At 39.2% G+C, this 72089-nt stretch overlaps 1 non-coding gene across 1 annotated transcript; it reads right to left on the bottom strand.

The window, feature by feature from the left end:
• Positions 1 to 58781: 58781 nt before the first annotated feature.
• LOC118624875 lies at positions 58782 to 58945 on the bottom strand. Its single transcript, XR_004958536.1, has one exon. It is a non-coding gene; the product is annotated as a U1 spliceosomal RNA (small nuclear RNA).
• Positions 58946 to 72089: the final 13144 nt, after the last annotated feature.

Here is a 72089-nt window from a genome sequence, read left to right as displayed (position 1 = left end):
ATCAAGTTCTGGCCAATGAGAAATCGTTTGAAACCAATCAATGAGGAATCTATCTCTGATACAAATATAACTTAAAAACTTACCTTTACATCAGAACAGCTTTTTTCAAAGCTGGAAACACATTTGTGATTTTAATTTTGTGTTCTTCGAAGTTTAAAAAATAAAGACATACACATTGTGAAATCAAAAATTCAGAAACCTGCCCTGGCCGGTTTGGCTCAGCGGTTAGAGCGTCAGCCTGCGGTCCAGAGAGACCCGGGTTCGGTTCCCGCTAAGGGCACGTACCTCGGTTGCAGTTTGTCCCCGGCCCTGGTTGGTCGTGCGGGTGGCAGCCACTCGATGTGTCCCTTCACATCGATGTTTCTCTCTCTCTGTTCCTCTCTCTCCCTCCCACTCTACCTGAACAAAAAATGGAAAAATGTCCTCGGGTGAGGATAAAAAAAAAAAAAAAAAAAATTCAGAAACCTATGGTAAGAAATTACAATCTCCTGACCATTCCTCATGTCCATTCTCATCCCCACAATCAACATTTCAAAAAGACCTCTATTCTTTTAAGTTTTAATGATTACTTCCTTAACTATAAATATTTCTATTTTTTGAACTTTAGACAGTGTCTGATTCTTCCACTGTAAGAAGAAAAAATAAAGCTGTAGGTCACTTGTATTACATTTTTACTCTCCCTCTCTTCTGCTTGGTGTTTTAAGGGCTAACTTCTTTTTATGTCTTAGACTGGTTAGCTTTGTTAACTTTAACTCACATACTCTCTATATTTTTCCATCTATCATAGTCTATATCTTGACACCTTGCTCTATGAGAAGATATAATGCAGCCTACCTACCATTTCCTTCCCCTCCTCTCCCCTCCCAACCACCAATTTCATCTGAAAAAATTGCTAATGTTTAAATTGTGTTCACTACTCCAATTGAGACTTTCATGCTTTGTCCACTGATTGACTTGAAAAGTAGAAAACTTGTAAATGACATTTTCATTATTAATGTCTAGGTAAACACTGTTCACTAGTATAAGCAGTCATCACTGAGATACTTCCTTCACTACTGGCCTCGTCCCCAACAAGGTCAAGTAGATGAACTAGATTCTCCTTTCCTATACTTTGCCACATGCTTAAAAGTCTTTTTTTTTTCTTTCTCACTTTCTGTTGAAAACAACTTTCTCATGACAGTTTAGAATACTCCTGATGGAGAAATTTCTCCTTGCCTACTTTCTAACCCCCAAATGTTTCCATGTCCTCAGTTATTTCTATGCTGTAAATTATATGATCTGTTGCATTTAATTTTTTTTTCCTGGAAAGCACGCTTCTTGAGTCATTCATTGTTCTAAACAAATCTGAATCAGTGGCCCAGCTATGCCTGCTGCCCAGCTGACTTCTTAGGATTTAATTTTATGTTCCTGGATCGGATCCCAGCTTCCTTTAAAATGATCTCTGTTGAAGGCAGTTATTTTTTATTTTGTAAGAATTGAGTTTTGTCTTTTGAAAAATTGTCAATTTATCTTGATTTGCGATTAGGATAAGATACTTTAGAGAGAGGAAACATAGTACTAAACGTTGGCTGGGGTATGATTCCTTACCTGTAGTTTTTGCAGAAACATCTATGGAAGCCTTTGCTGGTTGGAGTTACCTGGGAGGGAGGCATGTCCATTTACTTTTCCTTTGTTAGAAAATTTGTTACTTATTTTTCTTAATTAGATAATTACAAAATGGAACATCAATAAATAATGATTATTTAGTAACTATTCACAACAGTATCTTTAGATGCAATTTCCAAATGATGTTCTCATTCAGATCTCCACATTAAAAAAAAAAATCAGAAAAAAATAAAAGGATATTCATTTTCTAAAGTACTAAGGAGACACCTGTGCCACATGTAAGATGATTGTTTCAGTGGCGGCTTTTACTATAAATGAAAAATATGGGTTTTCTCTAGACCAGTGGCTCTAAATATGAAAAGTAAAGATAAGTACTGTCTCCACACTTGGAAGAAAATGAAAAAAAAAACTTTTTTTGCAGGTGTAGAAATGTAGTTTATGTTATTCATATACTACCGTCCTCAACTCTTTAAAACAAAGTTGTAGGTAATAATGGAGTGAATGAAAGGAATATATGTTCAAATATATTCTGTTTTAGCTTGATAAAATTAACCCCCAACAAAGCCTACCATCTGGGGAATTAGCACAGTCCCCTACTATTGGACACTGTCCTTCCAGCAGGCATCACTGAAGTCATTAAATTATCTCTTTAGGTTACCACCAACTGTTTGCCATTCATCATGACCTTCTCCAAAGTTGCTATGACAATAGCATGGTCCTTGTAACAAGTGGCCGGTTAAGGCAAAGCTATAAACAGTATGAAGCTCTTGTAGAAATATCATTATCTGTTGAATTGCGAGAGCTTCCAGCTGTTTACATAATTTTACCAAAACTTATTGAAATCTAGATTGCTTCCAGGGTTGAATTAATTGAACCAAGGATATACACACCCTATAAATATGGCACAGAGAAACATTAGTATTCACATTACTTATTGTAACTCAGAATCCTGTACTTTGATGGCACAGGTTACGGTATATTTTCACTGTGGTGAAAAAAGGAGCAAAGGGAAAAACTAAAGTTAATACTTTAAACTTCGCACAGAAGATAATCAGGTTTTCCATAGAGAAATTAATGCCATCTAAAGCTTTCTGCTACAACTCTTTCTATAACATAAATGATCAGCCTCTCTCTTTCCGTCTGCATGTGTCCATCTCTTAGTTTGAGTAGCATGTAGGGTAATTCCTGGAGCCACTATTCCTAAACTCCCAACACATTCACTTAGGTAATAGTTAAAGTGTTCCTGAAAAAGAAGAGACAGTGGTAATCAAGTTGACATTCTATCCTCTGGGAGCTCTTGGCTTAGTTTTTTATTTTCCCCTGTTTGTAAAATACAACAGAGAAAAATAGGGTAGAGATAGAAGGGTGTGTGACAGAGAGCAAGAATCTTATTGTAACTTCTTCTTCTTCTTTTTTTTTTATTGTAACTTCTTAGATCAAGACCCTGATTCTGAGTGAAATTTTCAAGTTCCTGAATAGTTAAATGATTCATTCATCTCTAGGACATGGCCATACGATTGTTCCTTGAAAACATCTGTAACAAAAATAATTTAATAAATAAATAAATGAACAAAGGGAGGGAAAAACATTTGGCACTGGAGAAGGACAGAATTAATGCTGAGTATACTTCTGAGAATGTGTGCTGAGTTCCATGGGAAATAGAAGGGAAAAAAAGACCTCTTCATAATGGTAATCTTGTTTACTTGTAAAGGGCACAAACTTGTTCTACCAACAGGTGTAATTAAATACATATTATTCTAATGATCATTTAAATTGGTGCCCATAATAAGTGCAGCATTTGCTAAATTCTCCAGCATAAAATCCTTTTAGAGTATTCCTCACTTAAGGATGGTAGATGGTGACTTCAGCATGTTTGTTTTTCCACTTCAAAGGACCTAAGGACAGTCACTTCATTTTCCTCCCTTCAAAAATTGGCAATACTTAATACAAACAGTTCCAAAACTTGGAGATTGAGTTGGAAGTGCCATAAGTGTCTTATGATCAGAACCTATGCAGTAATTATTATATTATTAAGAATAATTATTGCCCTGGCTAGTTTGACTCAGCAGTTAGAGCACTGGACCATGCACCAAAGGGTCACAGGTTTGATTCCCAGTCAAGGGCATGTACCTGGGTTGCAGGTTTGATCCCTGGCCCCAGTCAGCATAGTGCAGGAGGCAACCAACTGATGTTTCTTTCTCACATCTATGTTTCTCTCCCTCCCTCCGTCCCTCCGTCCCTCCGTCCCTCCCTCCCCCCTTCCCTCTATCCCTCCCTCCCCCCTTCCCTCTATCCCTCCCTCCCCCCTTCCCTCTTTCATTCCCTCCCACCCTCCCTCCCTTCCTCCCTCCCACCCTATATCTAAAAATCAATGGAAAAATTTCCTTGGGTGGGGATTAACAACAACAACAAAAAAGAATAACTATTGTCCTGGCCAGTTTGGCTCAGCGGTTAGAGCGTCGGACTGCGGTCCAGAGAGACCCGGGTTCGCTTTCTGCTAAGGGCATGTACCTTGGTTGCAGCGTGTCCCCGGCCCTGGTTGGTCGTGCGGGTGGCAGCCACGTGATGTGTCCCTTTCACATCGATGTCTCTCTCTCTCTCTCTCTCTCTCTCTCTCTCTCCCCCTCCCTCCCACTCTATCTGAACAAAAAAAATGGAAAAATGTGAGGATAAAAAAAAAGAATAACTATTACTTACAACTGAAAGTAGATGTGACCGAGTCCTTTTGGAAAACCTTTTTTCCCCCCTGTGACCACATTGGATCAAGAAATGGCACTTTGTCACAGCTTGCAAAAGCAAATCCAACTCCACAAAACATTAGCAAGGAATGTGGAGTTTACTGAGGATGTTTTGGGTAAATAGATGAGAAAGAGGTACAATATTGTACCACACTTACAATGCACGATCAAAATCCCCACCAAGCTCCTGTAGCAATTCTTCCTTAGCCAAAATTCACCTCAACCTCGTGTCCGCCAGTTGCCTCCTAGCCTCTCCTGCTTTGATGCTCACGGCCATTTCTTAGTTCCAGACATGCTCCTGCGCCAGCTCTCTTTCGGCTGTCTTCTCCTGCATGGTCCTGCTTGTCACCTAGTTCAGCAAGCAGGGCATTCTGTCCAGAGCAACTCACTTTAGGAGAAAGCAGGTGCTTGCAGATTCAAACAAAAATATGCAACATTTTGTTGTCTCTTGAGAGATTGCAACTATTCTCTTTTCTTGATATATTGTCTAGAGAATTGTGAGCAGAAATAAAAATCACACAGAGATGACATCAGTTGGAGTTATTACCAGTCCCATTTCCTATACTGCAAGATAAACTTCAAATGGACTCCTTTATCGCAAAAATATTTCAAATCCGTTTTCTTCACTTGACTGGCAAAGCGGAGCATGGTCCACTTCGCTTCCGTGCACTACAAATACGGAATGGCCCCACACTTTAGTCTTCAAAGCAGTTCATACAAAATGACTCGGTAATTAGAGGGTAACTGGTTCCAAGAGCTGGGGCACAGTTGTGGCAGTCCTGAACAGATTCTTTCATCAGTAAGCGCTGAAATCTGGCTCAAATTACTTTCAGCAGGTATGGAGGATTTATCACAATGATATTGGGGTCGCTCATGTGGTTGATGGAGGAGCTCCTGGAACCTGGCAACACTGGGAGGGCTCAGGACTTGAACATTGGAGTTGACCTCCACAATTTGTTCTCCATTTGTCCCATTTCATGGATGGGAATATGACACCTGTGTCCCAAGAAGGAGAGGAGACTCTATTTTGCTAATCCCATTTAGGCAAAGGCCAGAGATGGCCTCTGACTTGTCCACCTTGTTAGCAACCACACCTGAACCAGCCACTGCAGTAAAAAATAAAGACACAATGCTTAGCCCAGGTGCACACTCTCTCATGATGGAAGGGAAGCACAGCCCGGTCACAGTCCAAGGTGGAGGACATTGCACTAGCTAGACAAACTGTAATTGGCAGAGCAGTCATGCTTATATTTAGGATAATTATCCTTATGTTTATTAGTGGCTTGAACAACATTGTATTTTTAATTTCAAAACATGATGCAAGTCTAATATTTTTGCGGAGAATGTGGAGGTTTAACTTTTTAATGTGATACACATAGCTCTTTCACTTTACAACCTACACTGGGAAAGGTGTGTATACATTTTTTAGGAGGCATGTTGAAATGATCATTGTCAAATCACACTATTCTCATTTGCCTTCTCGGCTCCATCTTCTCTTCCTGCAAAGAGAATCTTGTTCATATTAAAAGGGATCCTTTTTCCTCAAGGCTCTGATTATGTACAAGAGGAAATACAGCTGTGAGTTCATCACTGTTTTTCAATCTCCTATGTATTGCTTTGTAAGTGCACGCCCACACAGCGCTAGCTGCCATACAGACAACATAAACGTCAGTAATCCTGGATTCTGTTAGGATTGCCACTGGCAAAGATTAGTTTGTAGGCGATTTAGTGATATGCATATGTAGATAAATTTAGATGCATCTGAGAAGGAAGATGATAACTCTGGAATCCTATACACCGTTTGCCAAAAGAAGCTATTGGGTATCTTGGATTTGCCTAAGACTGATTTGCCCATAAAGAGGGATTTTACAAGGAATTGAAAGGATAAGAAAAATAATGCTAAATAATTAAGCAGAAAGAAAGAAACCTTTCCTTGGAAATAGCATACTTGATTTTTCCTTAAAAAGAAGTAAATAAATAAATATATTAAAATTTCCCACAACTGAAATTCATTTAAATGGGACAGAATTGGGAGAATTTTTTACTGCTCTAGCAAATTATCATCAAAAAGGATGATCTTTATCTTTTCAAAAAATCACTATATTGCTTTAAATAAGTCACAATAATTAAAACAGCAAATTAAAAGACAAGAAAATCAATTTTATTTAACAACTTCTCTATGCCATGCAATCTGCTAGGTACCTAGACTTCTTATCTTACCCTCACATGTATCTAAGAGGTATATTATCATTCCCCTTTCAAGGATATGGGAATGAAGGTTTCAGAGATTAAGCAGTTAATCAGAGGAACACAACAATTAAGAGCCAGTATTCAAACCTTATCTGTAAGTTATCTATGCATTTATTGAACAAATATTTATTTAACTTAACTTTATTGTTGGATGTATTATATAGATTTTCCTCATTTTTCCCCCATTGACCCCCTCCTCCCCATTCCCACCCCCCTCCTGCCTTTCCCCACACTGTTGTTTGTGTCCATTGGTTATGCATATATGCATATAAGTTCTTTGGTTTATTTCTTCTCACCCCCAAACCCCCTTCCTTTTGAGGTTTGTCTGTCTAACAACCAATTTGTACTTCTTAATCCCCTCACCTTTTTCACCCATTCCCCCCACCTCCCTCCCATCTGGCAACTAACAAAATGTTTCTATCTATGAGAATGTTTCTGTTCTGCTTGTTCATTTTGTTTGTAGATTCAACTGTCGATAGCTATGTATTCATTGCCATTTTGTCTGTTCATATTTTTTCTCTTTTTCTTCAAGAAGACACTTCAACATTTCATTTAATAATGGTTTGGTGGTGATGAACTCCTTTAGCTTTTCCTTGTCTGGGAAACTCTTTATCAGTCCATTGATTCTAAATGACAGATTTGCAGGATAGAGTAATCTTGGTTGTAGGTTCTTGCTTTCCATCACTCTGAATGTTTCTTGCCACTCCCTTCTGGCCTGCAAAGTTTCTTTTGAGAAATCAGCTGACAGCCTAATGGGAACTCCCTTGTAGGTAACTAGCTGCCTTTCTCTTGCTGCTTTTAAGATTTTCTCTTGTCTTGAACCTTTTGCATTTTGATAATGATGTGTCTTGGTGTGGGCCTCCTGGGGCTCATCTTGTTTGGGACTCTCTGTGCTTCCTGGACTTGTATGTCTGTTTCCTTCAACAAGTTAGAGAAGTTTTCTGCCATTACTGTTTCAAATAGGTTTTTGATTTCTTGTTCTCTCTCTTCTCCTTCTGGCACCCGCAAGATGCAATTGTTGGCATGCTTGAAGTTGTCCCAGAGGCTCCTTACACTATCCTCTTTTTTTTTTTTTTTAATTCTTTTTCTTTTTGCTGTTCTGATTGGGTGTTTTTTGCTTCCTTATATTCCAAATCGATGGTTTACTTCTTGGCTTTACCTACTCTACTATTGAATCTGTGTAAATTATTCTTTATTTCAGTTAGTGCCTCTTTCATTTCTGACTGGTACATTTTTATGCTCTTGAGGCCCTCACTAAATTCACTCTGGTTCTCACTTAGTCCATTGAGCATCCTTATAAGCAGTGTTTTGAATTCAGCATCTGTTAGGTTGCTTATCTCCATTTCACTTAGTTCTTTTCCTGGAGTTTTGTTCTGTTCTTTCATTTGGGACTTGTTTCCTTGTGTCCTCATTTTGGCTGCCTCCCTGTGTTTGTTTCTGTGTATTACTTAATGAGAAGTATGGGGCTAGCTGAGGCCAGATGTTGCTTTTTTGAAAAAATTTAGGAAACCTAAAAACAGGATCCAAGACAGGCCAATCCTATGGTAAAGCACTCTCAACAGCTTGGGTGGGCCTGAAAGTTGGGTGGGCCGGTTCTCAGGGAATCACCAGGGCGGGGCAACCAGTGTGAGCCAGGTTGCTGGAGCCCCAGCTATGGCGGCTGTCTGCCGCCCCAGGGAAGGGCTCACCAAAGGAACAAAGGCCTCTGACAGCACATCTGTCCAGGAGAAAGTTGCCTCCCAGCCCTTGCTCCAATGCCAAATAGCTCAGTTCTTCCCCATATAACTCTGGTGCCTTTCAAGCTGCCTCCCCCACGCTGGAGCCTGGAGGGTGTGAGTCTGAGGAAGTCCGTGCGCGGGCCCTTTAAGAGAAATTGCTGGGGGCTCCAGCCGCCTCAGCCTCCCTCAGCCTCAGTTCCCGCTGGTTTTTCCAGCCAGAAGCTATGGGGACTACTCTTCCTGGCACTGGAATCCTGAGCTGGGCACCTGATTTGAAATGGGGACCCCTCAGTCTTCAGGGAGGGCCTTCCCAGCCTAGGTATCCCTCCTGATTTTTATCTGCCACATGTGGGTGTGGGACCAGCCCATTGTGCCTCTGCCCTCCTACCAGTCTCGATGTGGCTGCTGCTTTAATTTTGTAGTTGTAGGACTTCCATTCAGCTCGGTGCCAGGCGGTTCTGAATGATGGTTGTTCTGTAGTTTAGTTGTACCTTTGATGTGGTTGTAGAAGTATGTGATACCGTGTTTACCTATACCGCCATCTTGACTGGAAGTCTGAACCAGTATTTATTGAGTATCAATAAAGGATCAGATAATAAAAGCTAGGAATACAACAGGAAAAACAATACAAGACTGGAACCTTTTCCCTTATGGAGACTAAATGAGAAAGTCATAAATGGGGCCCTAGTTGTGATGTTTGTCTAGTGTGGCACACATCAACTAGTAGGCCTGGCCCTCCATCAGATCAGCCCCTTTCACTGGATTAGTCCCAAACCAGGAAAGCCCAGGCCCACATCTTGTCCTGCACCATTGATTACTGGAGTCCTTCCATATTGCTTTAGTGTCTGATTTGATCTCTGCCCTGAGCCCCAATAAGAAATGAGAGTGAAAACCATCAACCACCTGTTTGGTCAACCAAAATTATGTTCATGCTTAGAGTCTGTTTCTTGATTCTGGTTTTCTGTCCATTTATAGTTTCAGTATGGTGAATTCTGTGATCCTAATTTTAGCTGTGACTTGAATGCATAATTGCCCTTTGATTCCATGGGCTAAACCTAAGAGGCATTTTGCCTATTTTGAGAAGAGGTTGACCTTTCCTAAGGCAAACTTTGAGAAGAGGCCCTCTTAATCCTAGTTTATTTTTCTCCCTCTCAAGTTTAATGAAATCATACAGATGTGACCAAAAACTTCTAAAGGAATTGTGGATGGAGATGAAATCTGAGATTGTTGACATATTCTGCCTTGGGGAGGAGGGAAGTTTTCCCAGACAAGTCTTAATGACTAGGTAGGATTCAGACCATGGAGTGGGTTAAAGGGCATCCCAGACAGAGGAGCTGACTGAGCAGAGCCAGAGACTCTGAGCACTGAGGCTGGGGGAAAAGGTGGATTTAAGGAACTAGATTTAGTGAGATTAAATTACTTGATAAGAGTTACCTGCAAAATCCTAGCGTTTGATTTAAACTTCAGTGTTTTTTCTGATAAATCATTCCTTTATATGTGTTTTTAATATTGTAATTTATTTATTCAATAATGTCATATTTTAATGGATACATAGTGTTTTTCCTTGGGATCAATTATGAGTTTTGAAACAATTCAATAGTACATCAGATTTGGTAATTACTGATCTCTCCATTCCTTTGGGTGACTCTATACCCACTGAACTTCCCAGCCTTCCCCAGCCCTTCACCACCATCCTACTTTCTGCTTCTGTAAGTTCTACTACTCTCAATAGCTCATGTAAGTTAATACATGTAGTATTTGTCCTTCTGCGAGTAGCTTATTACATTTAGCATCATGTCCTCAAAGTTTACCTATGTTATAGGTAAGGACACAATTTCTTTCTTTTTTATGGCTGAAAAGATATTTAATTTTATGTATATGCCACATTTTGTTTAGCAATTTATCCATTAACAGGCATTTAGGTTATTTCCACCTCTTGGCTATTATAAATAATGCTACAATTAACATGGGGAGGGGCACATATCTTTTCAAGATCCTAATTTCAGTTGTTTTGGGTAAATACCCAGAAATGAGATTGCTGGATCATATGGTAGTTGTATTTTTAATTTTTTTGAGTAAACTCTATATTGTTTTTCATAGCTATTCTACCATTTTTCATTTCCACCAACAGTGAACATGGTCCAGATTTCTTCACATCCTTGCCAGCATTTGTTATTCTTTCCTTCTTTTTTTTCTTCCTTTTCTTTCTTTAACAGGTATAAGATCATCCTTCATTGTGGTTTCTATTTGCATTTCTATGATAATTAATGGTCTTGAGCATCTTTTCATATTCTTGGTGGCCATTTTTATGTCTTCTTTTGATAAATGTCTAGTCAAATATTTTGCCTATTTTTATTAAGGTTACTATTATTATTATTATTATAGTGGTTAAATTGTATGGGTTTCTTATATATTTTGAATATTAACTGCTTTTCAGATAGACGGTGTGGCAATTATTTTCTCCATTCTATAGGTTGCCTTTTCACTCTGTTGACTATTTCCCTTACTGTGAAAAAGGTTTTAGTTTGATATTGTCCTACTTGTCTAGTTTTGCTTTTGTTACCTATGGTTTTTGTCATATCCAAGAATGTATTGCCAAGACCAATAATATACAGCTGTTCCCCTATGTTTCTTTTAGGAGTCTTATAGTTTTAGGACTTATGTTTAAGCCTTTGAGTATACTTTTGCATATAGTGTAAGATAAGGGTCCAAGTTTGTTCTTTTGCCTGTGGATATTCAGTTTTCCCAGCACCATTTAATGAAGAGACTATCTTTTCTCCACTGTGTGGCTGTACTGGCTGCAGCCAGCTGTTCTCCACTGTTATTTGTTCTCAGTGGCCCCAGGCATCCGAACTATGCCAGTTTCATTAGAGGTCTAAGTGAGCCAAGCCAGAAACCAGTCCCTTGGCAACCCTTGGAAAAGACAGAATGTTGATGCAAGCTTCACTCCATATACATCCCCTCCAGAGAAGTTATGAGTGGAGGTATTCATTCCCGATGCTGAGCTGTGAGCTGTGCCCGCTTGGGAAGGGGCTGAAATTACTCTTCTTACCCATTTCAATGTGGATATTCTTGGCTTTGTGCTAGGGTGGGGTACTACAACTTCTTAACTGAATTCTGGAAATCCCATAAAGGTATTTTGGCTGGTACATCTTTGTTAATTCATTGTTTCTGTAAAGAGACAAGAGCTGAGACTTCCTATTTCGACATCTCTGTCTGTTCTTAATGTTTAAATTACCTGGGAATTTCTATTACAAAAAGAGATAAACAGTTTGGCTGGTGTGGCTCAGAGGTTGAGCGTCAACCCATGCACCAAGAGGTCGCCAGTTCGATTCCTGGTCAGGGCACATGCCCAGGTTGTGGGCCTGATCCCCAGTGTGGGGCATGCAGGAGGTGGCCAATAGATGTTTTTTCTCATTGATGCTTCTATCTCTCTCTCTCCCTCTCATTTCCCCTCTCTCTAAAATTAATAAAGGAAAAAAAAAAAAAGAGATAAAGCAATTTCCTTATGTGCAATAGAGTTTCTTCAACTTAATCACAGTGCTATTCAATGAAGGGATTCTAAGATAATGTATTAGATGAGGATTTACTTTATATGGTCATCAATTTACTATTAGATAATGGCAAAACACTTTAAGATATTTTTGAACAGACTATTTAAAACTTATTTAAATAAAGCTTTTCAGGTGGAAGTAACTTTTTGATGTTCATGTAAAACCCTAGCAAATATGTTAAGAAGTCTTTCTTATCAATTGTGCTAATTAAGTACAGGATTCTGGAAACAGGTACCTGAATTTAAATCCTACTTCTGACCCTTGTTAGCGTTTTGACATTGGACAAGTTATTTAACCTGTTTCTTAGTTTTTCTCACTTGTAAAATGAGGATAATGAAACTACTTACTTACATGGTTTTGGGGAATACTAAATGAATTGATATATGTAAAACCTGTGAATAATACATAGCATATAATAAATGCTATGAGTTATAAATTACTATCAGAATTTTATTAGATTTTGATTCTTTAAAAAAATGCCTTTAGCTTTTGTTATGAGACAAGTATGTTTAGTCACACATGCTTTTGTTATAGAAAAACCTTTTTATAATTTATGAAAATAAATAAATTTATATGAACAAGTGAAGCATAATAAATTATACTCAAGATAATGAGGCAATTTAAACAGATGAAAACCTTAATCATTTGGAGGTAGAAAATGATGATTATGATTGACATCTGACAAAATTTACTTTGCTTAATGAATCAGCAATAAAGACTACAGACAGAAAAGTAATCACTGATTTAGAAGCATGAGCAAAGATTGGTAAATCTCTGTACCTGAGTCTGTACCCAAAGAGATTGAAAAAAAAAAAAAGGATTATTCATTTGTCATTAAAAGTCCTAAAATGTTTGATATTGGCACTTGGGAATCCATAGATTTTATCCTTTTCTTCATTTAAAATGGGAGATTGATAGCTCATTGAGATAACTGAAATTATTTAACTTTTCCTCCGTGTAGGTCTCTCAAACATTCCTGATGCTAACTCATATGAGTGGCTCTGTTGGAGTTAAGAAATGTAGCAGACACTATTGATTTTCTATGCAGTTACCAGTCTGTACTCAACCATCGTCATTCTTAATGGAACCCTGCTGCTTTTCAGGTATCAGGCAGCCATATACTACATAAGGAATTGGGCCCCTTTTCATTTGAAGGATTGAATCTGATTTAATCATATATTTTTACGAGTCAAAAACACCACAATATAATTTTTTTATTCATGAGTCTTTTTTGTTCTGTGCAGTACAGAATGTAAATTTATTCAATAAAAAGTAAACTCTATCAAAGATTTTTTATATCTGTTGAAATATTCCAATATACAATTATAGGATTCCAAATCAAATCTTCACACTATTCAAGCTATTATTCTGTAATTTGTTTGGTTCTTCTTTGTTTTTAGGAATACATTTTAAGCTCGCTTATTGCCAGCTCTGGGTCTAAGAATTGGAAATCACTCAAAACTTCAGAAGCTCAAATGATGCTCTACTCAATGAATAATTTCATTAAATATTTACAACTGATTGAAAATGCAACCAAAATTTTGAGGTTTACCATTATAGGATAGTTATATTGATTTTTTTTCAATAACTTAAAAAAATCTGATTGATGGCAGAAAACAAAGTTAAGGTGAGTATTTCTATACTGAAGTGTTGTTGGTATTCAGCATTAAGTTTGTCTAAAAAACATTGTAGTTCAGTTATTGTGTTTAAATTAAAATATTTAAAAGTTGTGACAATTACAGCTTCCACTTCAATTGTTAGAATATCATAACCTGTTTACATGCCACTTGAATTATGCTCTAATTACCTTAAGTGTTTGACTGCTGAACAGGTAACAGCTTATACTGATGCAACACGGTATTATTGGCTAAGGATATAATGCATCAAGAATAGGAGAGAATATGACTTGAAAGAGTTCTGAAGCAATCTCAAATTCATTTCTCTTTGTCCTCACACAGCTGGCTGACACAGGATGCTCTTTGTCTCCAGTTCTTGAACTATCACCAGTATATTTATGAAACCTTGAAAACCAGGAGGCCCAAAGTCAGCTTGTGTTGTGGGTCTTTCATCGTGAGTTGGTTACATAGGCACATTTCTGCTGTGTGAGCAATTGTTACTGTGAAAACCTTTGGGCCACAGCAAAACCAGAGGCAAATCATAATCCAATAAATTGCTGCATCTGCAATATACAAATGATTCCATATTTTGGATATCTATTTAAAAAGAAAACCAAACCATCCTATAATTTTTGCATGTTTCCTCATATTTTTGTATCAGTTAACATTTCTCTTACTACTTTTGTCTACTATAATCTATTATAAATTTGAAGAGACAGATTTAATACCACAATGAACTGATTACTAATTAAAACTAACTCCTCTTTATGATAATTATCTTCCACTGGGTTAAGTACTGAAGAGGTTTAAACTCAATTTCCAAGTACATTTATCTGACCATCGGTATCTGTAATATTGTAGGTCTTACAACTATCAAATTGCCCTCGCCAATAACTTGCAGTATGAGTACAGATAAACAACTCATAAATTAAGACTGTAGTGTTTATTGTCCCCTTACTACTGTTAGGGTCCTTTCCCATACAAAATATTATCATGTGCTGAGGTGTAAATCAAAGCCTATGTCTGGTTGAGTTTGGGATTCTAAGTGTTCTGTGAACATAACCAGATACCTGTCTTCATCTTACAAGACTGAACTGAAATGGGTTTCTGATGGAATAGGCTTTTAAGATGGCCCATCAACTTCCTATTAGGAACACACAATTAAAATTTAATGTATTTCCTATCTCCACACATTGTACAATTGAGTATATCTTATTCTGCTCTATTTGTGGCAGCAAAGCCATTAATGGGCACCAATATAAATGACATTCTCTACTTAGAAGCTCCCACAGATTAGAGGGTCTAAGTGTTTTCCAGAAATAGACTCCCTGGGACTTGGACTACTTCAGCTTCCACTTGAAATAATATCTCTAAAAGCCCAGCTTGAGTTACAGCACAAGTTCTTTCCCACCACAGTTTCAGCATGCTGCCTTCAGGTTTGTTTTGGTTGATGACCCCATCATCATACCATGGAGCTCACTGTCCTTTGCTGTGTTCCTGGAATACTGTTCCCTCAAGGAACCCCATTCTTACATGAAGATCTTTTTCCTCTGAGTGTCTCTGTTCATTAAAGGCAACTTATGTTTGTTCTAATATTCCTAGGCCTTATCCTATTTCTTCCAAAGCTTCCTCTGATCTGATAGACCAATGTGGTTGTTGTTTTGTCCACTGTATGTGTTGTTGCCACTGTGTATTAATTGCCTTGGTGCAAATGGAAAACATTTTACACCCGAAAATATGTGTTCTCGAGGAAAAAGTCACAAAGGTAGCAGTTACTCCTACATGTACCTTTGTTTGTGTGTGTTAGAGGGTCTTCCAGAGCCAACTTCTTTAGATTTCAGAGGTTTTGGAACCCAGTATATGAGCCCACCAAGTGGTTCCTCATGGGTCGATTGCTCTCTATAACCCCCATGTCTTTCCTTCCTTCCTTCCTTCCTTCCTTCCTTCCTTCCTTCCTTCCTTCCTTCCTTCCTTCCTTCCTTCCTTCCTTCCTTCCTTCCTTCCTTCCTTCCCTCCCTCCCTCCCCTCCTCCCTCCCTTTCTCTTTATCTTTCTTTCTGCCTTTCATTCACTAAAACAGGGCAAGAAAGTATCAATGTGACATCCTGGGCAGGCATGGGTGGCCTTTTACCTTTATAACTTGGTACTTTTTTAAACTCTTCAACATCAAATTCATAATTACACCAGAATTTTTAGCTCCATTACAGAACCGAATACTTAGGGATTGATCTGGGGGGAAAACTCCACGGGTAACCCCAGTATAGGTCCCTGAGGGTAAATGTGATCTGCAATGTGAGAGCCAGCCGAGCCACAATAGTGCTGTTCCATTTAACCACCTGAGGGTGTCCATTGCTTCACTGCAGTGTGTGCCGTAAGTCACCCCTGTAACCATGGTTCTCGGGTCTGCTGCCTCCCAGGTAATGGTATTTTGTTTTAGAAATAACAAGCTTTTGCAGACCAAGTGCTTCATATTTATGGGCATCTGAGTGAATGCTAAGAGAGAAAAATTATTCCTTTGCTCTAAACCTCTCTCAAGGCACCAAAGTTATGCTTTATTTGCCATTTTTAAGTGGCCTTTTGTGAGCTCATTTCATCTTGGCCATTATTTCACCTTCTTTCCATTTATTCTTGTTTTAACCTAAACTTTTCCTCTCTAAGTAGGCACATCAGGTTCAGCCCCTAAACTGGCCCATATTTCTGGAATACAAAATGCCTCAGCAATTATATTTTTCTGAATTTAGTATCTTGGGAAGGCAACATTATTATGAGAGCAGATGGTCATTTGATTAAGTCTAGAACCCAGGTGTCTAAGAACAACAAATGACTGTAGCTAGTAATCAGAGTACTGATACAATGATTTAAAAATAAATATAATAGAGTAATATAAAGAACTTCAGCTTTTTTAGAGTTGAGGAATTTTTTCCTTTTTCCTCCTTCCCTCTCCCACTTCCTCCTCTCTCCCTCTCTCCCTTCCTTCTTTCTTTCCTTTTCAAAAAGAATCTAACCAAGTTTGTGACAGTTAACAGAAGCCCAGAAAGTTTTCTCGATAAATTCTAAGATACAGGTCACTGTAGCATAAAACCCATGCAAATGAAGACCAACAAAAGAAATAAATCCCTGCAAGTAGACAGACACCTAACAATGGATAATTACCTTAATTTTTAAAAATAGAGGCATTTCCCATCATTCTGACATACAGACAACTGTGGCCAATCTCCCCTATTTACTCAGACTTTAGTACCCCCCACCTATGGAATTCCCTCAGTTAAAGAAACACAGACACCAGCTTTGCTTTGCATTACTTCACCTTTCTGTTTCCGCAGACCTTCACAGCTTGCCCAGGAGAACCATAGCCACGACTTTATGCACAAACCTCCAGTCTCTGTACTGAAGACAGATGTTCAGCCCCAAGGCTTCTAGGCTCTTGCCTGGATATACGAAAAACATTGCAGTGTCTACCAACAACCCAAAGAGAGCATTCGGGCTCTCACTGTGGGAGATAATAACCTGAATACTCAGGCTTTAACTTCAGTTTCCAAATAATGTTCCAACATGATTTATAGAATTATATTCAGGTTTTAAATTTTGAAAGATAAAAACATCTTAGGTAAATGGCTACAGAGTCAGAAAATGAGTCCAATCTGCCATGTTGCAAACACACACACAAACGACGACAATGACAAAAATTCCAAACCCCCAGGTGACTCGTAGCAGCTCTGGAACCAGGAAGTCGGGGAGACACGAAGCCAGTTCTCCGAGGCGTGTTTGGCAGGGCATTCCTCCATCCAGATTTCAGTGCACTTTCTAGAATTGCCACAGTGCATTTTTCAAAATGTCATAAAAAACTAATTTTCATTCATAATGAGCATATATCAAGGTTTTATTTCATTCATCATGAAGGGACCAGCCGGTTCACAGAGCATAAGGTAAACCCATGTATGTATGGTCATTGAAATAAAAGAGAAAGGGACAGGAAGAGAGAGATTTGGTTAAAGACCTGCCGGATGTTACAAGTAGAAACTTTGGGATTCTCTTCTCTATCAGACAAAAATAACTTGAATTTTTATCCAATAAAATTCATTTTTAGCTTATCAGTCTTCTATAAATTGGCATCTGACATTATAAAATTATAAGGTCTGGGTCCTAATCAGCAGTAGGTCAAACAAAGTTTTATTTCCTTTGAGTCAGATGACACTTAGTCAGGATTATTAGAAAACCCTTAGATTAACAATGAAGGCAGTACAGGCAATTTTTGTCTTATAAGTTTTAGATACTTTTTCTTAATAACTCACAAACACTAAGCAAGGCTGGAAAATGGGCCTTTTCCCTGTCATGGAGTGAGGCAGATGTCTACCCACAGTGAAGGAAACAGTGCACACTTGGGTGGGGTCCCAGTACCTTCTGTTTTTGGTAAAATTAACATTTTGATTGTATTATTATTGAAGTTTCAATATCAAGCAAGTAAACACTGTTTTATCAAATTTATCAGCTGATCTTTGTTTACTGAAAAAGATATACACTACTTTAATGGTGAGACCTTAATTTTGTTGTTGATTGATTCCTCCATGATGAAGCTAATTACAGATTTTGTCATTTCTGCTGTTGGGTTTTTCTAGTCTTTTTACCAAATGACAGATTTTAGCATGGTCTCGGGACTTGTAAATTAAAATTCCCAAAATGTCCTGATAATTGTAAATGGACAAATAGTAAAATTTGATTAATAGCTTTATACCCTATGATAAATTATATTTTTAGATTACATTACATCAATGAAATCTGTAACAATGCAATTCTTTTAAGATTACCTCCTCTTACTCTTAAATGTTAAGCTGTGAGAAAAAATAAAAGAATACAACCTTTTTACTTTAAGAAAATGAGCATTTTAGCTCTGCTGACAGTGATCTTCTAAGAATGACTTCCCAAGTCACTGTCTTGCACTAAAAGATGACGGCATACTATCTTTTAATTTGCAGCTACTTAGAAGAGTATTTTACAAACTCCCATCTGTTACCATGGAAGCACATCTTCCTGTAGGGAAAATAAAATTAAAAAAAATTTAACACTAAGCTTAGGTCCATATGCCCATCTTTCTGAATTCCCGTCGAGAGGAGAGCGGGAGGTCCTCGGAGGTTCCCAGCATGTCGTGGAACGCAGTTCTGAGATGCAGTGTTCCCACTTCACAGTCTCTGTGGAAGTCTCTCCAGGCCAAATGTTCATGCTTCTCAAAATAGAAGTACTTTTATTAGAAGGTATGTTATTAATCATTACTTGACAGCAATTAAACAAGGCACACTGAGCAAAGATGTCTTCTGTCATCATTTTGTACTAAGTGGAAGTCTTAGAACAATTCAGATTATTTTTCCCCCAACTAGTAACAGATTCAATATAATGTTCCTGTACAGGTCAAGGAATCTTAAAAGAGATGGATCTTTTCTTATAAGCTGAACCATTCATGTGAGTTCTCCCTGGTATCTAAAGCTCAGTAAGAAGTTAGTTAGGTATTGCGACTTTAGCAGTGTTTTGGGACCCTTCTTCCCGTTCTCTAGTTGCCTGTTGTATTTATTTATCTAACTCTCTAACTTCTGAGAAAGAGAGTGACTTGGGAATGGGAGAAGAGTCTATTTTAAAGTATAAATTTGCCTAATGCTAATCAACCTTTTTTTTTTCTAAGATTGGGTTTCTGCTAATATGTTCATTCATTCATTCATTCATTCATTCATTCATTCATTCATTCAACAAAGAACTAATGGACATTGATTCTATGCCAGCAATGGTAGTACATGCTAAGGTGGGAAAGGAACATGCACATGAACAGAACAAGGTCTCTGGTCTCCGGAAGCTCACGGTCCAGTGGGAGTTAATGTAGAACCCCTGGATGTGTGAAAGGCATTTTCACTCAAGAGAAGTCTTCTGTTTTCATTTATTTGTTGTGCTAATCTTGTAACCAAGATTGAAGTCTAATCTTCCTTTAATGATTAGGGAAGGAGTTGCAGTGAAAGTATGTTTATTGGTTTAAGAGATTTCAAATGCCAGACCAAGAATGGCTGCTTCACACTTTCCACAGCCACAGCATAGGACACCAAGGGACCAAGAGCTTGAACTAAATTCCTATGTTAATTTAAAAGACTAATCAAGACTAAGCCCCTCATGTCTCACCCTTTATCTGGTTTGATCATCAAGAGGAGTCCACAGCTCCCAGACCATCCATTCTCCGCAGGAATTTCATTTCTGTAAATTTCTGTGTACCCCCATTTGAACTAAATCCCCATCCCTCCTCTTCCCTCTAAAATCCTGTCACTCTCATCTGTTAAACTGTAGGGCTTGTACCGTAATCAAAACAGCCTGGCACTGGCATAAGAACAGGCATATAGACCAGTGGAACAGAACAGAGAACCCAGAAATGGACCCAAGGCAATATGCTCAATTAATATTTGACAAAGGAGGCAAGAGCATACAGTAGAGTAAGAACAGCCTCTTTAATAAATGGTGCTGGGAAAATTGGACAGCTACTTGCAGAAAAATGAAACTAGACCATCAACTTACACCCTACACGAGAATAAACTCAAAATGGATAAAACACTTAAATGTGACTCATGAATCCATAAAAATCCTAGAAGAGACTGTAGGCAACAAAATTTCAGACATCATACGCAGCAGAATTTTCACTGATACATCACCTAAGGCAATAGAAACAAAGGAGAAAATGAACACATGGGACTACATCAAACTCAAAAGCTTCTGCACAGCAAAAGATACAATCATCAAAACGGAAAGGCTACCCACTGTATGGGAGAGCATAATTGCCAATGATATATCAGATAAGGGGTTAATTTCCAATATATATAGAGTGCTCATACAACTCCACAAAAGGAAGACAAAGAACCCAATTAAAAAATGGGCAGAGGAACTAAATAGACACCTCTCCAAACAGGACATACAAATGGCTAAGAGACATATGAAGAAATGCTATCATCACTAATCATCAGAGAGATGCAAATTAAAACAACAATGAGGTATCACCTCACACCTGTCAGAATGGCTGCCATCAACAAGTCATCAAACAACAAGTGTTGGCGATGGTGTGGAGAAAAGGGGACTCTAGTACATTGCTGGTGGGAATGCAGACTGGTGCAGCCACTATGGAAAACAATATGGTGTTACCTCAAACAATAAAAAATTGAACTTCCATTTTACCCAGTGATCCCACTTCTAGGAATATACCCTAAGAAGCCTGAAACACCAATCAGAAAGAATATATGTACCCCCATGTTTGTAGCAGCACTATTTACAATAGCTAAGATCTGGAAACAGCCCAAGTGTCCATCAGTAGATGAATGGATAAAAAAGCAGTGGTACATATACACAATGGAGTACTACGCAGCTGTAAGAAAGAAAGATCTCTTGTCCTTTGAGACTACATGGAGCGACCTGGAGAGTACCATCCTGAGTGAGGCAAGCCAAACAGAGAAGGACAAGTATCATATGATCTCACTTATTTGTGGAATATAATGAACATAACAGTCTGAGGAATGGGGTAGTCCCAGAGACGTGGAAGTGGGGTACAGACTGATAATCCCCAGAAGAGGGGATGGTGGGGGAGAGATAAACCACAGAACTTATATGCATGTATGCATGAACAGTGGACATGGACAACAAACTGGGGCCGGGGCCGGGAGGGACGGTGAGAAGGGAATCAGTGGGGGGAAAGGAGAAACATCTGTAACAAAAATTAATTAATAAAAAAATAAAATAAATAAATAAATAAATAAAGTTCAAGTACTTGCCCTGGCCAGTTTGGCTCAGCGGTTGGAGCGTCGGCCTGCAGACCAGAGAGTCCCGGGTTTGGTTCCTGCTAGGGGCACGTACCATAAAATAAAATAATAAAATAAAATAAAATAAAATTTCAAATACTGCTCATTGTATTTGTCCTTTCCTGAAATCTCTTAGACCCTTTTCCTTATGAGAGCTCCCTCTGATACATTTTAAGTGAGGGAAGTTTACTCTCTCAGAAACTTATGTAACACAGCCAGGAGGCAGGAAAAATGTCCCATTTGTTTGCCATTGTCACTCCTAAGTGTTCCTTTAAACAAGATAACTGTTTTGAAATTCATGTCTGGTCATGGGACTAGCTATGTAAATGTTCCTTATTGCTGCCATCCACGAACCACCCCATCCCTTACATTCTAACCCTGAAATTTTTCTTCTTTTCCACCCCACCCCTATCATATTCTGAGTGACTTTGTTATCTTGTGAATGACTGTATGTGGACCCTGAATATATTGGCCTGAGAAGAGAATCCCCTATAGATAATGTAAGCAGGAACAATTTATTCCAGGGTGACAAATAATGAAGAATCACTGGGAGGTCTGGAAAAAAAACCCCACAATTTATCAAACTTTCAGCATTGACTGCCACAGCTGGAATGGATGCCAAGGACCTGTTGTCCTTCTCTGACTTGGAAAGTGCCAGCTCCAGAACACACCATCACTACCATGATTTTATTTTAGTTTTTAAAACTTTTTCATTTTTATTTTTTATCCTCACCCGAGGACATTTTTGCATTTATCTTCAGATAGAGTGGAAGGGAGAGAGGGAGACAGAGAGAGAGAGAAACATCGACATGAGAGAGACACATCCACTGGCAGCCACTCACATGACCCCAACTGGGGTGGGGACAAACTGCAACCCAGGTACGTGCCTTTAGCGGGAACCGAACCAGGGACTCTCTGGTCCGCAGGCCAAAGCTCTAACCTCTGAGCCAAACTGGCCAGGACACTAGCATGATTTTAAAAATCTGCTGCATAAGAGGATCCCCATAATTTAACAGCTGCAATTTGTACCAGCAAAACAGGTGCCCTGTCCTCTGCCTCTTGACACCACAAAGCCAGTGATAGGACACAGATCCTGGCAAGCACCACCAGGATGACCCCGCCGCCAGGAGAGGCAGAAGCAGCATCCAAAGCGTGGGATCTGCCTTGAGTTTGCCTTCCAAAGAGTTAGACAAACAAGAGGATATCCAAGGGAAGTTCCCTCCTATTTCCAACACGAAACCCACAAAATTACTTGCAGTTCTACAAATCTTCTGAGTCTTTCTTATTAGATTGAAATAAGGACCCCCAATTCTACTAAAATGAAATCTCTCTCCGTGTGCTCTGGATCCGGTCAGTTCTGCCCTTTGCAGGGGCTTCTCTCTGTTATCTCCACCAGTCTACACATCACCTCTGCGATGATTAATTCCCATCAGCACACAAACATCCTACATTATCACCCTTCTTGAAAAACAGAATTTCCCTTGACTCCCACAGTGATGTCTGTTCTGTTCCTCAGACTTGTCAAGCTCACTATGCCCTCCAAGTATTTCGAGTTCACCTATTTTAGCTTGGAATACTTTCCCATGTTCTCAGTATGATCGACCTATTCTTACTGTGAATGTCTGAGTTCAAGTGAACAAAAGAGTCTTTTTCTGATCACCCTTTTCCCCATGTCCACCTCCTTCAATTACTCACTAGGACACCACACTATTTATTCTCTTTAAAATTTTACTAAATTTTAAAACTGACTTATTTATGTATTTACTTACTTTTTGGTTTGTTTACTTCACTACAATGTAAGCTTATAGGGCAGGTATATTTTCAGTTTCTCTCATTTCTATATTTATAGTGCATTGCCTGGCACAGAGGAGAGGTTTAATAAACACATGTTCAATAGGAGAATGGGTGCTATGTACCAGGAGGAGGAAAACGGTGAGGAGCATAAAGGGATGGGAGAAAAGAGTCTGCCCTTCCACATTTCTGTCCCTAGTCCAGGTTTGCAGCCTCACAAATCTGGGTACCTCCGCTTCCCCTTTCCTGGGCGGGCCTCCCCTCAGCGAGTAGAAAGGTTTCCAGCCGGAACAGGGTCCTATGTCTACCTTTGAGCTCCTGTAGCATTTCTTTTATTTATCATTTTGGAGAAGCTCTACTTTTTCATATCTTTGATTTAGGGAGAATCATTATTTGTAATGTCACCTGATTTATGACATAATTTTTCAGCTGCCCATTCTCCCCTTTAAAAACGCAAGCTCCCCCTTTTAACAGCTTTTGGTGCGACCCACACTGTTTCCTTCTGTTCAAATTATTATTACTTATATTTCAGTGGGGTTTGTTTTCTTGGACCAATTATTTGCTTCCTCCCTAGTGCATATTCTTTCTTTCTGAACTGCATATTCTTTTCTTAATGGAGAGTAGGAGCTTAATAGCCTGTATTGCTTTGTCTAGTTAGGTTCTGAGTCGTTGACTCATTTTCTGGTTCCATGTAAAAGAATTAAATGCTCCTGAGAAAGGGGGAAATGTTCCGGTTGTAAGCCCATTTTGGTTAATGGAATCATGTCTGATTTCCAAATCATACAATTTCAGAATTAAATAAAGCCTTAGATATTATTTACCACAAAACTTGACCATTGTATGCGTTCCCTCTAGTCTCCCACAGTAGTGTAAGCATCAAGAGGACAGACTCGTGCCCAGTATGTCTGCTGCTCCATCCCTGTGTGCCAGCATGATGATGCCTACCATGGAGTGGGTGCTCATTAAACATGTTTTGAATGCATAAGTGAACATCTTCATTTGGGCAGCACAATTTTCAAGTTCCAAAAATATAAACAGAAGTTGTTTGAGAAAGTTTTGGCCCAAGGAAACAAACACAAATATGTTCACATCCTTTTTCTTGAAAAGGAAATTTTCTGTGGAAGTATCTACTAGTAGGAGAATGGATACGTGTTATATATTCATCAGACAGAACTCTGTATGCAGTGAATGAACTAGTGATACATGGATGAGCCTCAAAAAATATAATTTTGAGGAAGAAAATGAAGTCATAGAAGAGTAACAAGGAATTATTCATTGCACGAAGTTTAAAAACATGCCAAGCATAAAATATATGCTTTGGGAGACGTACACATGTGAAAGGATAAACAAATGCTTGATTATGGTAAACAAGAAACTCAAGGTAATGTTTTTCTGCTGCTGATGGAAGTGAGTGGCTATGAGCCACCTAGGAAGGCTGCACACAGGCCTCACAGCAATACTTTATTTCTTAAACGGGGTGTTGGGCACACATGGTCTTGGTTTTATTTTTATATTCTTTTATATGCCTGAAATATTTCATAATAAATATGAAACCCCAACAGACTGTAATACAATTGAGCAAGAAAAAGAAAGTAAATATAAGGCTCAGGGAGGCATTCATTGCATATTGAATAGATTCCCCAAAGAAATAAAATGTAAATTTTATAAATAATATATGAAAAAATAATTGACATTGTCAATAACATCTTAGATTTCAACGAGTATGATTGGTATTCAGTGTTTTCCTCAGAAATTATTCATTCCAGTTATTGAAAACATCAGTAACCATCATGTTTAAATTGATTTTTGAAAGGAAGTGACACAAAAATTTATACAGTAAAATGTAAATGTAGCTGAAAGTGTTTATAAGGAGGCTGAGCCTCTGATGAATTTGCATAGAATTAGAGTTATAAAATTTACCTGTTTAAAAGGTAAAATTCTACATTTTATAAATGTGTCTGCATTTGATAGTAAATATTATAAATTAATTGCAAGTGTTAACTCATTTAGTTCTCATTAAAAACTGCTACTATCTCATTTTACAGAATAAATAGAGGCACAGAAAGTGAAGAGACTTGTTCAAAGTCACATATCCCAAAAGAGATGAAGGCACAATTAGAACCCAGATTGCCCTGTGTCGAAGTCTATGCACTCACATTAGTTTCCACCCATCTTTAATAGACCATTTGGCAGTATAACAGAAAATCCTATTCGCAAAGCCCTTTCCCCTGTGGTACATGATAGTTTTGTGAGAAGAGAGCTCTTATAGTTTAGTGAGAAGAGAGCGTGCTATGTGCCAGGCAATTTGTCTGGGCTCTAACCAAATATTCAGAACACCCCTCTGAGGTAAGTACTGCTATTATGCATGTCTCCTAGATGAGAAAAGTGAGGCAGAGACAGGAAATACATTTCCCAGTCCCTCATGACCAATTTTAAGCAGCCTTGGGTGTGTGCCAGCACTATTATCACATACAGAAACAAAACAAAACATTTTAAAGAAGAAACCTAAATCCGGGGACGTGGGGAGAAGTAGATGGTCTTATCTGTGGAATAGCAAGTGGGACAGAAGCAAATGTCTCTGAGTGGATTAAAAATATGATCATAGAACCTGCCCTTTGAAACTGGGCCTTTAAATTTTGATAGCACATCGAGAGCACAGGTCAAGATGGTTGAACATATAATAGATCCCCTCAGAGATGCCTACTCTCCTTGTCTCCTGGCACAGGCTCGGAGGCAGCCATGAGAATGCGACACTCCTGGGCTGGGGTCTGTTCTAAATGTTCTTCGGGCCTGGACCCAGTGCCTACCTGCGGACCAGGATCCGATCTCCCGCAGGGTTCCGTTGGATCCCCCTGGTACTGGGCCATGTTTCCAGGCCCGAGATCTGAAGTCACAGCGTGTGTGCGACGTCGGTGAGGTTGGACAGAAGCAGGGCTGCAGGACGAGGGACAGAAAGCTGTGGCATTCTCGCTGCGGGTGTCTGGCGCTCGGACGAGTATGGGTGTGTGTGTGCCCTGACCTGGCAGGCACCCCGAATCCCCAGCCCTCCAGCTGCTGGCAGGGTCATCAGAGGGTGGCTGCCTCCGGCTGCCTCCGGGGTTTAGGGGGAGACGGAGGAGGGTGGGTACTAGCTTTCTTCCCTGAAGCCCTTTAGAAGGAGAACCACCAGTTGGCCTGTGTCTTTCCCTCCCACTCCAGTTTCAACAGAGTCCCGGCCTGGAGGTGGGAGTGGGCAGAGAAAACTAGGAACAAACCAGGGACCCCTCCCCCGGACCTTGGGCGGGGGGGGGGGGGGGGGGGGGGAGCTGAGGAGCTGGCCAGGGCGTGGTCCTCCTGGATGCCCCTGGGGCTGGAACTGGTTTGGTCGCCTAGGCCTGCCACTTCCCCAAGTCCCGGCAGGCAGCTGTGCCCTCTGACCACAGATGTGGTGACATCCGACTGCCAGGGCGCGCGGGGAGGTGACAGGGTCCTGCCTGCTGGACGCTGCCTTCTCCCTACGCCTGTCCTTGCAGTGGGGGAGGCAGAGAGAGGGCCGCCCGCACCCCCATAGCTCTGCGGTGAGAGGGGAGCCTGCAGCTGCTGGCCCTCAGTCACTCGGAGACAAAGGCCAGAGCTGTCCTGAATGGTTGGTTAGTTTCTGGGACCCGAGAACGTTCCTGGGGGCCTTACACAGTCCCTGGAACCTGCTGCTCAACCGCCCTGTCTCGCTCTTTAGGTCCTGTTTTAACTGTCCCACATCTGATGCTTAATAGTGTATCGTACACCTAAAACATTTAAGAGGATACATCTCATTGTTAAATGTTCTTATTACAATGCAATGATAACTTTTAGAAGAGTTACATGACTTCCTCATCTTCAGTATCATGGATCTGTATTCCTTGAGTCTTCCAACTGAAACATTATTCCTGCTGCCTACTGAGAGGTATGTATGTACTCCCAGGGCGTTGCAATGCTTTTCCCGTTACAGTCTGTGGAAGACGCGCTTGAAGATCTCTTTGCACAAAACCCAATCTGCTGAGAGGTCCCCTGGAATCCGATAAATAGTACGTGCTAGTGTGTAGTTCCAAAGGCAAATTGGAATGACAGCAGGGAAGGGAGAGATTGTGATGGATGCTGCCCTCTGGGAATGTGCCAAAGAAAACAGGGATTTGAACATGGGGAGGACAGAGAGGGGGTGTGCAGAAATTGATTCCGGTGTTGGGGAGCAGGCCCCAGAGAATGGCCTGTGTGGAGGGGTGACATTGAGCACCATGTATTTGGGTGACTGAATAGCTGGGTCAGAGTGGTCCTTTCTGATATTTCAAGTATCCAACCTGGCACCATACATAGTTATTACAATACTATTGACTATATTCCCTATGCTGAACTTTACAATCCCATGTCTATGTTGTGACTACCAATTTGTACTTCTTAATTCCTTCATGTTTTCCACCTAGACCCCCTCCCCCCTCCCCTCTGGTAACCATCAGTCTGATTCTGTATCTGTGAATGTGTTTCTATTTTGTTTGTTCATTTTTTTGCCCTTTAGATTACACATATAAGTGAAATCATATGGTATTTGTCTTTCTCTGTCTGATTTATTTCACTTAGCATAATACCCTCTAGGTTCATCTATTCAATAGTAACTTTACATCAAATAATAATTAGCTGTACTTGATAGATTTTAAAAAGACAAATGGCTTATCTTTACAATCTGCATTAATTCTTTCATAAAGAAAATAAATGTAGCAACATGTTAATCCTCAGTAGAAGCATTTTTTAGTATTCCCCTAGGAACTTGGCTTTGAATATTTCTTCCTCAATATTTTCCCTCCATATTCCTTACAGTGATGCTGTGAGGAGACACAAGATAGAGTAGATTACTGCTTTGGAATAGCTTTTGATCAATTTGTGGAAACATATATACAAATAAGAGATAAATTTTAAAACAACAACACACACACATATATATGTAAAATAAATGAGTGAACAGAGAGAAATGGATTTCTGGATGCCACTCTATACTGCTTTCTTTTCTGTAACGTACATATGGGGTTTGACAATTTGATGAATTAGAGGTAGTTTGTATCAACAAAATTTTTAGAATGGAGTTGCCTCTGTGCATCAGATCAATAAAATCAATAGTCTGACTGAGAACTCCGTTGTTTTGTTTTGTTTCATAGCTCTTGAGGCAGAAAACAGACCAGCTGAAGCAGAGTTTCAAGGATACCAATCAATAATGTGGCTAATAGGTTTGTTATCCCAGTAAACAGAATTTCCTGCTACACATTGAACTACTCTTGTAGGACACCTATCTTCAATTCTCCGCAACCAACCATTAAGGTCAGTGAATCCACAGGCTGTAATATAGGTCATGGCTTTATGAGATATTTCAAATTATAAGACATATTGTCCATTTTATTCTTTATTTGCTACAAGAAGTTTTTGAGGAAACTATAAGAAATACCATAAAGTCCCATGCTATTCCCACGACTGAGAAACGTTTCTGGTGAATAGATCAGTGGCTCTCAAAGAGTGGTTTCTGGATGTGCTGCACCTTCTCAGCTAAAAAGATGTTCAAGTTTATCACTTACAAATTCTGCTTTTCATTCAACATAACACATTTCAACCAAGTCCTCTGCCACTTTATAGCAAGAGCTGCCTTTCCTCCACCTCCCAATACCATATTCATCATTTCCTTCTGAAAACCTCACTGGAAGCATCTTTGACATGCAGATTTCTAACCACATTCTGTTCATGACAATATATGTGTTCTCCAGTATGATACAAACTTTCTCTACAGCTTTCCATTTTTCTTTCTGCCCTCTCACCAGAATCTCCTTTAATCCCTGTGATTCCACCAAAACTGTCTTCAAGGCCATCTAGGCTTTTCCCCTCATGCACCTCAAAAACTCTCCCAGCCTCTATTCTTTACCCATTTCCAAAGCCACCTTGCACATTTTTTAGGCATTTGTCACAGGAGCATGCCACTTCCTGGTGCGAAAGTTGGTATTAGTTATCCCGTGCTGCTGTAACAAAATATGACAAACTGGGTGGTTTAAAATGTCAAATTTGTTATCTCACAATTCTGGAGACAGGAAATCTGGAATCCAGGTGTCGGCAGGGTTGGTGCCTTCTGAGAGCTGTGAAGGAGATGTGTTCTTGTCTCTCCCAGCGTCTGGTTGTTTGCTGGTAATCTTGGGTAATCCTTGGCTTATAAATGCATCACTTCAAGCCTCCACTTCCACATGGCATTCTCCCTGTGTCTCTTCATGTAGTCTCCCTTCTGTGCAAATTCCCCTTGAAATAAGGACACAGGTAAATTGAATTAGGCCCACATTAATCGGATTAGGGCTTATCTTGATTTGACTACATCTGCGAAGACATTATTCCAAGGAAGGTCACATTCTGTGGTGCTGGGGGTTAAGACTTCAACATGTATTTTTGGGGAGACACAATTCAACCTATAACAACATCTATATCTATTACAAGTAAAAAATTGTTATAATTATTACTTTATATAATTTTATGTCTTTTGAAGGATCTGAGCAAAGAAAACACAACTAGGATATATTTATAGAGTTTGCTATATTAACATTGTTAAATTCTACTTTTTTTTTTATCCTCACCCAAGAACATTTTTCCATTTTTTTATTCAGATAGAGTAGGGGGGCGGGGAGAGAGAGAGAGAGAGAGAGAGAGAGAGAGAAACATTGATGTGAAAGGGACACATCGAGTGGCTGCCACCAGCACGACCCCAACTGTGGCCGGGGACAAACTGCAACCAAGGTATGTGCCCTTAGCAGGAACCGAATCTGGGGCTCTCTGGATCGCAGGCCAACGCTCTACAGCTGAGCCAAACCGGCCAAGGCTAAATTCCACTTTTTGAATAGACTGACAAACCTCAGAGGGAAGGGAGGTTGGGGGAGCAGGAAGAGATAAATCAAAGAATTTGTATGCATAACCAATGGACACAGAAAATAGTGCAGTAAAGGCAGGGGTGGGGGGTGCGAGAGTGGGAGTAGGGAGGGGTGTCAACGGGGAAAAAAGGAAGGATATCTGTAATACTTTCAACAACAAAAATAAATTTACAAAAAGAAAGTTTGCTGGATACAGATGTTTGGTTAACAATTTTTTTAGTTTCAACACTTTGAATATGCCATTACATAGCTTCCTGGTTTCTATTGTTTATGGTGAAAAACCAGTTATTAATCTTAATGGTGTCCTTATATATGACAAGTTATCTTTTTCTTGATGCTTTCAAGATTTTCTCTTTGTCTTTGGTTCTCATCAGTTTTGTTATAATATGTCTGGGCACGGATCTCTTTTAATTTATCCTATTTAATTCAATTTATTCATCTGACTTCATGGATGTATGAATTAATGTTTTAATGTCTTTTGGAAAATTTTTAGATATTATGTCTTCAGATTTTTTTCTGCACTGTTCTTGTATTTTTACTCTACTAAATATTCACTGACATGTCACATATATAGCTATGAAAAACTGTACATCAACTAATGACATAGACCAAATAGGAAAACTGCTGATTAAGACTTCAGGCCATATGGCATTCTAGACAGCCAAGATTTTCAAATAGCTTAAATCATTACCATTTTAAAACATCAATCATTTCTCAAATGTATTCTACAATTCCAAGCTTTAAGAAATGGATCATATGAAGTTTGATTTACTATAGGATTAGTGGCTTTCATGTGGCGCTTCCTTTCATAATAGATTTTACCTCAGGTCAGGGAGCCAGTGTTGAAGTACCATTAACTGCTGAAGATACCATTCAAACTTTACAATTAGTGAATGGTGTTAGGGGGTGCTGGGTCTACTGTGAGGCAAACTCAGTTTAGAATTCTATTTATCATCTGAATGCTATAAGCCTCCTTTCTGACGTGTGGCATACAGTGACATTGTGTTATTTTACAGCCTATATTCAAGAATCCCTAAAAGAGTTTGGAATGCTTATCTTTTTCTAAGACACAGATACCCACATAAAATGGCCACATATCCTGTGAAGAAGATTAGGAGGAGGATTCAAGTGTACAAACTGGTGCCAGTGTGTGGTCTTTTCTCAATGGTCCCAGCTCCCCTTTCTCTGTGTCTGTGAATTGACACAGGCTTAGACTTGCTTGAGATATGATGATGTAAACAGGGTAGCTTTATCCTGCTGCTGTTCGCTAGGTCTGTTTTGTTTTTGTTTTTACCCAAATTAAATAATGACCTTGGTGATTGCTTATTGATTTTATTCCTAGAGCTTCCCATTTTAGCCAAAGTCAGAGATCTCATTTCTTAATGTTTGCTGTCATCTGATAATCGTACCTGTCCGGCTGCCCATTATGTTGATGATGCCACCTGGTTTTAATCACTTTGGGCTCCTGTGCAACTTGCTGATATTAGAAAATCCTTTTAATTTGTTGCACTTCCTGAATAGATTACTGGTCTAAATATCACTGCTAGTAATTAACATTTAAGACTGGTGTTTTCTCCCCAATGTCTTTCTACAGCAAGAATGAATGGAGATTGATTTGGGTTCTAATGGGCAAGGATTAAAGGGCAAATGGGTGAACTGCCCAATAAATCTAGCATTCCAGTCTTTGAAATAATTGAATTGCTTCTACATTGCAACAAAAAATTTCCAGTCTCTCTATTATTTGGCATGAACCAGTATTAGGCAAGTTGATAAAACCAGACTCGATGCGTTAGCTGGCACATCGAATGTGGCTTTGGGTACTTACATCAGTATTAATGAATTCAGCTCTACTAACTCAAAATTATATTTGGATTAAAATCAGTCCAAAATAGTCAAGATCATTTAAAAATCATTATTACCAATATTCTCTAGATTAGAAATAAAAACAAAATCAAAACCATATCAGTTAGTGGAGTCCTTCAGTTTCTTCTGGGCACGAGGGTCCCTGTCTTTGTGTTTGTCAGCATGCCATGCTGAGTGATTTGCTGTGTGCTGGAGGGACATGGATGGGAATGATGCATGTACTTCCCTGGAAAGAGTGGCAAGATAACTTTAGGCAAAGAAAGCCCTGTGGTGTTTCTGAGAGATCTGTGATTTTGAAGTTCTCCATTTCTTCTAATTCTTTCAGATATGGCGTTAAAACAATTAGTATCTTCCTCCCCCTGATTAGTGCTCAAATGTTTACATAAGTGAGCTGTTGAGATTGTGTTAGTTTACCTGGGGGCAATTTGGAAGCCTGTAGCATCCGTGTGTTTTTTTGTTTGGTTTTCTTTAATCTCAGACTTAGAGGCAGTTGGTAAGAGACTTGCAGGTTATGATAAAGCCCTGAGTTCTATTTTGTGCCTGAGGGGAGGATTGTAATCTCAGAACTTTTCTTTCTTTATTTTTTTTCTCTTTAAATTCCTTTAAATTGTTCAGGGCCATCATTTCCCCAGCAGTCTAAAATCTCCTTGTGCCCTTTATTTTGGTTAATGGTAGCAGGGCTTTGTTCTCATACAGCTTCACCCTCACTGAGTTCTTTGAGATGAGTGCAGTTGATACCTCGTTGAGTTGTTTTGCCACTCTGAAGCAAGGGCTACTGGTTTCCCTTCATGGAATGCAAAGTGGATTTTTACTTCCATCTGGCCCACCGCAGCCCAGTAAGTAAATTCAAGTACTACGTACATCCCAGAGGTTCTTTTCCTGAATTCTACACTGGTAACAAGTTCTCTAACTTTGATATCCTTTAGTTGTAAAGAACAGAAATCAATTTTGGCTCACTTAGGCAAGAAGTAATTTATTCAAAATCTGAGCTACCAGGGCAGGTCAAGGGTGTTTCCTTCAGTTAACTCAATTCCAGCTGCTTTCTGTCCTAATGGATCTTTGCTCAGGGTTCAAACTGGCCTTGACTGAGTCACATCCTCACCTTGTGATGGTGGGGAAGAGTGGGAGGAGAATGGTTCTGGGTGAGCCGCCCCTGCAGCCACACATGGTGTGAAGATGGGTCATGTCTCCAAAGAAAGGCTTTGAGACAGACCAAACAAACACACACCCAGGTGACCTATTAACAAATACGTGATTTGGTCACTCCTGTAGCTCTTTTCTTTTTTTTTTTTAAAGCAGGCTACTATAGTTTTAGAAGATAATTTTCTTCTTACCAGCTGTGTTTCTTTACTAAATAGAATTTTTGGAATGTGCAGAGTATCTATAAAAAAATAGCACCCATGTCTATGTAAAAATCACATAATAATTATAGCTGATATTGTTATTAATTACAATTATATAATTACAAAAAGGAATGTGTGGTTAGCTAGTTTCTTCCGTCTTTGGGGATGATGGAACAAGGTAAATGAAAGTAGAAATAAAAGCAAATGTTCTTGCATTACAGGGGAAAGATAATTGTTGGACATATTAAAAAAAAATTCCTAAGGTTACAAATGGAAAAGAAGAAGCTGCTCAGCATGCATATATTGAAAGTAATAATGATCTCAACATGAGTCTCAAAGGCATATAATTAGCTTATGGAGGAAAAATGGTTCTGACAAGTAGCTTTAAACTCTGCCTGTGTGTTAGAATCATCTTTTTAAAAGCACTAAAGCCCCGTCACCATTCCCAGAAATATTCTTGTGGTGCCAGTAGGACTGCCGTGATGCACAATGCCATGGGGCTCTATTCGCATCAAAGTCGTATGCATGGTGCCCCTTGGAGTTGTTGTGCAGTGCACAGCCTGTGCAGCTAGAACCAATGGCATGACCATCAGCATTTTTTTAAAAGCTCTCCAGGTGTGTGTGTGTGTGTGTGTTTTAAATGCTGAGCCAAACTTGCAACCAAGGGAGTTGGATAGTCCCTTGTCTCATATTCATACACCCAGCTTTACAGTGCCTTTTTGTGTTTACTCATCTCAGTTCTCGCTGTGTTACATGTGGCCTCACCTGTGTGCAATCTGATGGCTGGAACTGGGAGTACTGAACACACAGAATTGTTTGCTTCAGCCTGAACCTCACATGAATGGCTTTGAGCACTGCCTCTGATTCCAGGGCAAGTATAGGAAGATCTATATTTAGGGCATGTCTGGTAACATCAAAATACTCACATCTGTGAATGGTAAATAACTACCTTTGATTTATCTGCAGTAATAGTGTATGGTAGAAGAAGTTATTAGTATGTAGTTAATATCTATGTGTCTAGAACAGTGATTTTCAAACAGCGTGCCATGACATGCTGGTGTGCCCCAAGAATTTTTAAAACATGCAATACCTGACTATTTAGCCAGGGACAATGATCTCTTTTCCTTTAGATTGTCAAATAAAAAAATGACAACAGTCAACACAACAATAGCTGTCCAGTATGAATGAACCAAAATTATACCTATTTTGTTTTTTAGGTCTGCAAAAAACGTATTTTTGGTGTGTTGCAGAATATTAGTAATTAGCTTATGTGTGCCAAGAGATGAATAAGGTTGAAAATTGCTTGTCTAGAACATTGCTTATTACTTAATCATCTTCTGATTTGCTTTCTTTTATTTTATTTTTGAGCGGGGTATGGATAGGATATGTACATTAACTTAGAAAAGCAAGAAAGTATGAAAAAATTCAGGTTTTGCATAACCAAAAATTTTACAAGAGATTATGGGGTTATTTTTCAATTTATCTTTTGAAGGGTACCTTGTATATTATTATGTATTATAAATTAATGATTAAAAATGGTGAAAATAAAATATTGGAAAACATTCTCAGACTAGGAATAAATTGTATAAGTCATGACTTGTTTGTGTTGACTTATTCCAAAAGTTACATTTTTGTTCTTAATTTATTATGCATTCTTTTTGTGGAGTGGGATATTTGTGTATCTCTTGAACTTCCAGTTGCTAGGTCTTGGATTTTTCTCAAATAGGATTTGTTTATGTTTATCGGTGCTGCCTTTGACTTCATTATGTGCTTATATTGAATCCTTAAAAACAAACAAACATGTATCAGAAAGCTGGCAGATGCAATCACAATGTTCAAATATTGATTTTTAATATCTTGTTTTATAGTGGATCAACTATAAAAATTTGGAAAGCTCACCATTTGTGAGATGTTTGAGCCTTTGTAAAAGGAAATTCAAATGAAGATATTGATATTAATGAAACTTAAAAGAAAGTAGTCCTGACTCCTGTGGTAATAGTCTATGTGTGTCCTTTAAAACAGCATGGAGGGACCTGGAGAGTATTATGCTAAGCAAAATAAACCACAGAGAAAGACAAGTATCACATGATCTCACTTATATGTAGACGCTAATAAACAAAATAAATTGACTTACAAAATAGATCCAGACACATGGAACTGACTGAAGAATCTCAGAGGAAAAGGGGTGGGGGTGGGGGGTAAGAAGGGATTAACTAAAGAATTTATATGCATTATGCATAACCAAAGGACACAGACAATAGAATAGTGTGGTGAAGGCCTGGGGTGGGGTGGGGGTTGGGTAGAGGGAGGTCAATGGGGGAAAATGAGGGGGACATCTGTAATACTGTCAACAATAAAGATAAATTTAAAAAGTAGCCTATGTGTGTTGAATAGGATGGGCTGAGTTTATTGCAGGACTGAGACAGCTCTATGCTTATCTCTGGGAATGTGTGGAAGTCTGGTGCTGATAAAGCAAGATAAGAATGATATAACGGGTTAGTGATTTATAATGTGCTGTGTAATGTTGAAAGCAATCCTGGAGACATTGGGGCTGGCTTATCTATTCTGTTGAGGGATATATAAATTGATGGTTTATACCTAGAGTTATCATTGCACAGCCTGGCTTAGCCATGTGACCAGCAGGGTATAAAAGATCCCATTGTAAATTGGGCCTAAGCTCCCTAAAATCAAGTTATTTGCTGTGCTAATGAGAAAGGAGCCCTAGAGGGCTGAGCCTGCAGGTCTCTGAAGTCTCTGTGACTGCTTGGGCACTGTCTCCCTTGCTGTATCGTATTCTTTACCTTTACTGATGAACGCACTCTGTGGAGCGTGGGGGAGGAAGAATCTTTCCTTTTACCTTCCTGGTTCTTTCAGCTGGTCTAAAAATCATATAGACATGAGACAGATGAACAAGAGACAGCAACCAAATTTAATTACATATGCATATATGGGAATCCCATATACATGAGAGAGGTGGAGACCTGACATTAGAGACTTGAAGACAGAAAGGGAATCATAGGTACCTATGATATTCTGAGCTAAGAATGAAGCAAGATGCCATGGGCTTCAGATGGGAGGAAGATCATTGGCAAAACAATAAGAAGAGCAGATGTTCCGTAATTAGAAATATTCCCCGTACTGTAAATAGGTCATAAAAAGTTATTTCTGGTGATAACTCTTATTTGGGGCAAAGCCCCATAATTTAAATTATTTAAGGGAGAAGAAAAAGTTTCTTATGAGATTCCAGTGTCTCAGTTGCCTTCATCACAAAATAATTCATATCTCTAAGTGGCATATGTTGGAGAGAACTGCTCTAAAGCCTTCAGGACGCTTGTGAAACCTTTCAGTATTTGACACTGTATAATTAATGTATAGACTATTTGCACTTAGATCTACTTATTAGGCTGTCATGAATGAATGAACAAGAATGTACCTAAATATAAATTATAATCTAATATCCTTGTATACAACACTAATCTTTTTTTTTTTTTTAATTTTTGGTTCAGATAGAGTGGGAGGGAGAGAGAGGAAGAGAGAGAAACATCGACATGAAAGGGACACATCGAGTGGCTGCCACCCTCACGACCCAACTAGGGCCGGGACAAACTGCAACTGAGATACGTGCCCTTAGCGGGAACCGAACCCAGGTCTCTCTGGACCGCAGACCGATGCTCTAACCGCTGAACCAAACCGGCCAGAGCAGACACAACACTAATCTTAATTTGAATGTCTGGTTTAACTTTACATTTAACTCTTTGTATTCTACTTGTTTCTCACTTTTTTTGTTTTGTTTTCAGTCTGTATCTCTGTCTATCAAAAGCACCTTAAAATTTTGAGCTGCAAGATATCTGTGTTTTGTGTGTGTGTGTGTGTGTGTGTGTGTGTGTGAAATGACAAATGGGGTACAATGTAAAGCACAGTAACCTTCAGAAAGTTTGTTGAGATGATTTGCATATTCTAATAGTTGCAGACTGTTGGTCAAATTGTAACTCACTTGTCTAGTATTTAAATTAACCTTAAAGAGGTTCCTGATTCTGTTTTTTTTTTTTTCATATTATAATGAAAACAAATAAGACAATTTGGGGGTGGTACAATGTTCTTAAAATGAAATTGGCTTTAATCTGCTAACAAAGACAACAATTTGTGTTAATGTTTCCTTATAACTTGAATTTTCAAGCTTGTGCAGCTGCCTACATTCCATACTAAAATTTTTAAATTAATTATGTAATTAATTTTTAGTGCCATGTATGCTTTTAGTGCTACGAAATATTTTAATATCCTCAGAGAAATATAGATTAATCTCTCTTTCCAATGGAGTTATTTGTTTTATCTTTAAATTTCATTTTAACTTTTAAAAAATTTTTTTGTTTATTTTTGTTACAGGTGTTTCTCCTTTATCTCCATTGACACCCTCCTCCCCATCCCCTCAACCCCATCCCCAGCTTTGTTGTCCATGTCCGTCAGTTATACATACATGCATATATGTTCTGTGGTTTATCTCTTCCCTCCTACCTCTCCCTTCTGAGCGTTGTCAGTCTGTACCCTACTTTCACGTCACTGGGTCTACCCTGTTCCACAGACTGTTATGTTCATTATATTCCACAAATAAGTGAGATCATGTCATATTTGTCTCTCTGTTTGGCTTGATTCACTTAGGATAATACTCTCCAGGTCCCTCCATATTGTCTCAAAGGATAAGAGATCTTTCTTTCTTACAGCTGCATAGTACTCCATTGTGTATATGTACCACCACTTTTTTTAAATCCTGACCTGAGGACATTTTTTCATTTCTTGTTCAGATAGAGTGTGAGGGAGAGAGAGGAAGAGAGAGAAACATCAACATGAAAGGGACACATCGAGTGGTTGCCACCTGCACAACCCAACCGGGGCTGGGAACCAACTGCAACAGAGGTATGTGCCCTTAGTGGGAACTGAACCCGGGTCTCTCTGGACTGCAGACCGATGCTCTAACCACTGAGCCAAACTGGCCAGGGCTGTACCACCACTTTTGTATCCATTAGTCTACTGATGGACACTTGGCTATTGTAAAGTTTCCAGATCTTAGCTATTCTAAATAGTGCTGCTATGAACATGGGAGTACATATATTCTTTCTGATTGGTGTTTCAGGCTTCTTAGGGTATATTCCTAGATGTGGGATCACTGGGTCAAATGGCAATTCAATTTTTAATTTTTTGAGGTAACACCATAGTGTTTTCCATAGTGGCTGCACCAGTTTGTATTCCCACCAGCAGTGTACTAGAGTCCCCTTTTCTCCACACCCTCGCCAACACTTGTTTGATGATTTGTTGATGGCGGCCATTCTGACAGGTGTGAGGTGATACCTCATTGTTGTTTTAATTTGCATCTCTCTGATGATTAGTGATGTTGAGCATTTCTTTATATGACTCTTGGCCATTCGTATGTCCTATTTGGAGAGGTGTCTCTTTAGGTCCTCTGCCCATTTTTTAATTGGGTTCTTTGTTTTTCTTTTGTTTAGTTGTATGAGCACTCTATATATTTTGGAAATTAAACCCTTACCTGATGTATCATTGGCAATTATGGTCTCCCATACAGTGGGTTCCCTTTCAATTTTGATGGTTGTTTTTTTTTTTTTGCTGTGAAGAAGCTTTTTAGTTTGATATAGTCTCATGTGTTCATTTTTTCCTTTGTTTCTGTTGCCTTAGGTGATATATCAGTGAAAATTCTGCTACGTATAATGTCCAAAATTTTGTTGCCTACATTGTCTTCTAGGATTTTTATGGATTCACAAGTCACATTTAAATCTTTATCCATTTTAAATTTATTTTTGTGTATGGTGTAAGTTGATGGTCTAGTTTCATTTTTTTTGCATGTAGCTGTCCAATTTTCCCAACACCATTTTTTAAAGAGGCTGTCTTTACTCCATTGTATGCTCTTGCCACCTTTGTCAAATATTAATTGAGCATAATGTCTTGAGTCAATTTCCGGGTTCTCTGTTCTGTTCCATTGGTCTATCTGCTTGTTCTTGTGCCAGTACCAGGCTGTTTTGATTACAGTAGCTTTGTAGTATAAGCCCATTGAGTATGATGTTGGCTGTAGGTCTTTAATATATGGCCTTTATTATGTTAAGATATAATCCCTCTATTCCCACATTGCTGAGTGTTTTTATTAGAAATGGGTGCTGGATTTTGTCAAATGCTTTTTCGGCATCTTTTGATATGATCATGTGGTTTTTATCTTTCATTTTGTTTATGTGGTGTATAACATTTATTGATTTGCAAATATTGTACCAGCGTTGTATCCCTAGGATGAATCCCACTTGGTCACGGTGAATAATTTTTTTGATGTGTTGCTGGATCCGATTTGCTAGTATTTTGTTAAGGATTTTGGCATCTATGTTCATCAGGGATATTGGTCTGTAGTTTTCTTTCTTTGTGGTGTCTTTTTCTGGTTTTGGAATTGGAATTATGCTGGCCTCATAAAACAAGTTTGGAAGTCTTCCTTCTTGAATTTTTTGAAATAGTTTAAGGAGAATGTGTGCCAGTTCTTCTTTGAATGTTCAGTAAAACTCCCATATGAAGCTGTTGGGGCCTGGACTTTTGTTTGCTAGGAGAGTCTTGATTACATCTTCCATTTCCTTAATGGTTATTGGTCTGTTCAAGTTTTCTGTCTCTTCCTAGTCCAGTTTTGGGAGACTGTGTTTCTAGAAATCTGTCCATTTTGCTTAAATTGTGAAATTTGTTGCCATATAATTGTTCATAGTATTTTTATTGATTAATTTTTGTTACAGATGTTTCTCCTTTTTCCCCTACTGATTCCCCCCTCCCCCCCCGCCCCTTCCCCAGATTGTTGTCCATGTCCACTGTTCATGCATACATGCATATAAGTTCTGTGGTTCATCCCTCCCCCACCTCCCCCCTCTTTGGGGGATTGTCAGTCTGTACCCCGCTTCCGCGTCTCTGGGACTACCCCATTCCTCAAACTGTTATGTTCATTATATTCCACAAATAAGTGAGATCATATGAAACTTGTCTTTCTCTGTTTGGCTTGTTTCACTTTAATTGTTCATAGTATTTTTAAATGATCTTTTGTATTTCTGTGGAGTAAGTTGTTACGTCTCCTCTTTCATTTCTGATTTTGTGTATTTGGGTTCTCTCTCTTTGTTTCTTCGTGAGTCTAGCTAAGGGTCCATCAATCTTGTTTATCTTTTCAAAGAACCAGCTAGCTCTTTGTTTCATTGATCCTTTGAATTGTTTTTTTTTTTTTTTGTCTCTATGTCATTTATATCTGCTCTGATCTTTACTATTTCCTTCCTTCTACTTGCTCTGAGGTTTTTCTTTTCTTTTTTAAAAAATCTTTATTGTTGAATGTATTACAGATGTTCCTCATTTTTTCCCCCAATGACCCCCTCCTCCCCACTCCCGCCCCCTTCCCGCCTTTTTCCACACTATTGTCTGTGTCCATTGGTTATGCATATAAGTTCTTTGGTTTATTTCTTCCCACCCCCTAACCCCTTTCCCTTTGAGGTTTGTAAGTCTAGCAATAAATCTGTACTTGTTAATCCCTTCACCTTTTTCACCCATTCCCCCAACACCCCTCCCATCTGGCAACCAACAAAATGTTCTCTGTATCTATGAGAATGTTTCTGTTCTGCCTGTTCATTTTCTTTGTAGATTTCATTGTCAATAGATATGTATTCACTGCCATTTTGTTTGTTCATATATTTTGTCTTTTTCTTCAAAAAGACCCTTCATCATTTCATATAATAATGGTTTGGTGGTGATGAACTCCTTTAACTTTTTCTTGTCTGGGAAACTCTTTATATCGCCATCGATTCTAAATGACAGCTTTGCAGGATAGAGTAATCTTGGTTGTAGGTTCTTGCTTTTCATCACTCTGAATATTTCTTGCCACTCCCTTCTGGCCTGCAAAGTTTCTTTTGAGAAATCAACTGACAGCCTTATGGGAGCTCCCTTGTAGGTAACTAACTGCTTTTCTCTTGCTGCTTTTAAGATTTTCTCTTGTCTTGAACCTTTTGCATTTTGATGATGATGTGTCTTGGTGTGGGCCTCTTGGGGTTCATCTTGTTTGGGACTCTCTGTGCTTCCTGGACTTGTACGTCTGTTTCCTTCACCAAGTTAGGAAAGTTTTCTGCCATTATTGTTTTAAACAGGTTTTCAATTTCTCGTTCTCTCTCTTCTCCTTCTGGCACCCCCAAGATGCGAATGTTGGCACGCTTGAAGTTGCCCCAGAGGCTCCTTACACTCTCCTCATTTTTTGGATTTTTTTTTTCTTTTTGCTGTTCTGATTGGGCGTGTTTTGCTTCCTTATATTCCAAGTCAATGGTTTGCTTCTTGGATTTATGTACTCTACTATTGAATCTGTGTAAATTATTCTTTATTTCAGTTAATGCCTCCTTCATTTCTGACTGTGCATCCATTATTTCTGACTGGTCCTTTTTTTATGCTCTTGAGACCCTCACTAAGTTCATTGAGCATCCTTATAAGCAGTATTTTGAACTCAGCATCTGTTAGGTTGCTTATCTCCATTTCGTTTAGTTCTTTTCTTAGGGTTTTGTTCTGTTCTTTCATTTGGGACTTGTTTCTTTGTCTCTTTATTTTGGCTGCCTCTCTGTGTTTGTTGCTGTGTATTACTTAACGAGAGGTATGGGGCTATATGATACCAGATGCTGCTTGTTTGAAAGAATTTAGGAAAACCTGAGGCAGTATCCCAGACAGGCCAATCCTATGGTAAAGCACTCTCAACAGCTTGGGTGGGCCTGAAAGTTGGGTGGGGCGGGGCCTCAGGGAATCACCAGGGCAGGGCAACCAGTGTAAGCCAGGTTGCTGGAGTCCCAGATATGGCAACTGTCTGATGCCCCAGGGAAGGGCTCACCAAAGGAACAAAGGCCTCTGACAGCACGTTTGTCTCGGAGCAAGCCCCCTCTCCAGCCCATGCTCCAACGCCAAACAGCTCAGTTCTTCCCTACATGTCTCTGGTGCCCCTTGAGCTGCCTCCCCTCCAAGCTTAGAGGGAGAGAGTCCAATAAGTCTGTGTGTGGGCCCTTTAAGAGGAGCTGCCTGGGGCTTCAACCGCCTCAGCCTCTCTGAGCCTCAGTTCCCGCTGGTTTTTCTAGCCAGAAGTTATAGGGACTTCTCTTCCTGGCACTGGAACCCTGAGTGGGGCATCTGGTGTGGGACGGGGACCCCTCAGTCCTCAAGGAGGACCTTCCCAGCCGAGGTGTCCTCCTGATTTTTATCTGTGACATGTGGGTGTAGGACCAGCTTCTTTGCCTCCACCCCTGCTACCAGTCTCAATGTGGCTGCTGCTTTAATTTTGTAGTTGTAAAACTTCCATTCAGCGTGATTTCAGGCAGTTTTGAATGATGGTTGTTCTGTAGTTTAGTTGTAACTTTGATGTGGTTGTGGAAGAATGCAACACAGCGTTTACCTATGCCGCCAGCTTGACCAAAAGTCCTGAGGTTTTTCTTTTTCTTTGCTTTCTAATTCTTTAAGTTATGAGGTTAGATAATCTATTAGAAATTTTTCTTGTTTATTGAGATAGGCCTGTAGTGCTGTATACTTCCCTCTCAGAACTGCTTTTGCTGTGTTCCATAGATTTTGTGTTGTTGTGTGTTCATTTTCATTGGTTTCCAGGAAGTTTGAATTTACTTGATCTCCTCAGTAACCCATTCATTGTTTAATAACATGTTATTTAGCCTCCATGTGTTCAAATATCTTTGCTTGTTCTTGTTGCAATTGATTTCTAGTTTCATGCCATCGTGATCTGAGAAGATGCTTGATATGATTTCAATCTTCTTGAACTTGTAGAGACTTAGTTTGTGTATTACCATGTGGCCTATCTTTGAGAATGTTCCATCTGCACTTGAGAAGAATGTGAATTCTGTAATTTTGGGGTGTAGTTCTCTGTATATATCTATTAAATCCAATTGGTCTAGTGCTTCATTTAGAGTCTGTATTTCCTTGTTAATTTTCTGTCTAGAGGATCAATCCAGTGATGTCAGTGGGGTGTTGAAGTCCCCTGCTATGATTGTATTGCTGTAAATTTCTCCTTTGAAGTCCTCCAGAAGGTTTTTAATATATTTTGGTGCTCTTATATTGGATGCATATATATTTACCTAGGTTATATCTTCTTGTTGGATAGATCCTTTCAATATTATGTAGTGACCTTCTTTGTCTCTAGTTATGGCCTTCATTTTGAAATCTATTTCATCAGATATGAGTATTGCTACCCCAGCTTTCTTTTCCTTTCTGTTTGCTTAGAAGATTTTATTCCATCCCTTCACTTTCAACCTATGTGAGTCTTTTGTTGTGAGGTGGGTCTCTTGTAAACAACACATATATGAGTCATGCTTTCTTATCCAATCAGCTACTCTGTGTCTTTTCATTGGGGCATTCAGTCCATTTACATTTAGGGTGATTATTGATATGTACTTATTTATTGCTATTTTTTTTTAGTGCGGTTATACTTTTCTTCTTATTTCTTCTACTAATTATAGCAATCCTTTTAATATTTCTTGCTTTGCTGGTTTGGTGCTAATGTATTCCCTTAGCCTTTGTTTTTTTTTTTTTGTTTTGTTTTTTTTTTGTCTGGGAAGCTCTTTATTTGACCTTCTATTTTGAATGATAGCCTTGCTGGATAGAGTAGTCTTGGAATCAGATCCTTGTTTTTCATTACCTTGATTACTTTATGCCATTCCCTTCTGGCCTGTAGTGTTTCTGTTGGGAAGTCAGCTGAAAGCCTCATGTGGTTTCCTTTGTAGGTAACCTTTTGCTTATCTCTTGCTGCCTTTAGGATTCTCTCTTTGTCTTTAATTTTTGGCATTTTAATTACTATGTGTCTTGATGGGGGCCTATTTGGGTTCTTCTTACTTGGGGCTCTCTGTGCTGCTTGAACTTGAATGCCTTCTTTCTTCACCAAATTAGGGAAGTTTTCTGTCACTATTTCTTCAAATATATTCTCTAACCCTTGCTCATTTTTTTTTTCTTCTTCAGATACTCCTATGATGCGAACATTATTACGTTTCCAGTTGTCCCACAGTTCTCTTAAGCTATCTTCCTGTTTTATAACTGTTTTTTTCCTTTCGGTTTTCTGATTGATTGATTTTTTTCTACCCTGTCTTCCAATCACTGATCCGGTCCTTAGCTTCCTCTGCTCTGCTGTTTAGTCCTTATAACGTGTTCTTTATTTCTGCTATGTCATTCTTCATTTCCACTAGATTGGTTTTCAATTTTTCTATAATTTTACTCATTGTATTGAGGTCCTGACTCATGCTGTTGAGCTTCTTCAAGATCATGTCCCTGACCTCTGCCTCTGATAACTTGCTTAACTGCATTACATTTATCTCATCTTAGGTAGAGGTCTCTTTTTCTTTCATTTGGGGTTCATTTCTTTGTTTCACCATTTTGGCTATCTCAGTGGTTTTTGGAGCCTGCCAAATTTTTCCTGTGTGTGTTGGTGTTCTGCTGTTTATGGCTCCCTCTACTGGGTTTCGGTGAACCAGGGAGGACCCACATTAAATATCACTGTCAAGTGTTACTTTCCTGGGTAGATTTACAAGCCCAGGAATGGTTCAGTTATTCTCTAACTTTTTGCCTGGAGGCTATTAGTCTCAGTTACTGGAAGAGCCTTGGATTCTCAGTTGAATGCAAAACTCCCTCAGGTGTTCAGCATTAGAGGATTTCCTGAGGGTGGGGCAGATGCTGGTTTTTAATGAGCCTGAATTTGCATTTCAGTGGCCCACCATTGAATCTCCAAGGGAGGGCCGCCATCTCTCCCCAGAGTTCTGAGAAGGAGTAAGATGGCCACTGTCCTTTGTGGCTGCATCTCAGCAAAAGCTCTGAGCGCCCTCCAAATCCTGAGTGTCCCCACTCAGTTCCAGTCTAGTCAGCCCTCCCTCTGCCAGGGCCCAAGGTGAGTGGCTGTGGCTAATTTAGTGCTCTGTTCCGGCCCTCTGCACTGTGGAACCAGCTTGGGATTTTAACCCCGAGGGTGCTGCTCACAGCTAAGACCGCTGCTGTTCATGGGCTCCCAACCCCTACTCTCGCGCCTCCACAATTCTACCAGGATTGATTCAGTGTCCCTGGTTATATTGTCCTCGCAAGCTGCTTTTCTGTTGCTTTTTCCTTTATGTTAGTTGTAATTCCAGTTTGGTCCGGGGAGATGGTCTGTGTAACTTTCATTCACTCTGCTGCCATTTTGGAATCTAGATCACCAGTGCGTTATAAAAAGATGTAATTCAGGAACAGCCAGATGGAGGAGACACATGGGACAAGGCCTGGGGAAAGGGCACCGCCACATGTTTCTTCACCCTAAATTTCACTTTAACTTAATAGAAGGATGTACGTGCCTTCTTTTGAACTTATTTATATCCTGCTGGACATATTTTAACAGCACACTATTTGTAAATTTTGGTAGAATTTTGTCACTAATAATGGGAAAAAGCTATGTAACAGGTAGATTATAAATAAAAGCACATTTAAAAATAGGATAGTGCATTTTCCCCACCTATTTAGAAATACTTGTTTATAAATTCTTCAAGATTGTTTTATTAAACATTTGGAAAAATTGCAATTTTTTTTTTTTTTTGGTCTGGAATGTTTTTCCCCACAAAATTTTTTTATGGAGTAAATAAGTATGTCAGTATCTCTGCTTTTACTTTATTTCTGGCTATTTGGTCATGGCCAGAGAGTCTAGAGTCTGCAAAATGTGTTTTACCTGTGAATGATATTAGGGAAGACAAAGGTTCTTATCTTTTTCTTATCTAGCAATTCATGGGTGTTCTTCCTTGCTTATTTAATATATTCAAATATTTCTGAAAAGTTTCAATTAGCCAAATATTGTGATTATCCAAGCAGAAACTACGATTCAAAGGAATTAATTATAATTAATAATAATAATGATTTTGTAAGATTAAAATACTATTTGTAATGTAAATCTTCATTCCCAACATTTTTTTGGCTTATATATGAAGAGCTTTCATTTGATGGTAATATATGTCATTACATTTGAAGTCATTGTACATATTTTTATCTTGGTCTATATCCTTCAAGCTATAAAAGGTGAATCAGAGGAGTTACGTATGTTAGAGATAATTTCCATAGTGTTGAAATGGAGAGGAGCAGTACCTTGGCAGACTGAAGAAGATAAATCTGAGAAAATGATTCCACTGCTGCACTTCAGGGAAATATGTAATTAGTAGGGACAGAAATCCAACATGTACCAGCCTAAGAAAAATATGGATTTAATTTTTTTTAAAAGAAGCACAGAGGCTGGCTCACAGAAAGGAAGGACATCTTGCAGGAACCTGAATCTCAGCAACATGAAGTAAGAACTGAAATGTTACTTTCCTTATTGCTCTTATTTTATTTCTGTTTGTAGGTTTCTCTTCATGGCCAGGATTATGATGCAGAAAAACAGCCTCATCTCAGCCACTTCCTGCGGAGGGCTGGTGACTGAGCCAGCTGAGTCATGACCGAGTCTTAGATTTCTCTGTGGGATGACACGGACAAGGCATATGACAAGGAGGTGGTAGGGCAGGTTGGCTGTCTCCACATGACTAGTATGCTTGGGGCAGGGAAGAGAAGTTATTACCCAAAGGAAAGAGTAGCTATTACCAGAAGTCAGTAGGAAGTGGTTCTAGACAAAGAAAGCCACCACATGGCAACTTTTACATGGACTCAACATGGGTGGAATATGGAAAATAATTCTAAATAAACTTGATTTCCTTACTGATCGGGTTAAGCAGGCAACAAAGTAACACAGACTGAATGACAACACTTTTTGATGAATTATTAATTCGAATTGATGTCATGTCAATCTGGAGTGAGGTCTCTGGTAGTGTTTTCTAAAAATGAGATTTTTGCACCATGAAACATGGCTTTGTAAGTGTTTTTTAAAGGAATACAATAATTAAACATACTTGTACTAAGAGCATCTTATGGCCAGGCACTCTTCTAGGCTCTGCTGATATACAACATCCTCAAGGAGCTCTGTCTATTAGGGAAGACACATACATAAACTGACGATTGCCTAAAGAGAATATTATTTTAAAGACATGATAGCCTGAGTGAGTGGATGTAATAAAGGAATTCTCAGGGGTGGTGACCCTTGAGCTGAGTCTTGAAGCGGTCACATGGAAGGACAGAAAAAAGACATTCTAAGCAGAAGCATTACATAAGCAGTGAAGTTGGAATAGCATCCCATTCAGACATCAGTAAATGGTTCTGTGCATTCAAATGTCTATTAAAATGGAAGTGGAGTATGAATTAAAATAAATTTGGCAGGTTTGGAGCAAAAATATGTTTGGAGAGGTAAAGGGAGATGTGGCTAAAGGGTGTTGATCAGATCTTGAAAAGACTGTGTGAGACTGAGAGGAAGTCCACTGTGTGTCAATCAGGGTAGTAACATGTGTCAAAAATCTTCGGGGTGACTTCTTGTTGCAAATGATAGCATAAAGGCATCTTCATGCTGCTCTAATAATTGAACTCAATTATAACCTATAAAGAAGGGCTTCCCAACACAGCTACACCAGGGAAGTAGAGAGAGAGGGAGTTGTACCTTGGGAGATGTCCAAAAGTAGTTTGCATAACCTCAGGGGACAGATCAACAATACTTCCTTTGAAGCAGCCAAGTCCTGGAATGTGGGAGGGGCATGAAAATATCATTGAATTCTACTTGGCCCTGCATAGACTAGCTAACAAGGCAGATGCACGAGGCAGTGTATAGCTAGATCCTTTTTATCACCCCGCAAATTGAACTACTTGTATGACAGATTGGAGCAAAAAAAGGTGGGTGGTGCAGCTAGTGATGCTGTCCTGCTGCTAAAGAATAACACACACACACACACACACACACACACAAACATCATCTCATAAAAAGAGGGCTTCACTTACAGTCAGGGAGACTTTCTGTTACGTGCTGAGGAAAAACCTTGGGTGACAGTATTGAAGGAGATAAGGAAATGTCTGGAAACAAAGAAAAATCCAAGTCACTCTGACTCATTTCCTCCCATCACCCTTAAATATATATATATTTATGGGGGAGAGAGATAGAAACATTGTTGAGAGAGAAACATTGATCAGCCGCCTCCTACTCGCCCCACACTGGGGATCCAGCCCACAACAGGGCATGTGCTGGTGACAAGGAATTGAACTGGCGACCTCTCGAGATGATGCTCAATCCACTGAGCCACGCTGCTGGGTGTCATCAACCTTTCTTTAAATAATCTTCAACTAAAAGCTAGCCCAGAGAAGACAGGAGGAAAGTGGGAGTGGGAAGGAGGGGGTTAATGGGGGATAAAAAGGGGAAACATCTGTAATACTTTCAACAGTAAAAATTAAATTAAAATAAAAAGCTAGCCTAGAAAAAAAATCAGTCCCCATTCCAAGACTTGCTTCAAACCAATATAATCTAGTGATTATGTTACTTAGTCACTTGAGGCTCCATCTTGCTCGCAGATTCCATCCAGGGGCTCTTTCTCCCTCACTGGCTTGAAAAAGTCAGCTTCCAGGAGTCCCAGCTCCACGAGGAGACGAGTCACGCCAACAACCTGAGGGAGCTGCGGGCAGGCCCTGTCCCAGCCAGGACACCTCATACCTTGATTACAGTCTTGTGAGCCACTCGGCAGAGGATCTAGTGAAGTCAAGTTTGGATTCCTGACCCACAGAAACTGCGAGATTAAAAAAATGTGTGTTGTTTTAAACAGCTAAATTTGTTTTCCTTGGTTACACAGCAATAGAAAAACAAAAACAACTATATACCCAAGAATTGATTTCTGAAGTTTACAGTCTCATGGGGGACCTAGACAAATAAAGCAGTTGCTTGAAACAGAGTATGATAAAAGTCAGACTGGTGAAAGTTTAGAAGTGTGTTCCCAGGGAAATGAATGTAATTTAGTGTTGCTGACACCAGGAGAGAGGAAGCTTCCGGGGGGCGGGGGGTGGGGGTAGGGCAGATCAGGAAAGGCAAGGAACCTTCCATATGTTGGTGCAAAGAAGAAACAAAGAAGTGTTTAAAGCATGAGTAGTAGAATCTAATTTGTATATTATAATGATCATTTCAGTGGCTGTGAGAAATGTAGACGTTTAATGGAAAGATTGGAGTTGGGGAGACAAACATAATTAAATCGAGAAATGAGGGCTAGAATGAACAGTGTGGCAGGGAATGGAGAGGCCACAGACACATCTGAAAGTATTATACTGACAGACCTGTTTGGCCCTGGCGACTCGCTGAATTTGGGGGATTGAAGAAAAGAGAAACTGACACCAAGGTTTTAACCTATGTGACAAAAGGTAAGAGATAATGCAAAAATAATAGGTAAAATAATTCTTATACACATATAAAATACACACATGTCAAAGATTTTATTCAACTTACTAGCTTATTTAATTTGCTAACTTTTTAGATAAACGGTAAGGTGTTATTAGTTCAAAGGATAAACCGAAGACATAGGTAATTGAAATATGAATTGAATTTGCTAAGACATAAAACTTATAATAACCTTCAGGACAATAAAATATAATGTTTGGAATAATTGTTTCTGCATGGTAGAAATCAAAGTGCTCAAAATTAATTTGTAATACTATGGAGTAGAAAGAAGAACTAAGCTCAGTTTTCGTCAATTTATAAGGCTGCAAAGTAGCCAAAGACAAGGGTACAAGCAAATGTTCAGCCTCAGCATCCCACTGGAAAGACATCAAGTCATCTTTTGCCCACTCCGGTTTTTCAAAATTTTCCCAGATAACGGTGCCAAAAATGAATGTAGGCAAAAAGTGAGTTCAGAGAGGAACCCAGGACAGAGAAAACGGCCCGTTGTTGTGAGAGAGAAAAGCCTCCCTGTGCTGCAGTGGACGGAGAGGGCGAGAGGGCAGAGTCTCAGCATCTTTCTTCTCACAGTCCCGCTCCGAATGGGTCTGATGTGGTAGGAGCTTCAGAAAGGCCCTGAGAAGTGAGGAACAGGGGGAAGAAGGGTAGATGTCCCCAGGCCTAGCCTGAGGCAGGGGGCAGGCCTGGGGAGAATTTGTGTATTTGTCCCAGCACGACACCCAGCAGTAAAGGAGTGAGGGTGCAGAACTGGGGAGAGAGACTAAGACTGTGTCCCCAGCGACCCCACTCCCCACGACCTGCAAGTGGCATGCAAGGCATTGAAAAGTGCTTTACTCTGGTGCAGCGATTTTCAATCTTGTTCATCCCATGGCACACAGAAACGAATTACAAAACTTCTGTGGCACACCAAAAATATATTTCTTGCAGATCTGGCAAAAAAAGTAGATATAATTTTGATTCATTCACATCGGACAACTATTGTTGTGTTGGCTGTTGTCTTTTTTTTTTAATTTCACAGTCTACGGGAAAAGAGGTCAGTGGCCCTGACTCAATAGTCAGGTATTGCCTGGTTTGAAAATCCATGCGGCACGCTGGTGGGAAGCAGAGGTGCTGGGAGGATGAGGGAGGCCTGGAGACTCCAGACCACGGGAAGTGAGGACTTCAAGGCCAAAGGCCATGGCCACTCCACCTCATCGTGTTTTTTGCACGTTTCAGTATGATGTGAGTAAAATGTGCAGCTTTATTTCAATGAGGGTTACAGGAGAGAAAAATATAGGCAGAACATAGGGGCAGGTATATTTCATTCTTCCATAAGTGTTTAGTGAACACTTAACCATGGTTAGACCATGGGCTGCTGTCCTTTGTACTGCAAATTATTCAGAATGTGAGGACTCAGTCCAAGGTTAAACAGCTAAGATAATATCTGAATAATACTTTAAAAGTGTCGATCAAGCAAGTTGATTGACATTTGAAGCTTTACAAACTGGCATACTAATGTCAGAAATGAATTTTTAATTGGTGAAATTGATGGCTTGATGATTAAAAAGGTAAATGTTACAAATGGACTTTAATTGGTGGAGTTAAGGGTAAATGAAGATTGGCCAAAATATTTTAGATATACTCATGCATAAACCGAGGGCAATAATCCAGCAAACCTGATAAGGTAGACCTACCTGCAGGAGGTTAGAGCTCTGTGTGGTCCTATGTCCAGCCACCAATGTGGAGGACTTCTGGTTACCTGATGCTGCTCTGAGGGAAAAAGAATCCTGATTTGGAATGTTGTTGGGCTGCTTTGAATCACGCTTTTATGAAAAGTGGGACCTGGAAAGCATTGTGCTAAGTGAAATAAGCCAGTCAGAGAAAGACTAGTACCATATGATTTCACTTATATGTGGAGTCTAATGAACAAAATAAACTAACAAAATAGAAATAGACTCACAGATAGAGAACAGACTGCCAACTGTCAGAGGGAAGGGGTTTGTGGGGCTGGGTAAAAAGGTTAAGAGATTAAGCAAAAAACAAAACAAAACAAAAAAACCCTCATAGACACAGACAACAGTATGGTGATTGCCAGAGGGAAAGGGGGTTCGGGCGAGGTAGAAGAGGGTAAAGGGGAGATAAATGATGATGAAAGGAGACTTAACTTGGGTTGGTAAACATACAATATAATATACAGATGATGTATTATAGAATTGTACACTTGGGGGAGAAAAAGAATCCAACAAGGAGGACATACCTATGCATATTGTCAAAGGAGAAAATAAATAAAAATAATTTGGAATGGAAAAAAAAAAAAGTGGAGGTTGGAATATGTAAAGGGACAAAGTTCTGGGACTTGCTTGAGCTTACAAAACAGGTTATATGAATTGCTTTTGTTGCTGCTTGCTAAGGAATGTTGGTTTAATAAATGTGGCCGGATTTGGTCTGAGACTTGCTTTCCTTATAATCTGGTAGCAAGGTTGTAGTTCATTCTCAGGCAATGACCACTTTTTCTAAAAAGAACTTGTATGAGTTGAGGGTAACACTCACTGACTTAACATACTAATTTAGAAATGCCAGTGAGTTAACACAGAAGTTTCTTTCTCAGTCCTGTAAAATACAAATAGTTGTTGGAGGTGGAAAGGCTCCAGGTCCACACAGTCATTCAGGCACCCAGTGTGATAGCAAATGGCTTTCAAGGTTGCCCTTGTGTCAATATTTAGTGAGTAGGAGGAAGAATCACATGGGAGATATTTAAATGCAAATATGACCTCTGTTTGCATTTCATTGGCCAAAAATAAGTTAAATGACCACACCCAGATAGAAGTAAGACTGTCTTTGGCCAGAATAATGCCTTCCATAACCTCCCCCTATAGCCAATAACTCCGTGGAATGGAAATACAGATCTTTGGTGGACAGTTAGCTCTCTCTGCTACCAGAGCTGAGAACTGTGTGTGAACCACTGCTGTAATTCAGTTCCTGGTATCGCTTTTGGAACTGTCCATCCTGTGGTTTACCACAACACACAATTTAGGAGTAAGATCCCATTTCATTCTTTTGTATGACCATAAAATATTAGTGTCACGATTAATATGATTTCAATAAATCTGCACATGTAGCAACTGTACCAAAAGTAGGGCTGTATTTTGAAAAAGATGTTTATTAACCCCAAGAAGCCCATCCCAAGACAGTAAAATAATTCTTGTAACAAACTTGTGCTTTACATTCTTAAAATTAGGTTCTTCCCATTTTATATAAAAATGGTTTCTTATTTAAAAAGTTAGGTTTGAGCTTTGTAATGTATGCTCTTGCAACTTCAAATAGATAATAACTTATTGAGTTATTATTACTACTATTATTATTATTTTATTAGAATTTTGTCTGTTGTATTAGCCAGGAACTAGAAAAAAAGATGGCCACCAAGCTCAGTATTGAGAAGTTTAATAAAGGAACTCTACAAAGTTATGAGGCAGAGTTAGGGACATCAACTGGGATTGTGAAATACCTTGAAGCTAGTGCCAGCAAGAGATTGTTACTTCCAGACCTGAAGAAGCAAAGGGAGGGGTCAATGAGAAGGACCCAGAGAAGGCTACTAATATGGAGACCTTTACCAGGAGTGGAAAATGGATGATACCAGCATAGCTATTAATTCAGATAGAGCTAATTTCATCTAAGAATTTCCTGTCAACCTTGGAAAAGGAGTAATACATAGCACCCCAGTTAAGTGCATGCATCTAGAGCCAGACTTCCTAGATTCACATCCCTGCTTTGCCTCTTTACTTAATGCTTTTGTGCCTCAATTTCCCCATCTGAAATATGAAAATTTACCTCTTGTTCAAAAACTTACCATAAGTAAACTCTTAGAGCAGTGCCTGACATGTGACAAGTTCCATATAACTTTTATCTGTTTTATTGGGGCTCTTGCACTTTTATTTTATCAAAAATAATACACACATATATCAAATTGTCTCATAATGCCTCAGTCATTTTTCTATGTTCCAAGGTATATTACCATTGGGTAGACCCTGTGATGTGGGTAGGTTTTTGTCTGCCCACTATGTCTTTGGGAAACGACCTCTCCTCAATTCTTAGGCCATTCCTGTGGTGTAGGATAGGCTGTCCTTTTGCCCAAGAAACACTCAAATACTACCTCTCAGGAGACAGACACATGAATTACATTAAGCTAACTGGACACCCCCTTTTGAGTAGTGCTGGAATCCTCTTTCTACTAAAATGGTATATGAGGATAATCTAAACCTAGAAATGTTGGTAGCCATCTTCCCCACCGCGATCTCTTTCTTTTTTTGAGAAGGAAGACAACAAAAGGGTCAGCAGGACAGAAAATGCAGAACGTACCAGTCACACGAACCAGAATCTTCTCCTCTTCCTGTCTTCTAGTTCAAATTAGGTGTCTCTCATTTCCAACAGAAAAAACTATCTTAATTTCAAAATCCTATCATATTTTATATTTAATACCATTGTCAAATCTTTCTATTTTGTAGGTATAATATTAGACATGAGATTTGCAGTTCTTTGTGCTGATAGGTATAAATCTAAATCTATAAAAATTAAATTTGCAACATGAGAACCAATCTGAAAGATTATTGTGATGCCATTAATTCCTTTAAAAAATGCAGGCTAGCAGTTTTTTAGTGGAAACTGTATGAGACATCATGCTAGAAACTTTTGATAAATTAGCTCATTTTATTTTCACAAAACTCTTGAGGTAGATGCAACTATTACTTCGTTTCATAGTGAAGACTTGGTCTCAGAGGGATTAAAACCAACCCCACGCCCCTCTGCTGTTTTGCAAGGCAGCCTGTTAGGGCAGTTACATGGACTGAATGTTTTTGTGTGCCTCCCAAAACCATATGTTGAAACCTGAACCTGCAATGGGATTGTGTTAGGAGGTTAGCTTTGGGAGATGATAAAGTCACGAGGGTGGAGTCCTCATAAATTGGATTAATGTCTTTATAAAAATGTCTCAGAGAGCTCACTTCCTTCTTCCGCCATGTGAGGACACAACGAGAAGTTGGTAACACAAAAAAGGGCTGTCACCAGAACTGGACCATGCTGGACCCCTGATTCAGATCTCTAGCCTCCAGAACTGTGAGAAATACATTTCTGTGGTTTCTGCGGCACCACAGGGCACTTTGTCCTAGCAACCTGAACTAAGACAGGCAGAGAAGCATCCTAAAAGGTTATGCTGTACAAGTCCTGTTTATTAACATGAAAATATACCCAGTACATACTGTTGAGAAAAAATATATGTAACAATTATATAAAGTAGAAGAATTCCATTGATATAAAAGCTTTTTTAATACTTATATATTTCTATAGATATCTAGACAAAATTATGTGTATTTATACAATTCATATTTTATATATTTAGATATTTTCTCTAAAAAGATATCTAGGTAAGTCACACTAATACATTCTATTTTACATATAGGTACAGATATAACTATAACATGTATATAAAGTATGTTACATATTTATGTATTTCCATAAGGAGATATCTGGAAAAATGTTTACCAGTAAATCTGGTTTAAATTATTTTAAACTTTCTTTGCTGTTTTATGTTTTCTTTGAATTTTTAAAGTGAAAGTGTATTGCTTTTATAAAATCAATGCAGCTTAACAATACCAATAACTACCCAAAGACCAATAGATCCTTCATGAATACCACAGCATTAAAAAGGACAAATAAAATACAAAGGATTATAATTCTGATATAGCAGCCAATGTATTCCCTTATTCAATAAATCCTCATCGGGTAGAGGGTGTTGTGGGAGGTACCTGTGGTAAAATGGTGAACAAAGTAGACAGAGTCTCTAACATTAATGTGTAAGATGCTTTTGAAAGCAGCTTGCAGAGCCCTGATGGAATCTGATACGTACAAACATGCATTTGTATGTCATGGATGCGACTGTGTACCTCTGAGTTGTGGGGAGGTGAAGGTGGAAGCAAGCAGAGCCCTAAGGAAGTCCATCCCTCAAAACATGCATTGTTCTTTGCTGACATCCAGGAGCAGGCTCTGTGATACCCTCATGGATAAGGCTCAGTGAGGTCAGTCACTAGGAAGGGTTGTATATAGGTCACCATCTCCTTCTCAGAACTGAATATACAACAGTGCATAGCTTACCTGCAGAAGTAGTGATGTATCTATGTGCTAGCCTGTCAGTGTGCATGGACACTACTATTTTTGTATGCCTTCCAGAATAAGTATTTACCAAACACATTGCACAATTCAAAGTAAAAAAAGGGGGGGGGACCTTTATTTCAAAAGGGAGAAATGAAACATGGTTAAGAAAGTTGGAGGTAATTTTCAGCTACTTTGATGGTAACCTGAAAAGCCTCCAGGAAAATTTGTTCCTGAGTCCTTGGTCCGATTATTTTTCTTTCTCTCCTGTCTTCCTCCATCATCCTGTCCTCACACAATGGTTGGGAAACAGACTGCTGCGCGGATCTGACAGCAGACCTGTCAGAGCAATGGCACGGCCCGTCCCTGATGCAACAGAAAGGACAGCTTGGAACTTGGAGTATTTGGAAAAGCGCAGCAACACTCTAGGAATTGTGAGGCCCTCTGTGTTGATTATAGATTACCCACAAATCTGGATTCATAGGTAGTTCAAATGTCCAAGACCTGAGAATCAAAATTCCATTACTGGAGTCACTTAGATGTTATAAATATAGAATAAAGGAGACACACACACACACACACACACACACACACACACACACACAGCATGTCAAGCAGAGGAGCAGACCCAGGCGTGAAGGCAAAGAGGTGTGCATCAGTGTGATTTTCAGGTATCTGCAGCCACTCTGGATGGCTGAACCCAAGGGTCCTATGTTATGATGGGGGAAGAGGCAAGATGGAGCAGAGACCAGGATTGGAGTGGAAATTAGGGCCCAGAAAGTGAAAAGTCCTTGAATGCTGAATGAAGGAATTACATTTTTATTCTTAAGACTATGCAGATCCTTGAGAAGTTATTGAAAGATTTTAAGTTAGGAATGACATGTCCGGGGTTTAACTGGGATGGAGCAGGAGAGTTCCATGTAGCAGTTTTCAGTAGATCAGTGCTGTCTCTGGGTTGGGGGAAGAAGGTGACAGGAGTCAGGCAAATGGTTTGCTGTGATACTCTCTCCCCTTCCCCAGCCCCACTGAAGAACAGAAATTACAACCAGGAAAGCTCAGCGCTGCTTTTTGCCCTTCCCCAGCTAGACCGAGGGCACTCCCTCCTGCCTCTCTCCTGGGTGGGCCCGCAGTGCGGTTGGGAAACCTCCTTTCCTTTCCAAAGCTACTTTAATTTTTTTGCTTTACCAAATTTTATCTATTGAAGAACAGAGTTGAAGGAAGTGGACAGCACCATAAGTCACCTCTTTGCCTGAACCCTCTACAGGGGACCTGTAAGTAGGGGTGTACTCTAAAGAGTGAAATGATGTTTTGGAGATAAATACTGGGAAATGCAGGGTTTTCTTGTAATCACCTTGCTTTTTACATCTAAGTATGGCTTTATTGCTCATGGTGGATAACTGAGCGCTTTTATTTATTTTTTCATTCTCTTCATTTTTAAAAAAAATAAAGAAATGTAACGATGGAGGAATATTAACAGAAAGAGTTTACAAACTCTAAGTAAACAAGAAAGAAGAAGACATAACCCGATAGAACCTTGAGCAAAGATTATGGAAAGGGCAAGTGATGCTTCCTTTCATGCAGCCTTTCACGTATGCTCACGTTGCCTCTGGGTATGCACTGACTTCGGGCAAAGCGAATCCACGAGGACTTCAAGTCTTCATGGGGTTTTTCCTCCCTGTTTTTTAAAGCTGTTGGGGAAGTCCAGCAGTGGCTAGGGCAGATTATCAGACCTTCTGGGAAAAGATGGAAGCTGGCGTTTGGATTAGGATCTCCTGTATCCCAGAAATTCTAGTCCACAGGTCCTATCCCTATATGTGTCTGTTGCTAGGACTTGACCTAAGCAATTTGGTCAAGTACAACTATGAGATCTTTGGTAAGCAGTGATACGTAGCAACATTTAGAGGTTGTCAGGGTTAACTATGCCCTTGACCTCCCCACCTTCCTATCCAGTTTAAAGAAAGCAAACGTCAGACCAAATGCTGTCATGCATGCAGTCATTCACTAAACAAACATTCAGTAACAAGCAGACATCAAACAATTCACACAGTCTGTTCTGTAGGCTTAATGAATTTCCAGCTCTCTGTTCTTTTGTGTGTTTTGATGAGACCTAGCATGAAATATTTACACAAGGCAAATGTGACACTTTTAAAGGCAGGAGTCAGTTAGATTTATATCAGCATCAAGCAATAACAAAGTGGTTGGACCTAGTTCTGTTATAGAATCAATCTTCGGAAGCCTTTCTAAAAAGTGAAAGGCTCACTAGATTTTCATATTTATTTGAGAGTTCAAATAGATATAAATTATATTAGCCAATTTATATATTTTGATTTCATTACTGAGAACTCTATTTTGAATATCTGTGATCTGATTAAAAAGCCACAAATCTTCACCAGACTTTATCCTAGCATTCATTATGTTAATTTACTAAGCCTTTGGTATTGATTGGAGATAATGATATCAGAAAGGCTTGGAATAGCAACCTCTGGAGCATAGATAATTTTCTGATTAAATGCTAGTTGATCAGGCCTGGAGTGTACAGCTCTCACTAGAGTGTCACTTAAACTAATACGTGAAGAATATCACTGGTGTGTGTTGAAGTATTTTAAGTTACAGAACTCATAACACCTGCTACTACGGGCTGCATATTTGTGTGTTTCCCTTCTCCCTTACCCGCGGCTCCCTAAATCATTTGTTGAAACCATAATCCTCAATTTGGAGATGGGACCTTTTGGGATATAATTACATCACGAGGGTAGAGACCCCATGAAGGGGTTAGAGCTTTTATAAGAAGAGGCCAGAGAGCTAGCCAGCTCTGTCTCTGCCATATGAGCACAACACAGCAAGAAGACGATGATCTGTGAACCAGGGACTTCATGAAGAACTCTACCATTCTGGAACCCTGATCACAGACTCCAGCCTCCAGAACTGTGAGAAATAAATGTTTGTTTTCTAAACCACCCAGCCTATGATATTTTGCTACAGCAGCCCAACCGGACTAGGACACCTGCTGTGGTTAACATCCCAGACTACTAGCTAATGGAAACCTCACTGAGGTCCTCCCTTATTCCTGGTCAACTGAACAGAACAGACCCATATATATGCATTAAAAATGATGTGCTATGGGTACCCCTTTATAATATTTTTGTTTAGGGGAGAGCATGAACGCAATTCCCCAGTACCACAAATTGTGCATTTGAGTTTCCCACATTTGGGGAAACTGCAGTGGTCAGCACATCCGGAGTGCAATGGATAAGCCTCACCCTGGGAAAACCACTTTTGTGATCATGGTATCTCCCCTGCTAGGTAAGTACGTGTGGTACCCCTTTAAAACAACGAGAACATTTACATTGAGTCCCATCAAAATGGTCTTGTTACATTGCATTTACGCTGATTAACTCATTCATATTCCTCAGGAGGAAAGCTTCAGTTTGTAAAATAGTCCAAAATGTAATATGTCAAAGTGCAGCATATATTTAATGACATAATTTGATTAATAGTGCTTTAGAGAACACACTTGACATTTACTTAGGAAATTTGATTCTGCTGAGAATTGTTTGTCACTAAAAGTGTAATCTAAATTTATATTGATGTTATCTTCTGAAACCAAAATTGCCTTTCCTTCAATAAACAAATCACGCCAATTTTAGTCTTCTTCTTTTTTTTTTTTTAAATTGGGATTTGATGAGTATTTGTGGGTTGTTCTTCAACAACACCAGATAGCATACAGGATGACCATTTCACTACTGCGAGATAGAGAGCATCTTTCAGTACCGGGCAACATTGCAACAAATTTTAGAAACTTCCATTGAGATCTATGTTTCAAACAGTGTTTTAAAAAATATGAACAGCTCACACAACTTGCCAAGGCTTTTCTCTTTATTTTCTGGTTAGACTAACATTGGCTTTATTTTATTACATTGTTAGTGAAATGTGATAGTAGAACACGTAAGTTCAACTTGAATATTACAAATAATAGTTTTTCTCCTTACCAGAGTGTACCAATGAGTACAGGGATTCCCACCCCTGTGCATTGGTCTGCTGTATAAGTCAACTGATAGACCACGAGAGAATTTCTAAATATTCTTCAGAATACCCCCTTTATCACTGATGGGAAAAGGAGCAAGAGTCATCAGGTGAGACTCATTACCGAAGGAACCCAAATGACGTGTGCAGAGCTTTGCTGAGCAATTTGCTGTGAGGCTGGGGCTAGAGTAGAAATAGGTTGCCCAATAAAATACAGAATTCCCAGTTAAATTTGAGATTTAGATAAATGAATGGTTTTTTTAGTATAAGTATATATGTGTATAAATATGTGTTGGACATATTCACACTAAAATATTATTCCTTATTTACTAAAATTTAAGGTCCTCTGTATTTTTGTTTGTAAAGTCTGGAAACTCAAGGCAGGAGGTGGGGGAGATAGGAAGTCTATATTTCAATTTCTGTCTTTATTTGTTTATTGTAAATTGTTTTTTTCTTAATGGTGATCTTAAATGGAAGCTCCTTCAGAAAATCATTTTGAACTGAGATTTAGAGGGTTGCTTTTATTTCTACCTAAAACTTTGTGAATTTTTCTTTCTGAAATTTGAAAATCAAAGTAATGAGAAATGCACTTTTGGTTGTTTGGAAATGAGTAACTCCGGGACATTGAAAGGGGGAGGTCGCCCTGACCGGTTGCTCAGTGGTTAAAGCTCTGCCTGCGGTCCAGAGAGACCCGGGTTCGGTTCCCGCTAAGGGCACGTGTCTCGGTTGCAGGTAGTCCCGGCCCAGGTTGGGTCGTGCGGGAGGCGGCCACTCGATGTGTCCCTTTCACGTTGATGTTTCTCTCTCTCTCTCTCTTCCTCTCTCTCCCTCCCATTCTGTCTGAACAACAACAATAAAAAATAGTCCTGGGCGAGGATTAAAAAAAAGGGGGGGCCCTGGCCGGTTTGGCTCAGCGGTTAGAGCGTCCACCTGCGGTCCAGAGAGACCCGGGTTCGGTTCCCGCTAAGGCACGTACCTCGGTTGCAGTTTGTCCCCGGCCCTGGTTGGTCGTGTGGGTGGCAGCCACTCGATGTGTCCCTTTCACATCGATGTTTCCCTCTCTCTCTTTTCCTCTCTCTCCCTCCCACTATGTCTGTACAAAAAATGGAAAAATGTCCTCGGATGAGGATTAAAAAAAAAAAGAAAAAAAATAAAAAATAAAAAAATAAAAATAAAGGGGGGGGGAGGTGGACTGGATATCACCGCTGGATCGTTGGATATGGGTAGAATTTGTAGATTGTTTGACATACAGCTTGAAATCTAGGAAGCTCTACATTAATGTTCAAAATCAGATACACTTGAGTCCAACTACAAAACTTTGATGTTTTTGATGTTATCTTCCTTAAGATAGTGAAATGAATATAGCAATAGAATATCAATATTATTTTATTTAATCCTATGGATTTAATCTGTGGATTAAAGCAAATAATAATTGTTAACTTCTTAGCCTACTTGACTTATGCAAAATACTCAAGAAATGGTAACTTTGTTCTCATAAGGCTTTTCAAAATCAAGTGTGTTTTGCACAAAGTTAGATAATTTTTTTCTTAAAAAAAAAAAAAAGGAAATTCTTTAGGTTTACTAAGGTTACTTCAGGAAAAAATGTTTTTATTTGCTGTGTAAATCGGGCTAAGAAAAGGCATGAAGAAAGCTATTGTCTAGGAGGAGGAAGATCATGAACAATCTTGCTTGTTATTTTTTCTTTCCTTTTAAAAATTTCTCACCTCTTTTATTGCTAGATCTCTAGAAATAATCACCCAAATGCCCTTTTAATATTTTAACATCAATCATACACAAATATTCATTGTTTATTTGAGAAAATAGCGGAATTTATATTATCAGCAATAGTGATCAGCTAAAAGTCTGCGGTGTTTCAATGACGAAAAATTACATTCCCAATTCTTAGGAACCTTTGAAGATTTTATTTTTACTATTATTATAATAGTCTACTTTAAATATTTAGTAATTTTAACTTTATTTCTAATAACTAAAGAATATTGCTTTTCAAATTGATATCTTGTAGAAATGTGATATATTGATTGTAGTTAGGCAAGAGATAGATAATCTTGTGATGAAATTGGTATGTCATACCTATGTTTTCTTTGAGGAAATCAAGCTGTAATAACCTGGTGAGCCAAAGTCTCAGAATCTCTAGGGAGGGGATACCTTTCCCTGGAGCTGAAGCATGGCGGGTTCTGATTGGATTACACCTGGTCGAGTTGACTAAACCATTATTCTGATTATTTTAGATGAGATTACTTCATTCATCCTTTGTGGGATGAGGAGGTTCAGTGATTCAGAAGTTAAGTCCTCTTCAATTCCATATTTGAATCCATTGGGAATTTTTGCCGCCTAATTGACAAGGGAGAGGTTTACGGAAACATTTTCACTTAATAGGACACTACATTCATTCATTCATGACTAGATAGACACACTCTTAAACAATTTACAGTTAAAGGGAGATGGACCACCAGTGTGTATGGTTGGTTGAAAATAAGTATATATGTGGAAGAGGAGGGGAGATGAAGGAGATGGTCAGGAAAATCTGCTGAGACGTCAAGCTTAAAGTGAGGGTTGGAAGTGAGAAAAGGCATGTGACACAACAGCTGGTTTCAGAAGGAAACGAAGAACTGAAGCAGGTTGAGGGGTCTCCTTAGAACATGACCTATTTAAGAGATCTTAAGAAACCAAATAGAGGGAATTTTGCCTAGACCCAACAGAGTTATAACTTTCCGACTTATGTAAAACAAATTCTTTCTTTTTTAATTGACTAGAATAATAGCTACTGTCTCGGCATTTAATATGTAGCAAGTTTAAGCTGTACATATATCATCTCATTTACTCCTCATCACAACTCCTTAAAGTATAATTGTTTCCAGTATGCAAATGAAGAAACTGAGGCTCAGAGAAGTTTAAGAACTAGAGTCAAGGTTGAAACCCAAGCTTGTCTGCCCTCTTAGTCTATAGTCTGATTTGACCATTTTTGTATACTATTTCTCTGGGGTGATTGCTTAATATTTTCTCTTTACACTAAGAAGGTAGAGTACACAGAAGAAATCAACAGTTCTTTAAAATTAAATTATTAGCATGGCTTTTTATGCTGTTTCACCCACACACAAAGCAAATATATGCACTCAGACATTTACACAAAGTAGATACATACGTGATTCATTCTTATTCCCTGTTTTAATGGAATTATCCAGTAGAGAGGAGGAAAAGCAACAATTCAAATATTTGTTTATTGGCATACCCCAGGAAAACAGAATTCATTTGAGGAACTAAAGTTGAGATAGTTGTCTCATTTTCTAATGCTTTGCTGTTTCTAGATGTGTGTTTTTCTTTTTTCTTTTTCCTATCAGAAAAGGAGATTGGAAGCTTTGTTGTTAAATATATTGGGTCCATGTCCTGATGGATCAATGTTTTAAAGATTTGAGGCTGGCTGAATTTGTGATACAGATAAGAAAATAAGGGATACATGGAAATTACACAGATACAGCCAAATGAATGTCAAGACCCAGAAATGAAGATCATTTTCTGGATTCTTTTTTTAAAAAAATTTCTCTTGCTGCTTTTGAGCCCAACTGTGAAAATTCCATTCTTTGGGAGATAGTCTTAGAATAGTCTTCAGTATTTCCACTAGAGGGCAGTAATATCCTCTACTATATCCGTGATGGTAACTGTTCATTAGTCTGATAAAACAGTGAGAGGGATTAATCCAATCAAGATTGGATTGCAGGGGGGATTTGGTACCAAAGCCCAATAAAAGAGCAGCAATATTACAGCAACAATTGGAGCTACAAAGGATTTTTAAATCAAAGTTACAAAAAGAGTCAATTGCCATTGTTTATTGAAATGGGATGGTATCCAAAATGCTGCATATGGTGAATCCTGGACGCTGCTATTAGAAGCCTTCAGTGAGACTTGTAAATGGACATAATCTTTGGTGTCCCATGAGACCACAGGGAGATCATATTTCAGACCAGAAAAGAAGTAGGGATACAGCATTTCTTCTGAGGAACTCACATGTCTACATCACATTGTCTTGTGCGAGGAGCAGCTCTCTTGCCTCTGACTGAACTTGTCTCTCATTCAGCTATTGCAGATGGGCTTAACTGAATTAGACGTAAAGATGGGATATGAGTTGCAGGATGCTTATTAAGGAGAACACCTGTGGAAGGTATGGGGAGAAAGCACGACTGGGCAGAACATGAGGTTTAACTGTGAAGCAGGCCTGGCAAAGCCTTGGCCAACCTAGCCAGAAGCTTTGGAGAAGGGATTTCCCATCAGTGTCCTGTGTTAGACTGAACTGAATAGCTTTGATGCCCTGTTCTCTCTCAGTCACAGATGTGAGCTCCACCGGAAGGGCTCAGGAAGATCCTGTAGGGGCTGTGAGGTGGAAACTGTGTGACTACTTCAAAGGAGCCTCGCGCCCTGGCCGGTTTGGCTCAGCGGTTAGAGCGTCGGCCTGCGGTCCGGAGAGACCCGGGTTCGGTTCCCGCTAAGGGCACGTACTTCGGTTGCAGTTTGTCCCCGGCCCTGGTTGGTCGTGCGGGTGGCAACCACTCGACGTGTCCCTTCACATTGATGTTTCTCTCTCTCTCTCTTCCTCTCTCTCCCTCCTGCTCTATCTGATCAAAATATGGAAAATATCCTCTGGTGAGGATAAAAAAAAAAAAAACAAAGGCGCCTCGCTATAGACTGGATGTTTGTACCCCCCCCCCCCCCAATCCATATGTTGAAACCCCAGTTCCCAAATGTGATGGTATTTGAAGGTGGGGCCTTTGGGAAGTAATTAGGTTTAGATGGAGTCATGAGGGTGAGGAGTATCCCTTGATGGGGTTAGTGGATTAGTATCCTTATAAAGAGGGACTAGAGCTCTCTCTCTCTCTCTCTGTCAGCCCCATCTCTCCCTCCTTCCCCCTCCCTCCCCTAACTCTCTCTCTTCCCCTCCCCCTCCTCCTCCCCATCTTGCTCAGCCATGTGAGGATACAGCAAAAAGGTAGCCATCTGCAAATGGCTCTTACCAGACACAGAATCTCTTGGCACCTTGATCTTGGGCTCCCCAGCCTTCAGAACTGTGAGGAATAGATGTTCATTGTTTAAGCTACCCAGTCTATGGTAGTTTATTATAGCAGCCCAAGCCAATGAACAGAGGCCTTTTCCTATCATGACAGTTAAATTTTGTTTTTGGATGTCAGATAAGCTTGCTAAAGGGGCTTCCGCCATGTCACTCTAAAAGACTCCTTGTTCATGAAAACACTTCACTCTGAGAGCACAGACTCTGGCTGCTCCCCATAGACTATTTAACTGAAGCTGATAAACACTTGTGGTGTCTTCATGGTACTTAGTTCATGTCATTGTCCTTGGCCCATCACTCTCTCACACAAGTATCATAGAAAACAGGGGCTTTTAAAATTCTGAATGTGTTACCCGAGGATTAACAGAGACAGAATAGAATACTGTTCATGGTTGACTTTGTTTACCATATATCTTAGTCTGGCATTATTAGGGCAAGTAATATTTGAATTATGACTTACATATACTATACCCTATGTTTCAAAAATTCCTAAGAGATTCCTCCAAAAGTGGTCCATCATGTCAACAAACATTGGGAGCCCTTATGAGGATGTCTAATTAATGACTAATATTGGAGTTAGAGAAGCTGTATGTGCTTCAGAGATTCATCTGCATGCAGCACTAAGGCTACGTGTGAAAAATAATGACTTACACAATTAAAAGTATGCCTTTTTTTTTTTTATCCTTACCCGAGGACATTTTTTGATATTTTGTTCAGACAGAGTGGGAGGGAGAGGGAGAGAGAGAAACATTGACATGAAAGGGACACATTGAGTGGTTGCCACCCACACGATCCAACCAGGGCTGGGGACAAACTGCAACCGAGGTACGTGCCCTTAGCGGGAACCAAACCAGGGTGTCTCTAGACCACAGGCTGACACTCTAACCGCTGAGCCAAACCGGCCAGGGCAAAAAGTAGGCCTTTTGTTGGTGCAGCACGTTATAGTTTATGAGAACCTTTCACCTACATTACTGCATTTGCCTTGAAAACAACCCATGAAATGAGTAGTAGATAGACCATCAGCATTTCTAGAGTTGGTCAGTTGCAACTAAATAGTCATAAACATCAAACGAAGATACATAGCATAGATAATTTTGAGTTTTACTGAGTTATATATTTACATTGTTTGTGCTATGACAATATAATGTGGCAAAGAAGCTCTTAAAAATGGAGTTAATTTAGTTCAACCCCCACATTCTGATGCAAACTTGTTGGTTACTCTGATTCTGATTGAACGAGAAATTTAAATTGTAATGATATGTAGTTGGGGTGGAGGTTGGAGGGCAAGTTTGGGAGGAAGGGATTACAAAGAGATATAAGAAAACTTTAGGGGACAATGGATATGTTCATTTTCTTGATTGTGATGGTAATAATTTCACAGGCATACATGTATATCAAAATTTATAAAATTATACTTCATGTCAACTAAATATTATAATATGTCCATGAATAAATAAATAAATAAATAAATAAATAAATAAATAAATAAGACTCCTTGTCCAATGCAAATTTCCTGCAGAGTAGTTCTGCCCTATGATCATGATGTTTTCCTCTTTCATAACATTATATAGCTGGAAGAATAGCAAAAACTTACTCAGGCCAACCTACTCATTTTACATATGTGGAGCGTGAAGGCTAGGTGAGTTAGGTAACCTACTGAAAATCACACAAAATTTAGTAGCCCAGATAGAATTTGGATCTCATTCTAGTACTTAACCCAGCACACATTTTAATTTGCCAACTTGTGCCCACCTGGCCATACACCATTGCCAGGTGTCTCCAGTGATCAGCAATGTCAGTAAGTTGATGAGTCAATGTGCAAATCCACATTGCACCCTTTTTCTAGCTGTTGACATCTTTCCTTTATGCCCAAGTCAAATGCTGTCTCCGTTCTGTTTGATTGAATTTTCCTTTACCTGGCGAGGAAGGCAATATCAGGTGATGCAAGTTTCTTTCTGATTGGAAGTCAATTTAGAGTAGATTGGAACTCTGCAGGGGTGCCATTAGTGTGGGAGGCAAATAAGAAAAAAATAGGAGTGGGGGAGGGAGGGAAGAAGTTGAATAACTAAGGACAATTTGAGATGTGCCTCAAGCTTTTCTGATTGCATGAATCAAATCTTACACACAATAATAGGCTGTTATATTATACACCATATGTAGACACATATTGTCTCATGTTACAGATGGGAGAACTGAGGCTGGGATAGGTTAACCAGTTTGAATAAAGTCCAACAGGACTTTCTTCTTTCCTTCTCCTTTCCTCCTATCAATTCATTCAATCTTTTGTTGCTGTTGTTAATCCTCACCCAAGGATATTTTTCCAGTGATTTTTAGATAGAGTGGAAGGGAGAGAGGGAGAGAGAGAGAGAGAGAGAGAGAGAGAGAGAGAGAGAGAGAAACATGAACATGAGAGAGACACATTGATTGGTTGCCTGCTACACAACCCCTAACCAGGGCAAGGGATTGAGCCTGCAACCCAGGTCTGTGCCCTTGACTAGACATTGAACCCTTGAGGACACTCTAACTGCTGAGCCAAACCAGCCAGGGCTAATTCATTCAACTTTTTCACACACATTCATTGTCTGTGTGTCAAATACTGGCATTATGTGTGACCTACTTGGACTGTGATGTGTGAAAGAGAAATAAACTTTTATTTCTTACGCCACAGAGATTTGGTGGTGGTTGTCTTGTTTTTGGTTTGCTTTTATAAGTCCATTCTGACTAGTACAAAAGTATGGTCAAAGTCTGTCCTGTGACTTAATACTGTAAAAAAAAATTAAAATATAAGAACTGGTTTTCTTCTAATATGAAAAACACACTTGAAATGCTCTGATTATGATGATGAGAATGTGTAAGTATTCACAGTTCTAACACATTTCCTGTGTTATGTGTTTACATATATTATTAAATACGTTTATTTTATGTTAATCTGATACTTTCATTCTATTTGTGTTACATACCTTGCTTCGGTGTTCTTATTTGTAATCATTTTTCTCTTCCTACCCATTTGTACTCTCTCTTGTTTTAGTATTTCTTTTAGTCTGGTAGTATAGCTGATCTACCCAAATATGTTTCTTTAATATTTATGATATTTTGGAGGTTTTACATATAGATTTGTCATTTTTATCCTTCTTACAACTTTTAAAATTTGATTAAGTAAATGTTCAATGATGTACACAATTTTTTATTTTATATATAAATACTCTTAAACTAACACTCCTAATAAGCTTCAGTGTAGTGTATTAAGTTCATGTTCAGTGGTGCGTGTTATGCTTAGGACACTGCATAGTTGATTTAAAAATATTAAGTCAATGCATGTTCAGAAATGCATTCAATTTTTTAAAACCTGAGAGCGTCAACATTTCTAATTTTTCAAGACTGTTTTTCACATTATCACTAGTTACATTTCTTTTCTGATAGATGTGATCATTTGAAATTCACTGAGCTGAATCTTGGGAAAATATAGGGTGTAGACTTTTTAAGATGACTTTTCAACAGCCCTATGAGGTTATTATATGAAGAAGTAAAAAACAGAAAGACTGAAAAACACTGGGAACTGTAATGGTACTTGCTTTCTAATCTTAATAAAGCAGGAGAATAAAGGACTTACAGATTTTCTGGAAAAATAATTGTCAGAGGAGAAAATTTCCACAGTGAGTGCCACTGACTTAATTTGTTAGTTCAGCCATTGAATAAACGTTCACTGAGACTTACAGATCTGTGCTAGGAAGGGGCAATACAAAGATCAGTGACACATAAGTCTAGACCCCAAGACATTCATAGATGGGGTCAGTGGGAGGCAGATATGCAAAGAGGCAATTACAATACAATAGTTAATGTCTCTAACACAGCAAGTACAAGTTGCCTTGTACAAAGAACACTTGACCCTTCTTGGGGAAAAAAGGGGACTCTTCATACAGAATAGGTTGATGATGGGAGGACTAACAGGATTTTATGGAGGGGAAAGTGCATCCAATCCAACACTGATAAGGTAGTATTTACAGCTCTGGGTAAAGACAAGGAAATTGCAGAGTGTCTTGGAAACTGCAAGAAATTTGGTGTGCTTGATGTAAGAAGTGAGAAGAGGGAGAGGGGTGCTGGGAGGGAAGGGTGAAGGTGGCGAAGAAGACAAGAAAGACTGTGTAGGTGATACTACTGAGTTGGAACTTTATCATTAGAAAGTGGGATGCTATCGTGTGACTTGAACTCAAGGAGTCATAGGATCAGAGTTCCATTTTAGAAAGATCATCTGTCAGCAGTGTACAGAATGAAGGAAGGTGCCAAGGATGGAGCTGCAGGGTAGATTAGGAGTTCATGAGAAACATCAGAGTTTTACTAAGGCAGGGCCAGAGGGCAGAAGATGAAGGCATAGAAAGAGAAAGAATTTATAAGGTATAATTAACTGAATTTGGTATTATTAGATATAATTAATGAGGAAGAAGAAAGACCTGGCTATGGCATTCTTAATCTTTTTATTCAGGACAATAAGGAATGCAGAGTGTTATGAACTGAATTGTATCTCCCCTGGCCCCTGCCAATTCATATGTTGAAACCCTAACCTCCAACATGAATGTATTTGGAAATAGGGCCTTTATAGAGGTAATTAAGTTAAATAAAGTAATAAGGGTAGGTTTCTAATCCAATATTGGCTCCTTGATGTTGGACTTCCAGCCTCCAGAACTATGAGAAAATCATGTCTGTTGTTTAAGCCACCTAGTGTGTGGTATCTTGTTATGGCAGCCCAAAGTAACTAATATATAGGGCATGTGGTAGGTTTAAGGGTGAGGCTCCTTTCTAAAACATTTGAAGTAATCTGAAGTTATTTTGGAACAACTAAGGGAAGATTTCTAGTGAGCAGATGAATATATCCATTTGATCTTGGGGAAAGTTTTGGATTGGAGATGTAAACTTAGGAATCATTGAAGAATACACATAGTAGGTAGGATTCGAAAATGGATGAGATGGCTCCCAAGTGAATATGCTGATTCACTCATTCATTCAACAAATAATTAGTGAATATGTAATACATTCCAGGACTTGAAATAAACTATATAGAATGTTAGAATATTTAAAAGTGATAAGGAATAAGGTAAAGTAGTCTTGGGTAAGAGGAACTGGGAACGTGCTTTGGGGTAAGGTGGAGGTTACAGTATTTTAAGAGATGGTCCAGTAAAAGTGATTTGAAGAAGGGAGGGAGACGACAAGTGCTTAATGTGGATGAAGAGCATCCAAAAGGAGGGAACAGGTGGTGTAAGAGTTGAAGGCAGGGTTATAGTCAAGAATTATCAAGAAGGCCAGTGTGGTTTGAGTGGAGTGAGTAAGAAGAATGATGGATGAACTCAGAGAATTTGAACTGGGGCAGGTGTTCAGATCAAGGCCCTAGGTGGGCCAAGGACTTTGACTCTAAGTCAAATGTGATATCATTGGGAATTTTATATAGAGAATGGTGATGTTACCTGACTTACGGTCTAACAGCATTACTCTGGCTGCTTTCCTGAGAACATCTGCTGTAGGGGAGCAAGATTTGGACTGTTAGGAGGCTATTTCAGAGTGATGAATAACTGAATTCTGGTTATAGTTAGAAGGCAGAGCTAGCAGGGTTTATTTCTGGATTCGTAGAGTTTAAGAGAAAGGGGAGAATCAAGGATGATCCACATTTTTATAGCCTTAGAGTCAAGAAAATGTTCCATGTACTGAAATGCAGTAGGGTTTGTGTTTGTTTTCATAGGGCAAGAAATGGGAAGACAAGAGGAATTTTTTGGACTTGGTAAGTTTGAAGTGTCTATTCCATGTCCAGGAGCATATGGTGAAGTTTGTTGAATTATTTGAATTTAGACTTGGGGAAGAAGTATATTCTGGAGTTGTAGAATTGGAAGGTGTCAATATATACATGATCTTTGAAGCCACGAGACTGGATGAGACCACCAAAAGAGAGATTATGGATTGGGAAAAGAAGAGGACCAACACATGAGTCCTCGGGTACCCAAATAGTAAGATTTTTGAGGAGAGGAAGTAAAAAACTGCAAAGATTGGAAAGTTGTGACCAGTGAGATAGAAGAAAAGTGAAAAAAGTGTGGGTCCCAGAAGCTGAGTGGAGGAAGCATTAAAAGGTGAGTGATCAACTGTGTTAGATGCTGCTGATAGGTCAGTTATGATAAGAACTAGAACAGAGGCTCCCAAACTTTCTTGGTTCATATCCCTGTTAGAGTCTGAGTACATTTTTATGACCATCGTAGGCCAAAAGAACTACCTAACAGCTTTGCTTATTAAGTGTAAATGGTCTTGCCCAAACAACTTAATAAAATTTGTGTCCTATCAACTTAGGAAGGTTGAAAACCTAACACACACAAATTACAAGGAAAAAGAAAATCCTAATATTTAATTGCATTCATAAATAGCTGCAATTATTTTATGGAATGTGTATATCTGTTGGGTACTGGACAACTTGTAACCTTGGAATCTCTTTGGATAGCATCACACTCATGTTCTGTTCCACACTGATTTCTGCACAGCCCTTACTTTTTTTTTTTTATCCCAACAAATACCTAAAACCCAGATTTGCAAAAATGTGACATCATTAAAAGGAAACAGTACGATTTAACGTTGAAACTGTGAACTAACTGGAGCTAGTAACTTGTGCTGTATTTGACAAATGTGTTTCCTCAAAATTTTAAAATATCCCCTGGGGCCCTATGAGTTTGCTGTGACTCTTTAGGGAGCCTTGGAACACAGTGTGAGAACTGCAGTTCTGAGAAATGGCCATGGAGTTTTCAGTGTCATAGATAGGGAGGCTACATATTTCATTATCCAAATACAGGTAGCAAATGTGAAAATGAAAAGGGGCCCTATCATTATGAAGTTGTGACAACTGGAGCCAACTCAGGTTGTTCGGGGAAACTGGAAACTATTCGTTGCCTAGTAAATTAGGTGAAATAGCAGAGTGAAACCCTGGCTTGGCTTTAAGAAAGAATGGGAGAAGACATATTGGAGACAGTGAGTAGTGGGGAAAACTAGTAGCCGAGAACACAGGATTTATGGGGCTGATGGAGGAAGAAAGAACAAAATGGTAGGAGGAGAGAAGGAAGAGACCAACCAAAAGAGAAGAAAGTTGCAAGGTGGCCATGTTGAACCAGATAAAACACAAGAAATAAGCAAGATAAATAATTGAAATGTATACATTGGGTATGCAAGCAAGACAAGAACAGTTTTTGAGGAGCTGTGGGAGTTAAGCCAGCATTCAGCGGAAGAGTGGAAAAGAACAGCAGAGTAGATTTCACTTTGCAGAAGAGATGGCCAGACCAATCACGAGGCAAGGTTATATGGAAGAGGGCTGAATTATTTTAGATCGCAAGAAA

This window comes from Molossus molossus, unplaced genomic scaffold (assembly GCF_014108415.1).
Source record: "Molossus molossus isolate mMolMol1 unplaced genomic scaffold, mMolMol1.p scaffold_m16_p_10, whole genome shotgun sequence".
Taxonomy (NCBI): domain Eukaryota; kingdom Metazoa; phylum Chordata; class Mammalia; order Chiroptera; family Molossidae; genus Molossus; species Molossus molossus.
The sequence above is the reverse complement of the archived record's forward strand: the minus strand, read 5'-3'. Positions and strand labels throughout refer to the sequence as shown.